Source organism: Oncorhynchus kisutch, linkage group LG8, assembly GCF_002021735.2.
Source record: "Oncorhynchus kisutch isolate 150728-3 linkage group LG8, Okis_V2, whole genome shotgun sequence".
Taxonomy (NCBI): Eukaryota; Metazoa; Chordata; class Actinopteri; order Salmoniformes; family Salmonidae; genus Oncorhynchus; species Oncorhynchus kisutch.
In genome coordinates, this window is record NC_034181.2 from 14,018,590 (window position 1) to 14,079,537 (window position 60,948).

A 60,948-nucleotide genomic window follows, 5' to 3' on the forward strand; every position below is an offset into this window, starting at 1 on the left:
TCAGCTTAGTATTGCAGAAAGACTGTTGCTTCCATCAATGTAATTGTCTGCATCATATCCAATCCCGCATACAGTGGGGCAAAAAAGTATTTAGTCAGCCACCAATTGTGCAAGTTCTCCCACTTAAGAAGATGAGAGAGGCCTGTAATTTTCATCATAGGTACACTTCAACTATGACAGACAAAATTATTTGACAAAATTCCAGAAAATCACATTGTAGGATTTTTTATGAATTTATTTGCAAATTATGGTGGAAAATAAGTAAAAATAAAATAAGCTCTCGATTGTGCATCTGTAAAAGTTTGAGTGTTTTTGGTGACAAACCAAATGTAGACCCTGCCACATACCTCTCGTGTCTGAACCGTTGAATTGCGACTCTACTTTGTCTCTATATTGCCGTGCGGAGGGAATAGCTACACTGTTTGTATTCGGTCATTTTTCCAGCCGCCTTTTTTCATATAATTTAAAAAGCAGGTCACTAGGTGTAGGCAAAACCATAAGCAAATAGGTAAACTGTGATATGACTAAAGAGTCAACCAGGGCGATTTTTCCACAAATAGACAGGTATTTTCCTTTCCATGGTAGCAAGATCTTATCTATTTTTGATAACTTTCTATAAAGATTTATTGGAGTGAGATCATTTCTTTCCTTTGGGATTTGTATACCGAGTATGTCCACATCCCCTTCAGACCATTTCATTGGTAAACTACACAGTAATGTAAAATTTGCATTTTTTTGTGATCCAACACGTAATATAGTGACACTTATCATAATTTGGTTTTAGTCCAGAGAGGATAGCAAAAGGTATCTAGGTCCACTATGAGGCTGTGGAGGGATTCTAATTGTGGTTTTAAAATAAACCATGAATCATCAGCGTACAATGACACCTTTGATATTAAGCCACGGATTTCTAATCCCTTAATATTATTGTTGGATCTAATCTTAACAGCTTACATTTCGATGGCATTACTAAATAGATATGCCGATAGTGGACAACCTTGTTTTACTTCTCTAGATAGTTGAAAACTATACATAACTTTAACCCATTTTATAAGAGATTCCCCAAAATGTATATATAAGAGCCCGTTTATTAGTCCTGCCCTCACATATCTGCCATTTATCACTCAACCCACCTCTTTGCCACAGCACACAAAAACACAAACACACACACATACAAACACAAACACACTCATACACACAAACACACACTCATACACACAAACACACACTAATACACACAAACACACACTCATACATACAAACACACACACTCAATTGTCATAAAAGAATCAGGAGACACAGGGGACCACCACTGTACAGCAAGGGAACTAGGCGGACACAGGAATGTGTGTGTCCGCGTGCATGCATGTGTGTGTGTGTGTGTGTGTGTGTGTGTGTGTGTGTGTGTGTGTGTGTGTGTGTGTGTGTGTGTGTGGCGGGTGGGGGGGTAATTGACAGTGTCCAGGGCCCTCAGAAGGGATTTGCTCCGGTCAGGACAGACTGCTCTTCAAGGTTATGACTTTAAATGCAGTTTGAGTTCTGGCAGCCACGGAGAGGCTAATGGCCCCTGAACCAATATCACACACACACTCTCAGACACACACATACCAATCTCTCACACAGTCTCCCACATCAGCAGGAGGAGAGAACACCCTATGCTGCTGCCCGTTGAGGAGCAAGGACTCTTGATCAATACAAATTTTTCCTAACTCACAACAACTGTGAAATGATACAAGTACTATAAAACACATACCCTGTCTGTACTTCTTCTAATATAGACCAACACATTCAAACGAGCAGCAATCAACCGCTTCTTAAAGTGTTGTCTCATCTTGTGAACATTGCAGCTTTGTTTCCAAAGAGGGACATCCTTTGTTAGGATGTGTCCCAAATAACACCCTATTCTCTGTATAGTCTTCTACTTTTGATCTGAGCCAACAGTGAATAGGGTGCCATATATGACACATCCTCACATTGTCCCGAATGCATTCAGTCATCTGGCCTCACACGGAACCCAAACCGGCTGCGCATGTGCGCCATCGTGCGCTATCGTGCATACATTTATTTTGCCCACCCACACCAGATCACCACACGCAGGTTAAAATATCAAAACAAACTCTGAACCAATGACACTAATTTGGGGACAGGTCGAAAATCATTAAACATGTATGGCAATTTAGCTAGTTAGCTTGCACTTGTTAGCTAACTTTAATTTGTCCTATTTAGCTAGCTTGCTGTTGCTAGCTAATTTGTCCTGGGATATAAACATTGAGTTGTTATTTTACCTGAAATGCACAAGGACCTCTACTCCGACAATTCATCCACACATAAAACGGCCAACCGAATCATTTCTAGTCATCTCTTCTCCTTCCAGGCCTTTTCATTGTTTAACTTATATGGTGATCGCATCTAAACTTTCATTGTTTTACCACAACTACCGGCAAAACAGTTAGTCTTTCAGTCACCCACGTGGGTATAACCAATGAGGAGATGGCACGTGGGTACCTGCTTCTATAAACCAATAAGGAGATGGGAGAGGCACTTTCAGCGTGATCTGCGTCAGAAATAGGAATGAGTTCTATTTTAGCCCTCGGTGTCGCAGACGCTCGTTGGCGCGCAATAATTGAATAACATGGATTTCTAAATTTAATTTGCGACGCTCGCGCACGCGACGTGTCCGGTCTGGTCAGCATGTTAGGTTGTTGAAACGGCACTAACCTGTACTAAATCAACATGCCCTGACCACCCATCTCCATTCACAAAGCTCATTAGTTGCAGACCGACAAAAGCCACAGAGTTTGGACTCATTCCTGATGATGAGATGTTCAAATTTAGTGATGTTGTTGTAAGCATTCTGTTGGCCTTCTACTGTCTACAATGACAATGGAGGAAAGAAAGAGATGTACATAGTCAACGGTAGGCTTCGAGGGGACTCCTATGGTAGGTACACCTATAGCTCATCTCTTGGCAGTAGTACTGTAGACTACTTTATCACTGACCTCAACCCAGAGTCTCTCAGAGCGTTCACAGTCAGCCCACTGACACCCCTATCAGACCACAGCAAAATCACAGTCTACTTAAACAGAGCAATACTCAATCATGAGGCATCAAAGCCAAAGGAACTGAGTAACATTAAGAAATGCTATAGATGGAAGGAATGCAGTTTGGAAACCTACCAAAAAACAATTAGGCAACAACAAATTCAATCCCTTTTAGACAATTTCCTGGGTAAAACGTTCCACTGTACTAGTGAAGGTGTAAACTTGGCAGTAGAAAATCTTAACAGTATATTTGACCTCTCAGCTTCCCTATCAAATCTAAAAATCTCAAATAGAAAACCGAAGAAAATTAACAATAATGACAAATGTTTTGATAAAGAATGCAAAAATCTAAGAAAGAAATTGAGAAACCTGTCCAACCAAAAACATAGAGACCCGGAAAACCTGAGTCTACGCCTTCACTATGGTGAATCACTAAAACAATACAGAAATACACTACGGAAAAAGAAGGAACAGCATGTCAGAAATCAGCTCAATGCAATTGAAGAATCCATAGACTCTAACCACTTCTGGGAAAATTGGAAAACACTAAACAAACAACAACACAAAGAATTATCTATCCAAAATGGAGATGTATGGGTAAACCACTTCTCCAATCTTTTTGGCTCTATAACAAAGAATAAAGAGCAAAAACATATACATGATCAAATACAGATCTTAGAATCAACTATTAAAGACTACCAGAACCCACTGGATTCTCCAATTACATTGAATGAGTTACAGGACAAAAGAAAAACCCTCCAACCCAAAAAGGCCTGTGGTGTTGATGGTATCCTCAATGAAAAGATCAAATATACAGACAACAAATTCCAATTGGCTATACTAAAACTCTTTAACATCATACTTAGCTCTGGCATCTTCCCCAATATTTGGAACCAAGGACTGATCACCCCAATCCACAAAAGTGGAGACAAATTTGACCCCAATAACTACCGTGGAATATGTGTCAACAGTAACCTTGGGAAAATCCTCTGCATTATTATTAACAGCAGACTCGTACATTTCCTCAATGAAAACAATGTACTGAGCAAATGTCAAATTGGCTTTTTACCAAATTACCGTACAACAGACCATGTATTCACCCTGCACACCCTAATTGACAACCAAACAAACCAAAACAAAGGCAAAGTCTTCTCATGCTTTGTTGATTTCAAAAAAGCGTTCGACTCAATCTGGCATGAGGGTCTGCTATACAAACTGATGGAAAGTGGTGTTGGGGGTAAAACATACGACATTATAAAATCCATGTACACAAACAACAAGTGTGCGGTTAAAATTGGCAAAAAACACACACATTTCTTCACACAGGGTCGTGGGGTTAGACAGGGATGCAGCTTAAGCCCCACCCTCTTCAACATATATATCAACAAATTGGCGCGGGCACTAGAAAAGTCTGCAGCACCCGGCCTCCCCCTGCTAGAATCCGAAGTCAAATGTCTGCTGTTTGCTGATGATCTGGTGCTTCTGTTACCAACCAAGGAGGGCCTACAGCAGCACCTAGATCTTATGCACAGATTCTGTCAGACCTGGGCCCTGACAGTAAATCTCAGTAAGACCAAAATAATGGTGTTCCAAAAAAGGTCCAGTCACCAGGACCACAAATACAAATTCCATCTAGACACTGTTGCCCGAGAGCACACAAAAAACTATACATACCTTGGCCTAAACATCAGCACCACAGGTAACTTCCACAAAGCTGTGAACGATCTGAGAGACAAGTCAAGAAGGGCATTCTATGCCATCAAAAGAAACATAAATTTCAACATACCAATTAGTATTTGGCAAAAAATACTTGAATCAGTCATAGAGCCCATTGCCCTTTATGGTTGTGAGGTCTGGGGTCCGCTCACCAACCAAGACTTCACAAAATGGGACAAACACCAAATTGAGACTGCACGCAGAATTCTGCAAAAATATCCTCTGTGTACAACGTAGAACACCAAATAATGCATGCAGAGCAGAATTAGGCCGATACCCACTAATTATCAAAATCCAGAAAAGAGCTGTTAAATTCTACAACCACCTAAAAGGAAGCGATTCACAAACCTTCCATAACAAAGCCATCACCTACAGAGAGATGAACCTGGAGAAGAGTCCCCTAAGCAAGCTGGTCCTGGGGCTCTGTTCACAAACACAAACACACACTACAGAGCCCCAGGACAGCAGCACAATTAGACCCAACCAAATCATGAGAAAACAAAAAGATAACTACTTAACACATTGGAAAGAATTAACAAAAAAACTGAGCAAACTAGAATGCTATTTGGCCCTACACAGAGAGTACACAGCGGCAGAATACCTGACCACTGTGACTGACCCAAAATTAAGGAAAGCTTTGACTATGTACAGACTCAGTGAGCATAGCCTTGCTATTGAGAAAGGCCGCCGTAGGCAGACATGGCTCTCAAGAGAAGACAGGCTATGTGCTCACTGCCCACAAAATGAGGTGGAAACTGAGCTGCACTTCCTAACCTCCTGCCCAATGTATGACCATATTAGAGAGACATATTTCCCTCAGATTACACAGATCCACAAAGAATTCGAAAGCAAATCCAATTTTGAAAAACTCCCATATCTACTGGGTGAAATTCCACAGTGTGCCATCACAGCAGCAAGATTTGTGACCTGTTGCCACGAGAAAAGGGCAACCAGTGAAGAACAAACACCATTGTAAATACAACCCATATTTATGCTTATTTATTTTATCTTGTGTCCTTTAACCATTTGTACATTGTTAAAACACTGTATATATATATAATATGACATTTGTAATGTCTTTACTGTTTTGAAACTGCTGTATGTGTAATGTTTACTGTTAATATTTGTTGTTTTTCACTTTATATATTAACTTTGTATGTTGTCTACCTCACTTGCTTTGGCAATGTTAACACATGTTTCCCATGCCAATAAAGCCCTTGAATTGAATTGAATTGAATTGATAAAGAGCTAGAGAGGGGGAGAGATAGAGGTGAGTGTATGATACAGTGTTTTATCCACAGTGTTCTCCACAGTGTTCCCTGTCCTTCATCCTGCTGTAGCAGACTAGCAGTGTTTTCTCCACAGTGTTCCCTGTCCTTCATCCTGCTGTATCAGACTAGCAGTGTTTTCTTCACAGTGTTCCCTGTCCTTCATCCTGCTGTAGCAGACTAGCAGTGTTTTCTCCACAGTGTTCCCTGTCCTTCGTCCTGCTGTATCAGACTAGCAGTGTTTTCTCCACAGTGTTCCCTGTCCTTCATCCTGTTGTAGCAGACTAGCAGTGTTTTCTCCACAGTGTTCCCTGTCCTTCATCCTGCTATATCAGACTAGCAGTGTTTTCTCCACAGTGTTCCCTGTCCTTCATCCTGTTGTAGCAGACTAGCAGTGTTTTCTCCACAGTGTTCCCTGTCCTTCATCCTGTTGTAGCAGACTAGCAGTGCTTTCTCCACAGTGTTCCCTGTCCTTCATCCTGTTGTAGCAGACTAGCAGTGTTTTCTCCACAGTGTTCCCTGTCCTTCATCCTGCTGTAGCAGACTAGCAGTGTTTTCTCCAGTGTTCCCTGTCCTTCATCCTGTTGTAGCAGACTAGCAGTGTTTTCTTCACAGTGTTCCCTGTCCTTCATCCTGCTGTAGCAGACTAGCAGTGTTTTCTCCAGTGTTCCCTGTCCTTCATCCTGCTGTAGCAGACTAGCAGTGTTTTCTCCACAGTGTTCCCTGTCCTTCATCCTGCTGTAGCAGACTAGCAGTGTTTTCTTCACAGTGTTCCCTGTCCTTCATCCTGCTGTATCAGACTAGCAGTGTTTTCTCCACAGTGTTCCCTGTCCTTCATCCTGCTGTATCAGACTAGCAGTGTTTTCTCAACAGTGTTCCCTGTCCTTCCTCCTGCTGTATCAGACTAGCAGTGTTTTCTCCACAGTGTTCCCTGTCCTTCATCCTGCTGTAGCAGACTAGCAGTGAAGCATGTGTTCATCATCATCAACTCTCCTTCACACCTTTATAGGCCTGACAGGTAACCATACAAGTGACTGCTCTTCCACTGTATAGATTTCATTGCAGAATCTGGGAGCTCACATAAACAGGGTTGTTGGAATGATACCATAGTAAAACCGGTAGGATGACCTTTGGGAGAAAATGAACGTCTTTTTTATCAGAGCCGAGATTTGGGTCCCAAATGGAAACCTATTTCTTATATTGTGCACTCTTTTTGACCAGAGCATGATCAATAGTAGTGCACTACATAGGGAATAAGGTGCCTTTTTGGGATGCATTACATTTCTGAGTTGAGCCTGGTAGTGGTGGTGGCGACAGGTGTGCGGGGAGCAGAGAGGATAGCTTTGTAATTTAGAGTAACAACAGTTGATGCTTTGTTCTGAGCCCCTAACTACCTCTATCATTTTCTCTTTACTCTCTGGGCCTGACCCCATATTTCTCATTGTAGTGCTCCTGACGGTGGATTTCACACTCCAACAAAGCTATAACCTCTAACTCGTGGCACATGCGTCCTCCAAAATAGTGTGTTGCGGTATATCATCAGATATTGCAATCAAAACTGTGTCAGAAAGAGTCCTCTAAACAGCTCTCACCCATTTTAGAATCAATGGAAGTGGATCATTTTGAGTGCCATCATTTAACCATGGATGGTATCTAAGACGAAGATCCTGACCGTAACATCCATCAACGTCTTGGTACTGGATCTTCCTCAATATTCCAAGATCCGGTCTATTTAAAGAGGGAATAGCCATGTCAAGCTGTAGCTGAATAACAATGATGAAATTCTCAGGGCAAAACAAGTTCTTTGACTCACCCTTATCCTGATGACTTTAAATTGGTTTCTACTGTTAGAGATTTAATGCCTGTTGGTGTGCTGTGGGTGGGATGACAGAGCTGAAAAGATACTGCAGAGATGGATAGGTATCTGGCCACATGAAAAAATACTATAGCTTACTCATATCAAATCAAATTTTATTTGTCACATACACATGGTTAGCAGATGTTAATGCGAGTGTAGCGAAAGGCTTGTGCTTCTAGTTCCGACCATGCAGTAATATCAAACATGTAATCTAACCATTTCACAACAATTACCTTATACACACAAGTGTAAAGGAATGAATAAGAATATGTATATAAATATAGGGATGAGCGATTGCCGAACAGCATAGGCAAGATGCAGTAGATGGTATAGAGTACAGTATATACTTATGAGATGAGTAATGTAGGGTATGTAAACATTATATAAAGTGGCATTGTTTAAAGTGACTAGTGATACATTTATTACATCCAATTTATTATGGTTAAGTGGCTAGAGATTTGAGTCAGTATGTTGGCAGCAGCCATTCAGTGTTAGTGATGGCTGTTTAACAGTCTCATGGCCTTGAGATAGGACCTAGTTGCACAGGGCGGGGTCGAGACCCTGCTTAATGACGATTTGGGCACGCTATTTATCCAAAAGTGAAAATGCTGCCCCCTATACCTTAAGAAGTTTTAAAGGTTTCAAGATCGGATCCCCGAGCTGACAAGGTCAAATCTGTCGTTCTGCCACTGAACAAGACAGTTAACCCACTAGGCCGTCATTGAAAATAAGAATTTGTTCTTAACTGACTTCCCTAGTTAAATAAAGGTAAAAAATAAATAATGAACTTGCAGTACAGTGAGTTTATTAAGCTCTGAGCTCCAACAGTGCATGTTAAAAAGAGTGAACTTAATAATAACTATAGTATACTACAAAGTTCTATGGTAAGCACTACACGATCAAGTGATGCTACAGTGTATAATATACTACAGTTGACTAAATATTTACATAGTAAACTGTAGTCTTTTTTCATGTGGGTTCATTAATTCCCTCCCCCCACCCACTCTTTCTTTCACTCCCTTCTTCTATCCCTCCAATCAGTCTGTGTGTCAAGGTGTGGGGCCCCTGGGTTTCCAGGTGTCTCTGGAGGAGCAGGCCTTCCTGCTGCTGACAGACCCAGAGAGACAGACCATGGGCTACTACCTGCGGGAGTACCAGGAGGGACACATTGGCCTGGAGCCCCTGACCATGGCCCTGTTTGAGCTCTTCAACACTCGTGCCAAGGTATATATAGTGTACTATTGGGCACTGGTAGAAAGTGGTGTATTATATAGGGAATAGGGTGCCATTCAGGAAACACCTGGGTGCCTGGTCACTCATCCAACATGCCCATACATGTTCTCTATGAGGTTCCTGGTCTCAGTTGTTAATCCATGCTTCCTTCTGGCCTCCCTCTAGTTTTCTTTGTCAAAGGAGACCTGATCAAAACAAGGTGCTCAAAACGGGAGCATAACGCGGTGTGCCGATTCCCCTTCTCACCTTTTATTTGGCAACTCAAAATGGCCACCAATCTACTCAATATGGCCAACATATCATTATGGGATGATTTCATTGAATGAGGAGGCCCATTCTACTCATTCTAATCCTATGCTCCTGTCCTCCCTCCAGTTGTCCCTGCTATCTGAGGTGCGTAGTCAGGTGGCTCCCCAGGAACTGGAGCTGTATGATGGCCTGGTGCTGCATCGCGAGAGGGAGGCTCTGAAGGCCTGGCACGGAGGAATGGGATCCCTACACCCTGTGCACCCATACAGCCGCTGTCTACACGCTGAGCCCTCAGCCAGCCACAGCCACTCCAACCCGGCAAATCTCTGCTCTGCCAAGGTAGGAGGACCCGTGTAGGATGGATGGACTTACAGGTGTGTTCCTATTGGATGGTTCTGGACTATTCAAAGTGTGTGTGTGTTCATTCGTGTGTGCATGGGTGCATGCTTGCGTGCCTATTGAAGTCTATGGTGCCTGTGGCTGTATACTGTATGTGGGTGTTTCATCCTGGCATCTTCTCTCATCTTTCATCCATTGGAAGTTGCACTCTGACTGTTGCCAGTGTCAAATGAAACGGAGCAGTGACTTCAGATGAGATTACTGAGCAGCAGTGTTCTATAGCGTCAATATTCCACCGATGTGGCCCGGACCAGCTGAATGGGACCTCACTCTGCCAAGTCACTCTACAAAACGCTATAACACACTGTAACCATCCAACTGAGTCTGAGACCCAGCCACGCTTTAATAGAAACTGATAAAACAGTGTTTGTATCCACAATGGCACCCTATTCCCTATTTACTGCACTTAATACAGAATAGGGTGCCATTTTCTCCAACAAAGCAGAGATTATTCAGTGGTGAACCAGCAGGATTTGAAATCATTGTGAGAAGAGATTATCTGTAAGATGACTGAGCTGAACCCAAGGATGTCTTTTATGCTCAGCAGTTGTTCATGTTAGCGTGCGTGAACGTGGGTGTGTGCATGTGTTTGACAGTTTCCCCATGGTCCAAGGTGACAGTGTTGCTGTCTGTTTGATATGGCTGGCTGGTTGCCATGGCTGGCTGGTTGCCATGCCTGGCTGGTTCTGCTGAGCTTGTCCACTCTGTGCTTGTATAATTGATCATGTTGACATCATCATTAATATAGCTGTAAAATCCCAACCTTAGTTAACAAGTCATTGAAGTTAATTTATATTGTATCAACTAAATTAACTTCCTGTGTTAATGGTTGATTGAGGTCTTTAGTCACAGTTCATGGTTAATGTTTCAGCACATTATTGTCTCACAACATTGTACTGGGAGGCAGGTCAGTGAGTCTATGGCTGGGCCTGTTTATTTTGGATGATACGGTCAAATCAAATCTAATTTAATTGGTCCCATACAAATATTTAGCAGATGTTATTGCGGGTGTAGCGACATGCTTATTTTCTTAGCTCCAACAGTGCGGTAACATCTAACAATTCAGTAGTATCTAACAATTCAGTAGTATCTAACAATTCAGTAGTATCTAACAATTCAGTAGTATCTAACAATTCAGTAGTATCTAACAATTCAGTAGTGTCTAACAATTCAGTAGTGTCTAACAATTCAGTAGTGTCTAACAATTCAGTAGTGTCTAACAATTCAGTAGTATCTACCAATTCAGTAGTGTCTAACAATTCAGTAGTGTCTAACAATTCAGTAGTATCTAACAATTCAGTAGTATCTAACAATTCAGTAGTGTCTAACAATTCAGTAGTATCTAACAATTCAGTAGTATCTAACAATTCAGTAGTATCTAACAATTCAGTAGTGTCTAACAATTCAGTAGTATCTAACAATTCAGTAGTATCTAACAATTCAGTAGTGTCTAACAATTCAGTAGTATCTAACAATTCAGTAGTATCTAACAATTCAGTAGTATCTAACAAATCAGTAGTGTCTAACAATTCAGTAGTGTCTAACAATTCAGTAGTGTCTAACAATTCAGTAGTGTCTAACAATTCAGTAGTATCTAACAATTCAGTAGTGTCTAACAATTCAGTAGTGTCTAACAATTCAGTAGTATCTAACAATTCAGTAGTGTCTAACAATTCAGTAGTGTCTAACAATTCAGTAGTATCTAACAATTCAGTAGTATCTAACAATTCAGTAGTGTCTAACAATTCAGTAGTGTCTAACAATTCAGTAGTGTCTAACAATTCAGTAGTGTCTAACAATTCAGTAGTGTCTAACAATTCAGTAGTGTCTAACAATTCAGTAGTATCTAACAATTCAGTAGTGTCTAACAATTCAGTAGTATCTAACAATTCAGTAGTGTCTAACAATTCAGGTGGAATACCAGGTGAAGTCATATTATTGTAACACACCAGCCTTGTGTCTCTGTCTCTCTACCAGGAGTCCTCACACGGTGACATTGTACAGCAAGATCCAGGGTCAACCACTAATGTCCTACCTGACGTTACATTGGTGAGTCTGTATTTGAGTTTGTTTCAGACTGATTGAAATCATAGTCAGGTTTATGATGTGCAGGATTATAACTAAATGCAAATTTTTTTGAACAATGCATTTTAAAGGTGAGGCGTGACACTCTCTCCATGAAAAAACGACATTTGGTGACCTTCATCAGACAGACTTGAGTTGGTACAGAGTTTGTTTGTAAAAAAAATTCTGTACAATGTCCCTTTTTGTTTCTAGAATGAAGTGCAGTCGACAGCTGAGTCTCCTCCGTTCTTCAAGCCTCCTCCTCCCCCCGGACCCGGACAGACCCAGCCCAGACATCCGAGGGACAGGGACAGGGAGAGGGAGCAGTCCAAGCGCCTCTTATCCAGACACTCCCAATCTGGCCTGGTCTTTACTGCCCCCACCAGGCTGCACCAGGAATGTCACCACACACACATTAAAGCCTTCCAAAGCTTCTCCAACCACCAAACTTCCAACTCCCCTAGCTCTGACCTCCATCACACCTGTCCCAACCCTGGCCATCATAACTGCTCCAACCCTGGCCATCATAACAGCTCCAACCCTGGCCATCATAACAGCTCCAACCCTGGCCATCATAACAGCTCCAACCCTGGCCATCATACCACCCCCAAACCTGGCCATCATACCACCCCCAACCCTGGCCATCATACCACTCCCAACCCTGGCCATCATACCAGCTCCAACACTGGCACTGGCAATAGCGTCTATCCAAGCTCTGGCAATGACACATCCACGTACTCTCTTCACCACACCTGCCAAAGCTCCCTCCACATCTCCACAACTACCTCCTCCGACCACCACACCCCCCAAACACACCACGGCTGCTCCAGCTCCGGCCACCATTCCTGCCCTGGCTCCCTTCATCCCAAGCACTCTGGTCCTCAGAACAAGGACAAATTCATCAAGCTTCCCATCTTCAGATCCTGCTCCCATGAGAAGCCTGTTACCTCCCCTGGTCCCTCCCCTGGTCCCTCCCCATGTCTCTCTCCCTGTCTCTCTCCCTGTCCCTCCCCTGGTCCATCCCCATGCCTGTCCCCCTTTCCCTCCCGCTGTCCTTCACCCTGTCCCTCTCTCTCTGTGCTGGGACCTCCCCCATGTAGTCCAGACAGGCCCTGCTCCCCCTGCTCTCCCTCCCTCAGCCAGGGAGGTTTGTGTGTCATGGCCGACACACACAGACTGACTGCTGAGGCCAGGCCCGAGCCCCAGCAGAGAGGTAAAGATTCATGCCTGTGTGTATCTGTGTACCTGTGCCTGTGTTTGTCTGTGTGCTTGCCTGTGAGTATGGCTTTACATGCATGTATATATATATATATATATATATATATATCAAATCTACTTTCCTTTATGTATCCAGGCACCACATTGTCCCAGCTGTCAGACAGTGGTCAGACTCTGAGTGAGGACAGTGGGGTGGACATTGCTGAGGCACGAGGGCTCAGTAAAGACAGCAGTCCTTGGCCAACTAAGAACCAGGCCAGCCAGGCCACACAAGGGCCCCAGGGGGCCCAGGGGTCTGCAGTACTGGCATCCAAACAGGTGAGGCCCACCAAGGGCCCATATCACAACAGAAACAACATGGATGAGTCTCAAATGGAATCCTATTCCCTTTATACTGTAGTCCACTACTTATTCTAGGTCTTTATTCTAGGTCCTTTTTCTATGTTCTTATTCTATGTCCTTATTCAATGTCATTTTTCTAGGTCTGTTTTCTGGGTCCTTATTCTAGGTCACTATTCCATGTCCTTATTCCTATTCTTTATTCAAGGTCCTTATTCTATGTCCTTATTGTATGTCCTTATTCCATGATGTCTTCTTGTGTGCCCTGCAGCAGCCTGGTTCTCCAGTGCCCATACTTACTCTGGTACGTGTGGTAAAGAATGCCAACACTCTGGGCATTGCTATAGAGGGAGGTGCAAAAACACGGCAGCCACTGCCACGCATCGTCACCGTACAGGTGAGAGAGAGGCTGATTCCCAAATGGTACCCTATTCCCTATGTAGTGCACTGCTTTTGACAAGGAGGTTCATTTAAAAGAAGTGCACTTGTATAGGGAATATCTAGATGATTCTGCATCAGTTTATCATACTGTAACATTTAGGATAACTTTGAACATGAAGGTAGTATGAAGACTACACAAGGCTTTTGTACTGTGAAGTCTGTAAATAGTAAGAACCACAGCCTCCTATGTGGATGTAGAACCCCCATGTTGTGCCTAAAGGTCTGTGCGTATTGATACGTATTGTAGTGTTAATGAGTGCAATATGGATTACAGCAAGCATCAAACATGACAGAGAAGCCTCCCGAGTGGTGCAGTGGTCTAAGGCACTGCATCGCAGTGCTAGCTGTGACACTAGAGATTGGGTTTGGGTTTGAGTCCAGGAACTGTCGCAGCGAGCTGCGACCTGGAGACCCATGGGGTGGCACACGATTGGCCCAGCAGGTTAGGGGAGGGTTTGGCCGGCAGGAATGTCCTTATCCCATCACACACTAGTGACTCCTCTGGCGGGCTGGGTGCAGTGCACGCCGACAAGGTTGCTAGGTGTACGGTGTTTCTTCTGACACATTGGTGCGGCTGGCTTCCGGGTTAAGTGTGCGCTGTGTCAAGAAGCAATGCGGCTTGGTTGGGTTGTGTTTTGGAGGACGCACGGCTCTCGACCTTCGCCTCTCCGAAGTCCATATGGGAGTTGAAGTGATGAGACAAGACTTTAACTACTAATTGGATACCACAACATTGGGGAGAAAAACAGAGACATTACCATTTTCTCTTTCATCTTAAATGTGAGCTTCCCAGAACATCTGTTTATGTGCGTGATAACAGCCTATATTTACATTGATAACAATTTCAAAGCAGGTCAAGAAATCTCTCCTGGGGATGTTTAACTTTGTTGAAGAAAGTTTTCTACCACCTGGTTAGTGTTAGGGGTCTTGGGTAATCTATTCAGGTCTACAGGATGTTGTGGACAGGCGTGGACAGACTGAGGTGGACCTAAATTCCAACATTATTCATCTTTTGTTTTCATTTAACAATAATGTATCTACAAGTACAGCATGCGTTTTCATATTATACACTGAGGTTGCTTCCCAAAGGACACAATATTGCGTAGAAAGTCCACAGCTTCTGAGCTGAGTGCTCTGGTCAAAAGACATGCACTACAGTACATAGTGTGTTTCTGCAGTCTTTTATGTGCGGAACATCCTCGTACCTAATTCAGACTCATAAGATATGGAGAGTCTGATTGAGGGGTTTGTATGACAGTCGTGGAGGGATTTCCATAAGAATGACTCCTCACGAGCAGCCCCCATAAATCTCTATAGTCCAATAGAGTCCTGATGGTTCCCCAGGCATTTACAGGCCCACCAGCTGACATGGCACAGATACTACTGCCTCATTACATCAATTATGTTTCACCACCATTAGTATGATTAAATAACAGTCAATTTATGTGTCCCAAATGGCATCCTATTCCCTGTATACAGTCCCTATGGGCCATGGGCAAAAGAAGTGCATTGCAGGGGGAATACGATGCCATTTGAGATGGAGACTTTTGGTTGGCCCTGAATCATCAAACAAGCAATTGTATGTGACATTGTTGAAAAGGTTATGTCAGGATAGGACAGCCAGAGAATAGAAATGGGATTTGACTGTTTGACTGCCTGAATGATATGGGGCATTTTTACATTTGGTAAGTTGGTGCCATTAGAATATTATCAAGAGAACTTTAAGGAGAAGAAGTTGTCACGCAAATAGTTTGCCATAACACACAATGGGTTGCCATAACACACAATGGGTTGCCATAACACACAATGGGTTGCCATAACACACAATGGGTTGCCATAACACGCAATGGGTTGCCATAACACGCAATGGGTTGCCATAACACGCAATGGGTTGCCATAACACGCAATGGGTTGCCATAACACGCAATGGGTTGCCATAACATGCAATGGGTTGCCATAACACGCAATGGGTTGCATTAACACGCAATGGGTTGCATTAACACGCAATGGGTTTCATTAACACGCAATGGGTTGCATGAACACACAATGGGTTGCATTAACACGCAATGGGTTGCCATAGCACGCAATGGGTTGCCATAACCCTCAATGGGTTGCCATAACCCTCAATGGGTTGCCATAACACGCAATGGGTTGCATTAACACGCAATGGTTTGCCATAACACGCAATGGGTTGCCATAACATGCACAGCCAATTTCAAGTCTATGCAGCAGCAGCTAGAGTGCCATCTTGTTAGATGGTTGGAATGCCTTCCCCCTCTGTTGTAATGAGGGTAGACAGCGTAATGCTTCAACTTAAGTGGGAACTACTTCTGCTGTCCAAAAGTATTGTTTAGCCTCTTTCTTGCTCTCACATCCCAGACTTGATTTTAATCTTCCTGGCACTAATTCTGCTGATAGCGGATAACTATTTCGAAGAAGGGTCTACTTGTAATAACTGTGATATGTGGTTGTGTTTTTCACTAAACTTAGTTGAATGTGCTGTAGGAAGCAGTAAAGGAACAGTGAGTGCACTAAGGGGTACAGGCTCTGGGGCTGAGTGCCCAGGGCTGAGCCTGCCTGCCCTGCTGCCTGGGTTATCAGCCCCCTCCTGCCATGGCCTCCTCTGTTCTCAGCTAGACTTATGATTCTGTCCTGATGTCTCTGTCCTGATGTCTCTGTCCTCATGTCTCTGTCCTGATGTCTCTGTCCTGATGTCTCTGTCCTGATGTCTCTGTCCTGATGTCTCTGTCCTGATGTCTCTGTCCTCATGTCTCTGTCCTGATGTCTCTGTCCTGATGTCACTGTCCTTGTTTTTCCTGACAGACAGGAGTCCACAAGGCACAAAGCTCTACATCATTCCTCCCTTCACTCTCTACCTCTACCTCTACCTTTACCTTTACCTCTACCTTTACCTTTTACGTCTACCTTTACCTCTACCTCTACGTCTACCTCTACCTCTACGTCTACCTCTACCTTTATCTTTACCTTTACCTCTACCTCTACGTCTACGTCTACCTCTACCTCTACGTCTACCTCTACCTTTATCTTTATCTTTACCTTTACCTCTACCTCTACGTCTACCTCTACCTTTATCTTTACCTTTACCTCTACCTCTACGTCTACCTCTACCTCTACGTCTACCTCTACCTTTATCTTTATCTTTACCTCTACCTCTACGTCTACCTCTACCTTTATCTTTATCTTTACCTTTACCTCTACCTCTACGTCTACCTCTACCTTTATCTTTACCTTTACCTCTACCTCTACGTCTACCTCTACCTCTACGTCTACCTCTACCTTTATCTTTATCTTTACCTCTACCTCTACGTCTACCTCTACCTTTATCTTTACCTTTACCTCTACCTCTACGTCTACCTCTACCTTTATCTTTATCTTTACCTCTACCTCTACGTCTACCTCTACCTTTATCTTTACCTTTACCTCTACCTCTACCACTACCTTTACCTTTACGTCTACCTCTACCTTTATCTTTACCTTTACCTCTACCTCTACCTCTACGTCTACCTCTACCTTTATCTTTACCTTTACCTCTACCTCTACCACTACCTTTACCTTTACGTCTACCTCTACCTTTATCTTTACCTTTACCTCTACCTCTACCTCTACGTCTACCTCTACCTTTATCTTTATCTTTACCACTACCTCTACCACTACCTTTTACATCTACCTCAACCTTCACCTCTACCTCTACCTTTACCTTTACCTCTACCTTTACCTTTTACGTCTACCTTTACCTCTACCTCTACGTCTACCTCTACCTTTATCTTTACCTTTACCTCTACCTTTATCTTTACCTTTACCTTTACCTCTACGTCTACCTCTACCTTTATCTTTACCTTTACCTCTACCACTACGTCTACCTCTACCTTTATCTTTACCTTTACCTCTACCACTACGTCTACCTCTACCTTTATCTTTACCTTTACCTCTACCTTTATCTTTACCTTTACCTCTACCTCTACGTCTACCTCTACCTTTATCTTGATCTTTACCACTACCTCTACCACTACCTTTTACATCTACCTCAACCTTCACCTCTACCTCTAACTTTCCTTGAATCCAAAACAATACTCTTGTATCTACCTTCGTATCTTTTGTTTATACTCTCTTCTCTCTAGCAAGAACACATCCTGTCTACACATCCTATCTACACATCCTGTCTACAGAAAGGGATTATGTATTTGATGTTAATTTTCTCTCTGTTCTCTCTGTATCTCTCTCTTTCTCAGAAGGGGGGCTCGGCACACAGTTGTGGGCAGCTGAAGGTGGGACAGGTGATTCTGGAGGTGAACGGGGTCTCACTGAGGGGTAGAGAGCACCGGGACGCTGCTCGCATCATCGCTGAGGCCTTCAAGACCAAAGAGAAGGACCACATTGACTTCCTGGTTACCGAGTTTAACACAGCCCTACTGCAAGGCCTTTAGCGGGGTCGTATTTAGGCACCACACAGAAGAAAAGAGACTGAAGGGACCACCTGAACTAATGCCTGTTCCCATTTTCCTGCAGGGGCTTCAGCAGGACTTTGCACTTTAGAGAGCTGGAACAGATGGAGGAAGGAGGAGAAAGAGAGAACGGAAGGAGGGAGAAGTTTGATGGAGTGTTGCACCTGGGGACAAAATAAAGACAATCCGTTATTCTCCTGTAAGCCCCTTCTCCCTTCCCACATTGTTGTCCCTATATACCAACTTACCAGGCTGACCATGTAGTGTTAAAAAGCTAAAATGCACGACATCCTGCATAAAGAAGAACCCACCGATAGAACACATAGTTGAAGTCGGAAGTTTACATACATTTAGGTTGGTGTCATTAAAACTGATTTTTCAACCACTCCACACATTTCTTGTTAACAAACTATAGTTTGGGCAAGTTGGTTAGGACATCTAATTTGTGCATGACACAAGTCATTTTTCCAATAATTGTTTACAGACTATTACAGACAGATTATTTCACTTATATTTCACTGTATCACAATTCCAGTGTGTCGAAGGTTTACATACACTAAGTTGACTGTGCCTATAAACAGCTTGGAAAAGTCAAAAAAATGATATCATGTCTTTAGGAGCTTCTGATAGGCTAATTGACATAATTTGAGTCATTTGGAGGTGTGGATGTATTTCAAGGCCTACCTTCAAACTCAGTGCCTCTTTGCTTGACATGTGAAAATCAAAAGAAATCAGCCAATACCTCTGAAAAAAAATTATAGACCTCCACAAGTCTGTTTCATCCTTGGGAGTAATTTCCAAACGCCTGAAGGTACCACATTCATCTGTACAAACAATTGTACGCAAGTATAAACACCTTGGGATCACGAAGCCGTTATACCACTCAGGATGGAGACGCGTTGTGTCTCCTAGAGATTAACTTACTTTGGTGCGAAAAGTGCAAATCAATCCCAGAACAACAGCAAAGGACCTTGTGAAGATGCTGGAGGAAACAGGTACAAAAGTATCTATATCCACAGTAAAACGAGTCCCATGTCGACATAACCGGAAAGGCTGCTCAGCAAGGAAGAAGCCACTTCTCCAAAATAAAAAAGCCAGTTTGCAACTGCACTAAGATTGTACTTTTTGGAGAAATGTCCTCTGGTCTGATGAAACAAAAATAGAACTGTTTTGCCATAATGACCATTGTTATGTTCAGAGGAAAAAGGAAGGACTGCAGGAAGGACCGGTGCACTTCACAAAATAGATGGCATCATGAGGTAGGAAAATCATGTGGATATATTGAAGCAACATCTCAAGTCAGGAAGTTAAAGCTTGGTTGCAAATGGGTCTTCCAAATGGACAATGACCCCAATCATACTTCCAAAGTTGTGGCAAAATGGTTTAAGGACAACAAAGTCAAGGTATTGGAGTGTCCATCACAATGCCCTGACCTCAATCCTATAGAAAACTGAAAAAGCGTGTGCGAGCAAGGATCCTATCAACCTGACTCAGTTACACCAGCTCTGTCAGGAGGAATGGGCCAAAATTCACCCAATTAATTGTGGGAAGCTTGTGGAAGGCTACACAAAACGTTTGACCCAAGTTAAACAATTTAAAGGCAATGCTACCAAATACTAATTGAGTGTATGTAAACAAAAAGGACCCACTTGGAATGTGATGAAAGAAATAAAAGCTGAAATAAATCATTCTTTCTAACATTTCACATTCTTAAAATAAAGTGGTGATCCTAACTGACCTACGACAGGGAATTACTACTAAGATTAAATGTTAGGAATTGTGAAAACTGAGTTTAAATGTTTTTGGCTAAGGTGTATGTAAATGTCCTACTTCAACTGTAATAGCATTAAAAATAACCATAGAAGAACCCACTAAAAAAGCGTAATAGAAACTAAGGATCCACCAATAGAGCCTAAATGCATTGAGAAGAACCCACCAATAGAATCAAAAATAACCCAAGAAGAACCCACCAATAGAACCTAAAAGCATTGAGAAGAACCCATCAATAGAATCTAAAATAGTCCAAGAACAACCCACCAATAGAACATACTCGAATTGAGAAAAACCCACTGATATAATCCAATACAGTGCATTTGGAAAGTATTCAGACCCCTTGACCTTTTCCATATTTTGTTACTTTACAGACTTATTCTAAATTTAAAAATGTTCCTCATCAATCTACACACAATACCCCATAATGACAAAGCAAAAACAAGTTTTTAGAAATTGTAGCAAATGTTTTAAAATCAGAAATCCCTTATTTACATAAGTATTTACTATGAGACTCGAAATTGAGCTCAGGTGCATCCTGATTCCAATTATTATCCTTGATGTTTCTACAACTTGATTCTAGACCACCTGTGGTAAATTCAATTGATTGGACATGATTTGGAAAGGCACACACCTGTGTATATATATAAGGTCCCACAGTTGACAGTGCATGTCAGAGCAAAAACCAAGCCATGAGGTCGAAATAATTGTTTGGAGAGTTCCGAGACAGGATTGTGTTGAGGCACAGATCTGGGGAAGGGTACCAATAAATGTCTGCAGCATTGAAGGTCCCCAAGAACACAGTGGCCTCCATCATTCTTCAATGGAACAAGTTTGGAACCACCAAGGCTCTTCCTCTTCCTCAAACTGAGCAATCAGGGAGAAGGGCATTGGTCAGGGAGGTGACCAAGAACCCGATGATCACTCTGACAGAGCTCCAGAACCTTCCAGAAGGACAACCATCAGCACTCCACCAATCAGGGATTTATAGTAGAGAGGCTAGACAGAAGCCACTCTTCAGTAAAAGGCACATTGGAGTTTGCCAAAAGGCACCTAAAGACTCTCAGACCATGAGAAACAAGATTCTCTGGTCTTATGAAACCAAGATAGATTTTTTGGGCCTCAATCAAAAAAAATAAACATAGAGAGGAACCAGGCTATGAGGTGTGGCCAGTCCTCTTCTGGCTGTGCCGGATGGAGATTATAACAGAACATGGCCAAGATGTTCAAATTTTCAAAGATGACCAGCAGGGTCAAATAATAATAATAATCACAGTGGTTTTCAGCACCTCAGGAGTAAATGTCAGTTGGCTTTTCATAGCCGATCATTCAGAGTATCTCTACCGCTCCTGCTGTCTCTAGAGAGTTGAAAATAGCAGGTCTGGGACAGGTAGCACGTCCGGTGAACAGGTCAGGGTTCCATAGCCTCAGGCAGAACAGTTGAAACTGGAGCAGCAGCACAACCAGGTGGACTGAGGACAGCAAGGAGTCATCAGGCCAGGTAGTCCTGAGGCATGGGCTCAGGTCCTCCGAGAGAGAGAAAGAAAGAAAGAATTCGAGAGAGCATACTTAAATTCACACAGGACACCGGATAAGACAGATATGACACACTGACCCTAGCTCCCGACACATAAACTACTGCAGCATAAATACTGGAGGCTGAGACAGGAGGGGTCAGGAGACACTGTTTGGCCTGAATTCGAAGCGTCACATCTGGAGGAAACCTGGTAGCATCCCTATGGTGATGCATGGGGTTGGCATCATCATGCTGTGGGGATGTTTTTCAGTGGCAGGGACTGGGAGACTAGTCAGGATTGGGGGAAAGATGAACAGAGCAACATACAGAGAGATCATTGATGGAAACCTGCTCAGGACCTCAGACTGGGGCTAAGGTTCACCTTCCAATAGGACAACGACCCTAAGCACACAGCCAAGACAACGCAGGAGTGGCTTCGGGACAAGTCTCTGAATGTCCTTGATTGGCCCAGCCAGAGCCCAGACTTGAACCCGATCAAACATCTCTGGAGAGACCTGATAATAGCTGTGCAGTGACGCTCCCCATCCAATCTGACAGAGCTTGAGAGGATCTGAAGATAAAAATGGTAGAAAGATACCTTAATAGAAAATGACTCAAGTAAAATTCACCCATTAAATTCCTACTTGAGTAAAAGTATAAAAGTATTTGGTTTAAAATACACTTAAGTATCAAAATTAAAAGTATAAATCATTTCAAATTATTTTCTTGTTTTTTAAAATTAATGGATAGCCAGGGCCACACCGCACACTCCAACACTCAGACATCATTTACAAACAAAGCATGTTTGTTTAGTGAGTCCGTTTAGTGCGTGAATTGGAATATTTTCCTGTCCTGCTAAGCATTGAAAATGTAACAAATACTTTTGGGTGTCAAGAAAAATGTGTGGAGTAAAAAGTACAATATTAGTCAAAAATATGAATAGAAAAGTAAAGTACAGATACTTAAGTAGTATTTTTACTTAAGTACTTTACACCTCTGAATACAGGTGTGACAAACGTGCCTCAAAAACCTACTGCCAAAAGGTTCTGAATATTTCTGTAAATGTGAATGTTTCAGTATATACAGTATGTATTTTTATAAACATTTGTAAAACATTTAAATATATATATATATTTTGCTTTGTCATTATGGGGTATTGTGTGTAGATTGATGATGGAAAATAAATAATTTAATCTATTTTTGAATAAGGCTGTAAGGTAACAAAATGTTGAAAAATTCAAGGGGTCTGAATACTTTCAGAATGCACTGTATAACCTACGAATATAACCTAGTATAACCTAAGAACCCACCAACAGAACCTAGTATAACCTAAGAAGAACCCACCAATATACTTTAATATAACCTAAGAGCTCACCAATAGAACCTAATGTAGTTGAACTGGTGTAATGTCATCAATGTTGTCATTACATTTAGCCGCGTGCTTTTCATTCTCCCTGCTTTCACCTCTCCAATTGGTCTGCCTTTAAGAGCAGCTCTCCCCTCAGTGGTTATACCAAGATGGTGCTTTGAAAATGCATATAAATTGTATCTAATCTTTGTCGAACTATACCTTTATGCCATCTCTAAAATACTTTTTGTATGATGTCTGTAATGTTTAATGAACTCCTGCACCCATACTTCTGTACATGCATATAATATTTAGTGAATATGGCACTGAGACACCTTCAAGATTTAAGAGGATTGGAGCTATTTATAATGTAATGTTAGATAGTCTGTGTATGTAAAAGGATCACATGTTAAAATGGATTGTATTAATTGACTTGCATCCATTTATGTGTTATTTATAACAATAGTTCCTTATCTTTACTTTGTGTTCACTTAGCAAAGGCACTTCATGGGAGCTGTAAGCTAAGTCAGAGATGGTAATCCTGATAGAGGGAAATTAGTCAACAGACTGCTAATTCATCGTTACAACCAGATAACTTTTCAATTATAGGTAACTAACTCACGACAAGCGGAGCAGGGGTGGAGGCAGTTGTATTCAGCCATAATCCACACTGTGTGTGTGTGAGAGAGAGGTTGCAACCCAAATGCCACCCTATTTCCTATATAATGCACTACTTTTGACCATATAGGGAATAGGGTGTAATTTGAGACTCTCCCTATATATCTGTATAGTGTAGGATTCTAAGGCTTCCTGTTGTATTTGGAGAGGCTCCAGGAAGGAGCAGGCCTTTGGATTCAGTATCAATTAACTCTAGTAATAGTTAGTAAGAGTATAAAAGAGAGCATATGATTATATAAAATGTATAACAGAGTATAAGATTGAACAAGAGAGTAGAGTATTGCAGGTTGTATAAAACAACTGATCATAGATGTTTCAATAAGCTTGTAATAAATTATGACAGAAGGTTTATATTGGTATTTTTTAATATTGTAAAAATGACAACGTTTTTGTGAATGCAAACAGTCCAGACATGATACATACTTTATATCTTGTCCACATATAAAGTATACACTATAAATACATTTATAGACATAATTATATATATATATATATATATATATATATACACATATATTAGAGAGAGAGAGACAGTAAATTACTGTTTGACAGAATCACGCAACTACAAACAATATCACAGTATTATTCCTGTCTGCTGTCACATTCTAGAATGTACTGTATCGGGTTCTAGTTGGATAACAATCACATAAGAAGCAAATTGACTGATCGTGACTTCGTCCCAAATGGCACCCTATTCCCTTTACAGTGCACTACTCCATTAGGGCTCTGCTTAACAGTAGCACACTATATAGGGAATAGAGGACCATTTGGGACAAGTGTATTGTATTAACTATAGCAGGGGAAGTTGGGCCAATGCCACATCACTTAAGGATTTTTCTTTGCACCAAAACAACGCCAAGAATGGACACATATAATAATTAAGATGAAAAACCCTATGCAGATCTAATGTAGACTATATACAAGTCTGCTGCATCTTGATTCTTGTTTCTATACCTTATGTTGCCCAGGAGTAGGCTCAAGCTGTATGGGAAAGACCCCGACTGGACAATGTTTTAGACCTAGCCTGAGAGCCAGTCTGTTTGTGCTAGCATGCCAACTCTTTGTCATGCCAATGTTTGGCTTGACAATGACAGCAATGGAGAATGGAGTTAGCGAGACCAAGCACAGATCTGGGAACAGGCTAATGTTTTAGAGCTTTAGATGTAGCAGCCTATCATACACAGCTGACAGTCTTAGAGGTGTACAAACATAACCTAATGCTTACTGCACTAAAAGATCAGACATATTCCTCAACGCTGAATTGAATTGAATAAAGATTTACCAATTCATGTTTTGAATCTTGTTTGCCTGGTTAGGTTGAATATAGCTAGAACATTTCAAAATACATATTTTATTCAGACATTTTCCATTTCATGATACATTGAAACATCCTCAATTAAATGTTCAATTCAATACAACTTTATTTATCCCTTCAGGGACTATGAAGAATATATTGTCACCATAAAAGGGAGGATGACAGTGTCTATTCAATTGGCTCAGTAGCCACTGCCTATAGGCAGGTGCATTTCCTGTGTTCTGCTGCAGTCTCTATGGCCTTGAGCTTCCCTCACAGTGCTCCACAGAGAGACTAGTATTATAGTAGCTAGCACACAGGACAGCACATATGACTCTGGGTGTACTGTACTGGTATATTAAGTCAGGTAGGAGTTATATTTTGTCTATGCATTCACTCATTGACTATGTACGGAGATAATCAGCGAGAAATGTAGATATAGCTGCAACTAGAAGTTGCTTCACTGCTTGAAATCCGGTTGTAGAATGAATAATTGTACTAATGTAGGTCTCTTACCATTCACACAAATATATCGTTGCTTGAAGCAACCCCCATAATATTCAAAAGCTGTAGAAGTACACAACATGACCAAAAGTATGTGGACACCTGCTTGTCGAACATCTCATTCCGACATCATGGGCATTAATATGGAGTTGGTCCCCTTTTATCTGCTATAACAGCCTCCAATCTTCTGGGAAGGCTTTCCACTAGATGTTGAACATTGCTGTGGGGACTAGCTTCCATTCAGCCACAAAATAATTAGTGATGTCGGGCACTGTTGTTGGGCGATTAGGCCTGGCTCGCAGTCGGCTTTCAAATTCATCCCAAAGGTGTTCCATAGGGTTGAGATCAGGGCTCTGTGCAGGACAATGAAGTTCTTCCACACCAATCTCAACAAACCATTTCTGTATGGACTTCGCTTTGTGCACGGGGGCATTGTTATGCTGAAACAGGAAAGGGCCTTCCCCAAACTGTTGTCACAAATTTAGAAACATAGAATCATCTAGAATGTCATTGTATGCTGTAGCATTAAGATTTCCCTTCACTGAAACTAAGGGGCCTAGCCCAAACCATGATAAACAGCCCCAGACCATTATTCCTCCTCCGCCAAACTTTACAGTTGGCGCTATGCATTTGGGCAGGTAGCGTTCTCCTGGCATCCATCAAACCCAGATTTGACTGTCGGACTGCCAGATGGTGAAGCGTGATTCATCACTCCAGAGAACGCGTTTCCACTGCTCCAGAGTCCAATGGTGTCAAGCTTTACACCACTCCAGCCACTTGGCATTGAGCATTAGGTTGTGTGCGGCTGCTCGGCCATGGAAAGCCATTTCATGAAGCTCCCGATGAACAGTTATTGTGCTGTCGTTGTTTCCAGAGGCAGTTTGAAACTCGGTGGTAAGTGTTGCAACTGAGGACAGATTATTTTTTACGCGCCATGCGCTATAGCACTCAACGAACCCGTTCTGTCAGCTTGTGTGGCCTACCACTTTGCGGCTGAGCCGTTGTTGCTCCTAGATGTTTCCACTTCACAATAACAGCACTTACAGTTGACCGGGGCAGCTCTAACAGGGCAGAAATTTAACGAATGGACTTGTTGGAAAGGTGGCATCCTATGACGGTGCCATGTTGAAAGTCACTGAGCTCTTCAGTAAGGCCATTCTACTGCCAATGTTTGTCAATGGAGTGCTCAATTTGATTTACCTGTCAGCAGCGGGTGTGGCTGAAAAAGCCAAATCCACTATTTGAAGGGGTGTCCACATACACTATATATATATGTATGTTGGCTCGTCCGGGCTGTCAAAGCAAAGTTCTGCTGGCTGCTATTATGTTTATCAAGCAATATGCCAATGCTTCTCCCCAGTGGATGTAAATGGTATTGCAATGATATTATTATAATTGACATACATTACAATGTTACAGTATTACTATCAAAGTCTTCCAGTTTAGTTCAGGGGACCTTGTACTAAATTATGCACTAGCCTCTCAGACATGTTTCTTGAACCACCCAGATAGTTTGTAACATCAATAGAGGATCAGCAGCAGTCCAATCCATCCATCCCTCAATGACTAAAGTGTTTACTGATATGCCTTTCAATCATTTCATGTCATAATGTAACAGAATAAAACATCAGCATTTTCTTTGAAGCAACTTTATTAGAGCTTTAGTATGTGAACGTGTATTGTTTGGGATAAATTACTTCCAAGCATAGAATTCTGATCAAATACACTGGTATTAATATATATTGAGAAATAATAGATAACCCTACTATAGAGTAACAAAATCAACAAGTGTAACAACAACAACGCCAACAAATGAGTTTGCATCATGACAGTGTCAACGCTGCACTGGAAAGTGGGACAAAAACGAGACTATAGCTTCGACAGGAAGAGGAAATAGCAAATCAAATCAATTACATAGTATTCCTGAACAGAGACTAAATGAAGAGGAATAACTTTCCAATGGTTGATCATCACAGCCCAACTACTGTAACTGTACTGCTAGCTACAGCCCAACTACTGTAACTGTACTGCTAGCTACAGCCCAACTACTGTAACTGTACTGCTAGCTACAGCCCAACTACTGTAACTGTACTGCTAGCTACAGCCCAACTACTGTAACTGTACTGCTAGCTACAACCCAACTACTGTAACTGTACTGCTAGCTACAGCCCAACTACTGTAACTGTACTGCTAGCTACAGCCCAACTACTGTAACTGTAACTGTACTGCTAGCTACAGCCCAACTACTGTAACTGTACTGCTAGCTACAGCCCAACTACTGTAACTGTACTGCTAGCTACAGCCCAACTACTGTAACTGTAACTGTACTGCTAGCTACAGCCCAACTACTGTAACTGTAACTGTACTGCTAGCTACATCCCAACTACCGTAACTGTACTGCTAGCTACAGCCCAACTACTGTAACTGTACTGCTAGCTACAGCCCAACTACTGTAACTGTACTGCTAGCTACAGCCCAACTACTGTAACTGTACTGCTAGCTACAGCTACATGAGCACTAGTACAGAGTGGCTTCACATTGGCATTTTCAAAGTCAGAATATTCACCAGGAATAGAAACATTGATACAGTATGGCATATATTCTACAAACTACTTATTGCATTACGAGGAAGATGGTGATGATGTTGGTGATGAAGATGATGTCCAAATTATACAATTGTGAGTTTCCAAAATATTTGTATTTTTGCTCATTGTTCCTGAAACGTTTACAAGCAATGAGATAAAAGCTACATGCTAAACCACTAAAAACAGACCTGGCTTTTCAAATACCTTGGTTAAATGCTTGGGAATGTATTTGAGTCAGTTATTTCAGTGTTCAAATACATTCCAAGTGTATTTCCAAGTTCATTCCAATATTCAGCTAGTTGTTTTTTTCAAATAAATGTTATATGAATACTTTTATGAAATGTATTGAAAGGTCTGTATGAAAGACTGGAATCTTACACTATGATTGGCTTCCTTTTTAAGAAAGTGCAACAATGGCATCCTGAGACGGCAGTTTACATCCACTGCTCATATAGTATCAACAGTCATCCATCACAGACTCAATCTCTACTCTTCCCTTCAATCTGACAAACAAATTGAAATGATATTATTACTATACAGTCATCAGGGTTTATGTACAGTAGGTAAAACATGGTGTTTTTTGGTAGTATGGCTTTAAATGATCTTATTTCATGCTATTAAGAAATTCTATCTGAATACATGACTTTGATATATTTGAAATAGATAAGACAATAAAGAAAATGGCTCTATGTGTAGAGTAGAAGGGGTTTGGTATGGACGGTCCTGAGTAGAATATGCCGGCTGAGGGAGTTTGGAGGTTAGGGGAGTTAGTTAAGAGAAGGACAGCTAGTTAAGAGAAAGACATATAGTTAAGAGAGGGACAGCTAGTTAAGAGAGGGACAGATAGTTAAGAGAAGGACAGCTAGTTAAGAGAAGGACAGCTAGTTAAGAGAGGGACAGCTAGTTGAGAGAGGGACAGATAGCTAGTTAAGAGAGGGACAGATAGCTAGTTAAGAGACAGATAGCTAGTTAAGAGAGGGACTGCTATAGCCAGGGGGTTCTGCATAAACCTCTGCTTGTTTATCCAAGTCTTTGAGAGTTTAAAGAAGGCTTGTAGGGGTGAAGATATTGGTTGATCCTGCAGAGAGAGACGGGGAGAGGCAGAGAGAGAGAATTAGAGTAGTTGAATAACTTGGAAATTATCAAATAATTAACATATCATTGAAGACTTGATTCATCTGCTAAATTAAAGTAGAGTAGGCCTTCAGTTCCAAATGGGAATGATAGACAGAAATACACAGACAGCAGAAATCCCATATAAAGACATGGGTTCAGCTTTTAGTCCAGGAAAGAGTATCATATTCACGGAAATATAAAATCTCTGCATCAGTCACCATGATATGCACGGCAGAAATCGTCCATAGGTGCTGCTCCTCTAAACCGTGTCAAACGGCAGACATAAAACGATGGAGGTGCAAAAAGGCCCAGTAAAAATAACATGTGAAGAAATGTTTCATTGGCATACAGTGTCTGAGGAAAAATAAATATTTATCCATCCAGTCAATATTAACCCCTCTGTCAAACCTTTGACAAACAATCATACAAGAAGTGCTTCAACAGAGAGTTTGATATTGAATGGATGGACAGAGATATTGTTTTCTCAAAGACTAAATTCTCCACAGAAAAGGGGAGATTTTGACAACTGTCTACATCACAGGAGGCTGGTGGTACCTTCATTGGGGAGAACTGGATTGTGGTAATGACTGGAGCGGCATCAGTAGAAGGGTATCAAATACATTAAACACATCGTTTCCATAGTTTCCAGGTGTTAGATGCAATTCTATTAGCTCCATTCCAGCCATCATTATGAGCCGTCCTCCCCTCAGCAGCCTCCTGTGGTCTACATGTAGCATACCAAGGACAGATACAGAGAGTGCACACAAGATAAACAGAATAGATGACAGCACCACAGACCAAGTATACAATGACACGGAGGGAATAGAGGTGGGAACATGAAACAACCGACTGAACCATGGAACAACAGGATGGATCACAAACAGGGGAGTCACAGTGTGGATCTCCATGGGTCCAACCGACTGAACCATGGAACAACAAGATGGATCACAAACAGGGGAGTCACAGTGTGGATCTCCATGGGTCCAACCAACAACCATGAAACAACAGGATGGATAACAAAGAGGGGAGTCACAGTGTGGATCTCCATGGGTCCAACCAACAACCATGAAACAACAGGATGGAGGAGGGATCCCTAGGGGTCCTGGTCAAAAGTAGTTCACTGTAGAAGGAATATGTTTCCATTTGGGACACAACACAGGGGACTAAGAGTCCTGGGCCAGTGGAGGGTACGCGGTGAGAGGAGGCTGAGAGAGGGACTTCACATCACAACGACCATCTCTACTTTTCAGTGTGTGTTCTCATTCTGCGGGGGCAGGCTCTGGTTCCTCAGGGGCAGCGTTGGGGTCCAGGAAATCAGGGTGCTGCAGCTCCTTCAGGTATTTGGTGGGAGTGAGCATGTGGGTGGAGCCTATGGAGGGAGTGGGACAAATGCTGCATGCTCATTTCACATTGTATCTCAATAAGTCTGTTTTCTGGGTGAGGTCTTGGGTTCCTCTGAAAGATAAATGTTAATGACAAAAATGGCAGTCCAATAACGAGCAAAAATAACATGGCTATAGACAGGGAGTACCAACACAGAGTCGACTGTGTCCTGTGCCTGACCCTGCATGGTATCCATTCCCTGTTGTCACAACAGCACATATATCCTGTCTCTGATGTTTTCTCAGAAACACCATCTGATCTGAGCACACAAAGCAGATTCCATCCAGCAGCAGCTGAGTCAGACACAGTGGAATAGAACTATAGGATATCAACAGTATATTCTAATTATTTCCTAAGTATCGCCATGCCAGGATGATTCAGGGTATTTAGATGGAGAAGATATCTCCCTTTTCCCTGAAATATAGTTCTGATTGTACACCCTATGCCTGCTCCCTACTAGGTGTACAATGTATATCCAGGTAGAATGTACATAAAAGGGCTACGTGGTGCAACGAGTGCATTCAACGTCAGACGTACAGTTACGACCATGACATTTCACCCCACCCATGCTGCCAACTCACCAATGATGGCCTCCCATTTGCCATTGGCCTGTGTGACTTCGTAGACGCAGCGCATCTCGCTAAAGGTCATGCCTCCGATGATGAAGACGATGACCCGAGGACCAGTCTTAATCTCTGTGGGGCCCTTGTTCTTGTGCCAGTTTCCGTACCGGGCACTGAAATGACAGGGCAGGACATTCAAGTAACACTTTAGATGGTGTTGGGTGAGAGGGGAATGTATAACATTTACATTCTGTTCAGATATGTTATTGTTAGCCATCAGGGATCCTATGGGAGGAAAAAGGACAAAGTCTGGTGCGAGTCAACATGACAGCTGTGAGTTGGGGAGGACTGAGCACTTTGGGGCAGAGGTCAGGTCAGATGAAGTAAGGAAGAGCAACAGAGATGCATTGGCTGCTCAGATGTGTAGGAGGAGACTCAGCATAAGAGAAAGGGTTAAATATCAGTGCTCGTGTGAATATGTCTTTTGTCTTATGCAGATGTATTGACCCAATGGGTGAATAAACTTGGATGGGAGCTTTCATAGAGTACGTCAATTTCTTGACTACAGCCACTTTCTTGTTGAAAGTCAACAGACATGCAGTTGACATGTTATTGATAGTCTGTTGATAGTTTGTAGTGTAGAACAGATGAACTGTCCAATTAAATATTGAGGCCGTTCCTACCTCCACTAGAAGCTAAAATTAATAATTCCTGTAAGTCATTGGAAACTCAGAAGTGACAGACTACAGAGTGGATGTAGAATTCATATAGTTTATTTGCATACCTTGATGGCGCGCTGGAGTGGGTGGAGGCAGTTCGTTGGGAGATGTAGGGGTACTGCTTTGGATCTAGTTTGTCCTCAATGGCATCCTGAGGAGAAACAAAACTGGGTCAGTGAACTAACCATAATCCCATGTCCACACCCTAGCATAATGTCCACAACCTGGCTCAACCCTAACCCCATGTCCACACCCTAGCTTAATGTCCACACCCTAGCATAATGTCCACATCCCAGTTCAACCCTAACCCTAGCTTCATGTCCACATCCTGGCTCAACCCTAACCCTAGCTTCATGTCCACATCCTGGCTCAACCCTAACCCTAGCTTCATGTCCACATCCTGGCTCAACCCTAACCCTAGCTTCATGTCCACACCCTAGCTCAACCCTAACCCTAGCTTCATGTCCACATCCTAGCTTCATGTCCACATCCCAGTTCAACCCTAACCCTAGATTCATGTCCACACCCCAGCTCAACCCTAACCCTAGCTTCATGTCCACATCCTGGCTCAACCCTAACCCTAGCTTCATGTCCACACCCTAGCTTCATGTCCACATCCCAGTTCAACCCTAACCCTAGCTCCATGTCCACACCCTGGCTCAACCCTAACCCTAGCTTCCTGTCCACACCCTAGCTCAACCCTAACACTAGCTTCATGTCCACATCCTAGCTTCATGTCCACATCCCAGTTCAACCCTAAACCTAGCTTCATGTCCACATCCCAGTTCAACCCTAACCCTAGCTTCATGTCCACACCCTAGCTCAACCCTAACCCTAGCTTCATGTCCACACCCTAGCTTCATGTCCACACCCTAGCTTCATGTTCACACCCTAGTTCAACCCTAACCCTAGCTTCATGTTCACACCCCAGTTCTACCCTAACCCTAGCTTCATGTTCACACCCCAGTTCAACCCTAAACCTAGCTTCATGTTCACACCCCAGTTCAACCCTAACCCTAGCTTCATGTTCACACCCCAGTTCAACCCTAATCCTAGCTTCATTTTCACACCCTAGCTCAACCCTAACCCTAAAAGCTAGAGACCACTCTTTTCCTGTCAGTCTTAACTTAGTATCCACCCACACTAAACTACTGTAGGATAGACCCTACTTTCTAATCAAATCCAATATATAACAGTTTAGGATAGCAGACTGGACATGCCTCCATGATGTCCTTGATAAGAGGGGTCCATCGGGACAGCTGGTAGGTCTGCTCACTCACTCTCTCCTTCCGGTCAGTCTTCTTCACCTTGCGGGTCGGATTCCCCTAGAAAATTAATCATTATTATTATTTTATTAGGAATGCTGTTCATTACATAAGGACTCTCAAAGTGCTTAGAGTAGATGACTGATGCACTCAAATACTCTTCAGTTGGACACAGACAGCATATAACCACCGAGGATATCTTATTTATGCCACTATTCAAAGATGGATTCCCAATCCACATGTTAAAGTATTTCTACTCAATTGTGTGAGAGAGTTGTATGATGGTTCAACAATGGTTCATATTCATTAGAGCACAATGTAGCAAAACGTTTTGCAACAGAAAACAAAAACAAGTGTTTCTTATTGGACAAATTAGTTTGTAGTACCTCCCTGTTCAGTCAGTTTTCTTCCGCTCGGTGCCTAATGAATACATGTCCTGGTGTTACTGTGTTCCTATAGGAGCTAACCTCTGAGATGATGGGCATGCCCATATGGGCCATGTTGGAGATGATGTCACTGTCCTCAGGAGGGATGTTAGCATGCTGGAGGAGCTTACACAGGTTCTCCTCCGAAACACCTGACACATGCACAAACACAGACACATGCACCGAAAACACACACACACACAGAAACATGCACACACCCAGATCAAAGCTTGATGATTAGCTGATGACTTGAATCAGCTGTGTAGTGCTAGGAAACCCTGCATTAGTACATAGTATTGTACATAGTAAACTACAGACACACAGAAAAGGGATTGATCTCTCACCGTTCTTCATGAAGATATAGAGGAGGATGATGCGAATCTTGTCGAAGACAGTGACGTCTTTGTCCAGCAGGACGGGCACGATGGCCCTCATGGGGTCCTTGATCTTCTCCCCCTCTGCGTCCGTACCCATCGCTAGGTCCTGGGGTAGGGCAAGGGGCAAAGACAGATGGAGGGGTACAGGGTTTCATTTTATTTTATATTTTTATTTAACCTTTATTTAACTAGGTAAGTCAGTTAAGAGCAAATAGTATTTACAATGACGGCCTACACCGGCCAAAGCCTAACCCGGACGATGCTGGGCCAATTGTGCGCCACCCTTTCGGACTCCCAACCCCGAGTAGCGCAGATGGTTAGATATGGTAGTGATGGTTAGATATGGATTAGATGGTTAGATATACACTGAGTGGACAAAACATTAAGAACAACTTCCTAATATTGAGTAGCACCCCCACATTGGCCATTAGAACATCCTCAATTTGTCGGGGCATGGACTTTACAAGGTGTCGAAAGCGTTCCACAGGGATCGTTGTGTATAGTATCATTGTGTATAGTATAGTATCAGTGTGTATAGTATCATTGTGTATAATATCAGTGTGTATAGTATAGTGTCAGTGTGTATAGTATCATTGTGTATAGTATCAGTGTGTATAGTATAGTATCATTGTGTATATATATTTGATGAGTGACATCAACAAGGGATCATAGCTTTCACCTGGATTCACCTGTTCAGTGTATGTCATGGAAAGAGCAGGCATTCTTAATATTATGTGCACTCAGTGTATACCCGGAGTACCCATTTAATACAAGTGTACTCCAATTCACTGGAGCTCCTACAAATATCATCAAGTTGTACAAGTCCACTCTGTGCCGATTGGTCTCAGCAATCAGCACCTGTAAATTCTCTGGCCTTCATTTTCAAGCGTCTCATAGTCTTTGGTCTTTGAACCGAGGAGGAGGGTACTGAACATAGAACACAGGTACATTGTGTTACCTGCTCCACACGACACAGCTTGTCCACAGTGCCCTGATAGCGGTTCATACAGTCCTCAGCCAGGTGGAGGTGGGTGGAGTACTGAAACACAGGGAGAAGTGTACACACGCAGGTGGTCAGCGGTAAAGTCACAAGACTGTAGTCGGTTAAGTGTGCATACTATGTCAACATACCAAATGGCACCCTATTCCTTATATAGTGCACTACACTTGACCAGGGCCAAAAATGTGTACTATTATAGAGAATAAATAGATAGCCATTTGGGATGCAGACTATAAACATGTATAGTATCAGTGTGTATAATATAGTATCAGTGTGTATAGTATCATTGTGTATAGTATACTATCAGTGTGCATAGTATCATTGTGTATAGTATAGTATCAGTGTGTATATTTTCATTGTGTATAGTATAGTATCAGTGTGTATAGTATCATTGTGTATAGTATAGTATCATTGTGTATAATATCATTGTGTATAGTATAGTATCAGTGTGTATATTATCATTGTGTATAGTATCAGTGTGTATAGTATAGTATCAATGTGTATAGTATCATTGTGTATAGTATCAGTGTGTAAAGTATCATTGTGTATAGCGTATTGTATCAGTGTGTATAGGGTCATTGTGTATAGTATAGTATCAGTGTGTATATTATCAGTGTATAGTATCAGTGTGTATCGTATCAGTGTGTATCGTATCATTGTGTATGGTATAGTATAATTTTGTATAGTATCATTGTGTATAGTATAGTATCATTGTGTATAGTATCATTGTGTATAGTATCAGTGTGTAAAGTATCATTGTGTATAGTGTATTGTATCAGTGTGTATAGTGCCATTGCGTATAGTATCATTGTGTATAGTATAGTATCATGTTGCATAGTATCATTGTGTATAGTATAGTATCATTGTGTATAGTATCATTGTGTATAGTATCAGTGTGTAAAGTATCATTGTGTATAGTGTATTGTATCAGTGTGTATAGTGTCATTGTGTATAGTATAGTATCAGTGTGTATATTATCAGTGTATAGTATCAGTGTGTATAGTATCAGTGTGTATCGTATCAGTGTGTATACTATCATTGTGTATAGTATAGTATCATTGTGTATAGTGTCATTGTGTATAGTATCAGTGTGTAAAGTATCATTGTGTATAGTGTATCGTATAAGTGTGTATAGTGTCATTGTGTATAGTATCATTGTGTATAGTATAGTATCATTTTGCATAGTATCATTGTGTATAGTATAGTATCATTGTGTATAGTATCATTGTGTATAGTATCAGTGTGTAAAGTATCATTGTGTATAGTGTATTGTATCAGTGTGTATAGTGTCATTGTGTATAGTATCATTGTGTACAGTATAGTATCAGTGTGTGTAGTATCCTTGTGTATAGGATCAGTGCGTATAGTAGCAGTGAGTATAGGAGCAGGGTGTATAGTATCAGTGTGTATAGCATAGTATCATTGTGTATAGTATAGTATCAGTGTGTATAGTATTAGTGTGCAAATTATCATTGTTTATAGTATAGTATCATTGTGTATAGTACAGTATCAGCACGTGTAGTATCATTGTGTATAGAATCATTGTGTAAAGTATTGTATCATTGTGTATAGTATAGTATCAGTATGTGTAGTATCATTGTGTATAGTATAGTATCAGTGCGTATAGTAGCAGTGCGTATAGTAGCAGTGTGTAAAGTATCATTGTGTATAGTCTCATCGCGTATAGTATAGTACCAGTGTGTATAGTATCATTGTGTACAGTATAGTATCATTGTGTATAGTATAGAATTGATGTGTATAGTATCATCGTGTATAGTATAGTATCAGTGTTTATAGTACCAGTGTGTATAGTATCATTGTGTACAGTATAGTATTATTGTGTATAGTATCATCGTGTATAATATAGAATCAGTGTGTATAGTATCATTGTGTATAGTATCAGTGTGTATAGTATCGTATTATTGTGTATAGTATCAGTGTGATTAGTATCATTGCGTATAGTATCATTGTGTAAAGTATAGTATCAGTGAGTATAGTATCAGTGTGTATAGTATCAGTGTGTATCGTATCATTGTGTATAGTATCATTGTGTATAGTATCATTGCTGAAGCCTCAGAATCCCATTGATTTCAGGGGAGTCAACTCATTCCATGGAGGGCCTAGTGTCTGCTGGTTATTGGTTTTTCCTTTCAATTAAGACCCAGACAACCAGCTGAGGGGAGTTCCTTACTAATCAATGACCTTAATTCATCAATCAAGTACAAGGGAGGAGCAAAAACCTGCAACCGCTCATTCCCTCCGTGAGTTTGACACCTATGCCTTCGTGGACTATGAATGTGTGGGATCTAAGTCCATAGTAAAGGTCTTCCACATGATATACGTAATAGCTGCCTGCGGGAACAGTTGATATACATCACAGCTGCCTGAGGGAACAGTTGATATACATCACAGCTGCCTGGGGGAACAGTTGATATACATCACAGCTGCCTGGGGGAAAAGTTGATATACATCACAGCTGTCTGGGGGAACAGTTGATATACATCACAGCTGCCTGGGGGAACAGTTGATATACATCACAGCTGCCTGGGGGAACAGTTGATATACATCACAGCTGCCTGAGGGAACAGTTGATATACGTCACAGCTGCCTGAGGGATAAGTTGATATACATCACAGCTGCCTGGGGGAACAGTTGATATACGTCACAGCTGCCTGGGGGATAAGTTGATATACATCACAGCTGCCTGGGGGAACAGTTGATATACGTCACAGCTGCCTGGGGGAACAGTTGATATATCTGTCCTCGTGCTCCTAGACCTTAGTGCTGCTTTTGATACCATCGATCACCACATTCTTTTGGAGAGATTGGAAACCCAAATTGGTCTACGCGGACAAGTTCCTGGTTGAGATCTTATCTGTCGGGAAGATATCAGTTTGTCTCTGTGAATGGCTTGTCCTCTGACAAATCAACTGTACATTTCGGTGTTCCTCAAGGTTCCGTTTTAGGACCACTATTTTTTTCACTAAATATTTTACCTCTTGGGGATGTCATTCAAAAACATAATGTTAACTTTCACTGCATCTTTTCTTTCTTTTTTTGTTGTCTACAATGTATTCTGTGACAGGACATGCATCAACACACTCTTAAGACACACTTACCTTGCTCAGCTCTTTCTGATACTGGGGCATCTTCTTCAGCATCTGAGCCAAGTCTTTCATTGTGGTCTGAAACAAACCCAGAACAGCACATCACTGTTAGACACACACAGCTGCCAATACAATACAGGGGGTAAAGGACTCATCTCAAGTCAATAATGCAGTACTGTAGGACTAATACAGACTGAAATTAGAATACAGTACCTTCTCTCCTGTGTTCATCTTTTTGGTGGATGAGAATTCTTTCAGAGAACGGGTCACAGCCCTGTTTGAATGTATGTGTGAAAGAGAGGGAGGGAGGGGTGGGGGGAGAGGGCGAGAAAGAGATCGTGAGAGCGATAGATTAATTAAAGAATGATGCACGCTTGTGTCTGTGTGTGTGTGCTTTCTCGTTATATATGTATATATGTATATATATATATGTATGTGTATATATACAGTGCCTTGCGAAAGTATTCGGCCCCCTTGAACTTTGCGACCTTTTGCCACATTTCAGGCTTCAAACATAAAGATATAAAACTGTATTTTTGGGACACAATCATGAAGTGGAACGACATTTATTGGATATTTCGAACTTTTTTAACAAATCAAAAACTGAAAAATTGGGCGTGCAAAATTATTCAGCCCCTTTACTTTCAGTGCAGCAAACTCTCTCCAGAAGTTCAGTGAGGATCTCTGAATGATCCAATGTTGACCTAAATGACTAATGATGATAAATACAATCCACCTGTGTGTAATCAAGTCTCCGTATAAATGCACCTGCACTGTTATAGTCTCAGAGGTCCGTTAAAAGCGCAGAGAGCATCATGAAGAACAAGGAACACACCAGGCAGGTCCGAGATACTGTTGTGAAGAAGTTTAAAGCCGGATTTGGATACAAAAAGATTTCCCAAGCTTTAAACATCCCAAGGAGCACTGTGCAAGCGATAATATTGAAATGGAAGGAGTATCAGACCACTGCAAATCTACCAAGACCTGGCCGTCCCTCTAAACTTTCAGCTCATACAAGGAGAAGACTGATCAGAGATGCAGCCAAGAGGCCCATGATCACTCTGGATGAACTGCAGAGATCTACAGCTGAGGTGGGAGACTCTGTCCATAGGACAACAATCAGTCGTATATTGCACAAATCTGGCCTTTATGGAGGAGTGGCAAGAAGAAAGCCATTTCTTAAAGATATCCATAAAAAGTGTCGTTTAAAGTTTGCCACAAGCCACCTGGGAGACACACCAAACATGTGGAAGAAGGTGCTCTGGTCAGATGAAATTGAACTTTTTGGCAACAATGCAAAACGTTATGTTTGGCGTAAAAGCAAAACAGCTCATCACCCTGAACACACCATCCCCACTGTCAAACATGGTGGTGGCAGCATCATGGTTTGGGCCTGCTTTTCTTCAGCAGGGACAGGGAAGATGGTTAAAATTGATGGGAAGATGGATGGAGCCAAATACAGGACCATTCTGGAAGAAAACCTGATGGAGTCTGCAAAAGACCTGAGACTGGGACGGAGATTTGTCTTCCAACAAGACAATGATCCAAAACATAAAGCAAAATCTACAATGGAATGGTTCAAAAATAAACATAATCAGGTGTTAGAATGGCCAAGTCAAAGTCCAGACCTGAATCCAGTCGAGAATCTGTGGAAAGAACTGAAAACTGCTGTTCACAAATGCTCTCCATCCAACCTCACTGAGCTCGAGCTGTTTTGCAAGGAGGAATGGGAAAAAATGTCAGTCTCTCGATGTGCAAAACTGATAGAGACATACCCCAAGCGACTTACAGCTGTAATCGCAGCAAAAGGTGGTGCTACAAAGTATTAACTTAAGGGGGCTGAATAATTTTGCACGCCCAATTTTTCAGTTTTTGATTTGTTAAAAAAGTTTGAAATATCCAATAAATGTCGTTCCACTTCATGATTGTGTCCCACTTGTTGTTGATTCTTCACAAAAAAATACAGTTTTATATCTTTATGTTTGAAGCCTGAAATGTGGCAAAAGGTCGCAAAGTTCAAGGGGGCCGAATACTTTCGCAAGGCACTGTATATATATATATATATATATATATATATGACACACACACACACACAGGAAGGTGAGGGAAAGATATATATATATATATATATATATATATATATATATATATATATATATATATGTGTGTGTGTGTGTGTGTGTGTGTGTGTGTGTGTGTGTGTGTGTGTGTGTGTGTGTACCAAGGGAGCATCCTATTTGTATTTGTTAGAGACTCACGTGGTGACTTCTGCAATGTGCTTGTGTCTGAGACTCATCCACAGATCATCGTCCTCATCCAGCAACACCGCCTTCTCCTTGACCTCCCCCATCCCGCTGGTGTCATACCTGACACACACACACACACACAGAAAGGTGAGGGAAAGAGAGATGAGAGAGAGATATCAGAGAGAGATATGAGAGAGAGGTAAGAGAAAGGTGAGGGAAAGGTAGACGACAAAGGGAGAGATGAGCGAGAGAGATGAGAAAGAGGTGAGCGAGAGAGATGAGAAAGAGGTGAGAGAGATGAGAATGAGAGAGGTGAGAGAGAGAGACATGAGAGAAAGCGAGAGAGAGGTGAGAGAGAGAAATGAGAAAGAGAGAGAGAGTGTTGAGAGAGCGATGAGAAAGAGAGAGAGAGAGAGAGAGTGGTGAGAGAGAGCAGTCCATAACAGATATGCTCAAATGTTGATTTAGAATTCAAACCAAACAAGAAACTACAGTATAGGATGACTTCCTAACAAAATAAGAGATGGACCTAAATATATGCTGCCAGGCATAGATATAATTTATTTAACTTAGGGATCGATATCCTTTAAATCACCTAATATATGGATAGTTCACATTGTTCACTATTGTTCACATATATATCCTAGTGTTCACATTTAGATCCTATTGTTCACATAGAGATCCTATTGTTCACATATGGATATATATCCTCTTGTTCCATATAGATTCTATTGTTCACATAGAGATCCTATTGTTCACATATATATCCTAGTGTTCACATTTAGATCCTCTTGTTTCATATAGATCCTATTGTTCACATAGAGACAGAGATCTTATTGTTCACATAGAGACAGAGATCCTATTTTTCACGTATGGATAAAGATCCTATTGTTCCATATATATCCTGTTGTTCACATAGAGATATAGATCCTATTGTCCATATAGATCCATAGATCCTATTGTTCACATAGAGATAGAGATCATATTGTTCACATAGAGATCCTATTGTTCACATAGAGATAGAGATCATATTGTTCACATAGAGATCCTATTGTTCACATAGATATCCTATTGTTTACATAGAGATAGATATCCTATTGTCCAAATAGATCCATAGATCCTATTGTTCACATAGAGATAGAGATCATATTGTTCACATAGATATCCTATTGTTTACATAGAGATAGATATCCTATTGTCCAAATAGATCCATAGATCCTATTGTTCACATAGAGATAGAGATCATATTGTTCACATAGAGATCCTATTATTTACACAGAGATCCTATTGTTCCATATAGATCCTATTGTTAACATGGAGAAAGAGATCCTATATGTTCTATTTCATTTTGTGGTGCCATGAACCCCTTGCTAGGCTGTGCCTGTGTGCCTGTGTGCCTGTGTGTGTGTGTTTACTTGTAGACGTCGTTCTCGATGCCCAGCAGGTCATAGCCCATGGCTTGGAGGGTGAGTTCATGGAGGATGGGAGAGACCGGGTCAAAGCCTCGGTCCAGAATCAAGAGCTGGGAGCGAGACTTGTCCGGACCCTAAGCAGGGAGGAGAGAAAGAGGGGAAATATAAACTGACAAAGACAAAAGGCTGGACAATGAGGTTTATAATAATATGTTTCTATAATATAATATATGCCATTGAGCAGATGCTTTGATCCAAAGCGACTTACAGTCATGCGTGTACCCATCTTACGTATGGGTAGCCCCCAGGAATCGAACCCACAACCCTGGCGTTGCAAACGCCATGCTCTACCAACTGAACCGTACCAGTGTTCCATGTGCCAGTGGTATGTGTTTACATTATGATTCAACTACACTATTACAGTTTCATACATAACCTCCAAAATGTTCCAACACTGTAGATTCTACTATTCCATTATTTTTCTTGTGCGTGCTACATTGGTTTTACGTAATGACGTGTTTCAATGTAACCTAAAGGAGAAAACACACCATGCCGGCGAAAGGCTAAAACCAGCTGGTGGCTATCCTATCGCCTCGGACCTGAACATCGGACATCATTTCTATATGTTGAATGGCCACCGTTAGTTGGCAGCCAGCAGGGGATCGCTAACACAACCTGCTGTTTTTACCATTCACTGGCTCAGTGTGTTTTGTAAGACCCTGTCCCAGTGAAATCATTATGGTTGGTTGGCTTTAGGGTTGAGGTCAATTCCATTTCAATTCCAGTCAATTCAGGGAGCACACTGAAATTACAAGACTAATTCTCTCCAATGTTTTTCAATTAGGAAAATGTGGAACTGTGTTTACTATCTGAATTGACTGGAATTTAAATGGAATTGACTCCTACCCTGGTTGTCTGCTCTCCTGCCTCACCTCTCCCATGGTGGGGTTGTCTGCCTTGTAGCCATCCAGCTTGTCCTGCAGGAGCTGAGCCAGAGTGGTACAGTCTTTATACTCCCTGAGTCAAGTAGACAACAGACAGGCTCTTAGCTTTCCAACAGACAACAGTCTATACAGGTGTTAGACACGATAGGAGATAAACGCTGTGTATCAGTGCAATAGAAAGCCTAGTGACTGCTTCCTCTCGCCCTCTCTCTCTCTCACCCTCTGTATCTGACGCCAGGGTATTCCTTCAGGGTATTGCAGAGAGTGGCGATCTGCTCAGCACAGCGCTCTAACATGTTGTGCTTAATGTCAGCCTTGTAGGGGCTGTAGAAGTCCTGGAAGGCATCTGTCTTGTCCAGGGAAAACACCTAGACACACAGACATAAGACAGATAAGCGGGAATAGACATACATACCACAGGAGGTTGGTGGCACCGTAAATGGAAAGAACGGGCTCCGGGTAATGACTGGAGCGGAATCAGTGGAATGGTATCAAATACATTAAACACATGGTTTTCATGTGTTTGATGCCATTCCATTAGCTCTGTTCCGGCCATTATTATGAGCCGTTCGCCCCTCAGCAGCCTCCACTGCTACATACACACATAGAAATTATTAATGAAATGTATTTTATTAGGCTCTTTTTACATCAATAGTTGTCACAAAGTCCTTTACAGTTGCCCGGCCTAGACTCCAAATATTACGGTCACTTTCCGTAAATATTTGGAATATTCCTGTAATCAGGATGGAATGAGCAAGATATCCATGAATCCTACAACCGGGAATTTGGTGGAAATTAACAGAATTTTGCAACCCTTTCCAGTGGGCATGCAGGGTCGGTCGTGCAGGTGGCACAGTAGCAGTGTGTGAGATTGAGTCAAACAGTGTGTGGTGGGGGGGTGATATAATCCTCTTTCATTACGCTGAGTGCTGCCCAAATGACTGACAACACAGTACAATGCTGTAGGAGCAGATGCGACATCTTTCATTATTTTCGTAGGAGGGATTTCCCAAATGCACCATTATGACATAAATGACAGTTTATTTCCAATCTGACACTTCCTATTTCGCTTCCAATTTCTGCTCCTCCATCCTTTCCCATTTCCTCTACATGCCCCATAATGCCAGGCAGGCTCTCTCTTTCCCCATGCACCACCACCACTGCAATCCCTCCTCTACTCCTCCCCTTCTCTTCGATTATTCATCCCCCTCTCCAATTGTGCTTCCTCCTCCTCTCCCTCTCCCTCTCCCTCTCCCTCTCCCTCTCCCTCTCCCTCTCCCTCTCCCTCTCCCTCTCCCTCTCCCTCGACAGACAGACAGACAGACAGACAGACAGACAGACAGACAGACAGACAGACAGACAGTTCTGACCTGAGACTCATAGGACAGACAGACAGACAGACAGACAGACAGACAGACAGACAGACAGACAGACAGACAGACAGACAGACAGACAGACAGACAGACAGACAGACAGACAGACAGACAGACAGACAGACAGAACAGACAGACAGACAGACAGACAGACAGACAGACAGACAGACAGACAGAAGGGCAGACAGACAGACAGAAGGGCAGACAGACAGACAGACAGTTCTGACCTGAGACTCATAGGACAGACAGACAGAAGGGCAGACAGACAGACAGTTCTGACCTGAGACTCATAGGACAGACAGACAGACAGACAGACAGACAGACAGACAGACAGACAGACAGAAGGGCAGACAGACAGACAGACAGTTCTGACCTGAGACTCATAGGACAGACAGACAGACAGACAGACAGACAGACAGACAGACAGACAGACAGACAGACAGACAGACAGACAGACAGACAGACAGACAGACAGACAGACAGACAGACAGACAGACAGTTCTGACCTGAGACTCATAGGGCAGACAGACAGACAGACAGACAGACAGACAGACAGACAGACAGACAGACAGACAGACAGACAGACAGACAGACAGACAGACAGACAGACAGACAGACAGACAGACAGACAGACAGGTTCTGACCTGAGACTCATAGGGCAGAAAGGCGATGTGGATCTCAGTCAAGGTCTTCATGGCTTTGGACGCGCGGGATTTCGTCAACAAGTTAAACAATGAATCTGGGATTGCTGTGAGGGAGGGGGGACAAAAAATATGAATTAAAAGATGAAAGAAAAAGGGTAATAGAATAGAAATCAATATCCTCTACTGTGGAAGGTTGCGTGTTGGTATGGTGTCAAAGAGGAGTTGACTGTTGTTTCATCTGCTAGTCCGTTCCCAGTACTCCAGCAGGCGGTCAGACTGCTCCATACTCTAATTGACATAAACAGCAGGCGATGGTACGTCGTCGTCCTGGGTCTCTCTAATATTACTCACTGTCAGTGAAGAAGACGTGAGCTCCTCTGTATCTGGGCGACCGAGGGTCTCTGAAGTCATCTATGAGTGCCTCCACAGTCTGGGGAGAAGGAACGGTTGGCAACATCATTAGAATCTTACCATAGAAAGCAAAACGTCTGTGGTCCTGTGTGGCTTAGATGGTAGAGCATGGTGTTTCCAACTCCAGAGCTGTGGGTTTCATATCCCACTGGAGCCACCCATATGTTCATGTATGAATGTACCACAGTAAAATGCTTTGGATGAAAGCATCTAGAAAATGGCTCCCATACCTCATCACTGGGAGTTATTAAGTAGATGGCCTCCATGCTAGGGAGAGGCTCCCGTTTCTTTCCGATGTCTTCAACAACTGGACAGGAGAAGACAGAAAAGCACAGTCATTCAGTTAGTCAATTGAAGGTGGTACACCTAAAATGTATCCCCCACATCCAATTTCTCTGTAACATAGCAGAGACTCGCACTTGAGCCTTTTACTTTCTGTTTTGGTCCACCAGCCTCACTCAAACAGCTGTAAAAAAAAGTAGTTAATTTCACAGCGATTTAGATGGTACAATGATTCCCTACACTATTCAGTGCTTGTTTTCTAACATAAACTGAAATTGAGCGAACAGCAAATAATTTTTGCAACCAGGAAATGACATTGGCCACTAGATAAGACAGCCACAAATTCAAAGCAACTTTCCGGTGGGAGAAATCAATTAGAGAATATCACAGCCAATCTCTGGTGGGTAAGTTACACTGTGAAAAGCTTCATTCCATTATTACTGCAGATATATTTTTGACATTTTCTGAAATAACAATGCAAATAAAAAACATGGTGTATCATCTTGAAGTGATGCTGAACAGGAAGTGTGTATATGTGAGACATTGACAGAGTGGTACTCACTGGTGATGCCCTCTGACATGATATCTGTCATCTTACAGCAGGATGACATCATCCTCATGCTCAGCTTGTCTACGACCAGCACCTGGGGCAGGGCAGGGCAGGGAGGACACAGGTCAGAGGTCACAGTGCGTCAAGGGCTCTAGTCAAAAGCAGCATGCTATATAGGGAATAGGGTGCCATTTGGGCGCAGACCAGTGCGATCATGTACTATCAGAGAGTCATTCATAACCAAGACGCAGTCATTCATAACCAAGACGCAGTCATTCATAAACAAGACACAGTCATTCATAGCCAAGACGCAGTCATTCATAAACAAGACACAGTCATTCATAACCCAGACACAGTCATTTATAACCAAGACACAGTCATTCATAAACAAGACACGGTCATTCATAAACCAGACACAGTCATTTATAACCAAGACACAGTCTTTCATAAACAAGACACGGTCATTCATAAACCAGACACAGTCATTTATAACCAAGACACAGTCATTCATAACCAAGACACAGTCATTCATAACCAAGACACAGTCATTCATAAACAAGACACAGTCATTCATAAACAAGACACAGTCATTCATAACCAAGACACAGTCATTCATAACGAAGACACAGTCATTCATAAACAAGACACTGTCATTCATAACCAAGACACAGTCATTCATAAACAAGACACAGTCATTCATAACCAAGACGCAGTCATTCATAACCAAGACACAGTCATTCATAACCAAGACACAGTCATTCATAACCAAGACACAGTCATTCATAACCAAGACACAGTCATTCATAAACAAGACGCAGTCATTCATAAACAAGACACAGCCATTTATAACCAAGACACAGTCATTTATAACCAAGACACAGTCATTCATAAACAAGACGCAGCCATTCATAACCAAGACACAGTCATTCATAAACAAGACGCAGTCATTCATAAACAAGACACAGCCATTTATAACCAAGACACAGTCCTTTATAAACAAGCCCTAGTCATTCATAAATAAGACACAGTCATTCATAAACAAGACGCAGTCATTCATAACCAAGACACAGTCATTCATAACCAAGACACAGTCATTCATAACCAAGACACAGTCATTCATAACCAAGACACAGTCATTCATAAACAAGACGCAGTCATTCATAAACAAGACACAGCCATTTATAACCAAGACACAGTCATTTATAACCAAGACACAGTCATTCATAAACAAGACGCAGCCATTCATAACCAAGACACAGTCATTCATAAACAAGACGCAGTCATTCATAAACAAGACACAGCCATTTATAACCAAGACACAGTCCTTTATAAACAAGCCCTAGTCATTCATAAATAAGACACAGTCATTCATAAACAAGACGCAGTCATTCATAAACAAGACACAGTCATTCATAAACAAGACGCATTCATAAACAAGACACAGTCATTCATAAACAAGACACAGTCATTTATAACCAAGACGCAGTCATTCATAACCAAGACGCAGTCATTCATAACCAAGACACAGTCATTTATAAACAAGCCCTAGTCATTCATAAATAAGACACAGTCATTCATAAACAAGACGCAGTCATTCATAAACAAGACACAGTCATTCATAAACAAGACGCATTCATAAACAAGACACAGTCATTCATAAACAAGACACAGTCATTTATAACCAAGACGCAGTCATTCATAACCAAGACACAGTCATTCATAACCAAGACACAGCCATTCATAACCAAGACACAATCATTCATAACCAAGACGCAGTCATTCATAAACAAGACACAGTCATTCATAACCCAGACACAGTCATTCATAACCAAGACACAATCATTCATAACCAAGACGCAGTCATTCATAAACAAGACACGGTCATTCATAAACCAGACACAGTCATTTATAACCAAGACACAGTCTTTCATAAACAAGACACGGTCATTCATAAACCAGACACAGTCATTTATAACCAAGACACAGTCATTCATAACCAAGACACAGTCATTCATAACCAAGACACAGTCATTCATAACCAAGACACAGTCATTCATAACCCAGACACAGTCATTTATAACCAAGACACAGTCATTCATAACCAAGACACAGTCATTCATAAACAAGACACAGTCATTCATAAACAAGACACAGTCATTCATAACCAAGACGCAGTCATTCATAAACAAGACGCAGTCATTCATAAACAAGATGCAGTCATTCATAACCAAGACGCAGTCATTCATAACCAAGACACAGTCATTCATAAACAAGACGCAGTCATTCATAAACAAGACACAGTCATTCATAGCCAAGACGCAGTCATTCATAAACAAGACACAGTCATTCATAACCCAGACACAGTCATTTATAACCAAGACACAGTCATTCATAACCAAGACACAGTCATTCATAACCAAGACACAGCCATTCATAACCAAGACACAATCATTCATAACCAAGACGCAGTCATTCATAAACAAGACACAGTCATTCATAACCCAGACACAGTCATTCATAACCAAGACACAATCATTCATAACCAAGACCCAGTCATTCATAAACAAGACACGGTCATTCATAAACCAGACACAGTCATTTATTACCAAGACACAGTCTTTCATAAACAAGACACGGTCATTCATAAACCAGACACAGTCATTTATAACCAAGACACAGTCATTCATAACCAAGACACAGTCATTCATAACCCAGACACAGTCATTTATAACCAAGACACAGTCATTCATAACCAAGACACAGTCATTCATAAACAAGACACAGTCATTCATAAACAAGACACAGTCATTCATAACCAAGACGCAGTCATTCATAAACAAGACGCAGTCATTCATAAACAAGATGCAGTCATTCATAACCAAGACGCAGTCATTCATAACCAAGACACAGTCATTCATAAACAAGACGCAGTCATTCATAAACAAGACACAGTCATTCATAGCCAAGACGCAGTCATTCATAAACAAGACACAGTCATTCATAACCCAGACACAGTCATTTATAACCAAGACACAGTCATTCATAACCAAGACACAGTCATTCATAACCAAGACACAGCCATTCATAACCAAGACACAATCATTCATAACCAAGACGCAGTCATTCATAAACAAGACACAGTCATTCATAACCCAGACACAGTCATTCATAACCAAGACACAATCATTCATAACCAAGACCCAGTCATTCATAAACAAGACACGGTCATTCATAAACCAGACACAGTCATTTATAACCAAGACACAGTCTTTCATAAACAAGACACGGTCATTCATAAACCAGACACAGTCATTTATAACCAAGACACAGTCATTCATAACCAAGACACAGTCATTCATAACCAAGACACAGTCATTCATAACCAAGACACAGTCATTCATAACCCAGACACAGTCATTTATAACCAAGACACAGTCATTCATAACCAAGACACAGTCATTCATAAACAAGACACAGTCATTCATAACCAAGACACAGTCATTCATAACGAAGACACAGTCATTCATAACCAAGACACAGTCATTCATAAACAAGACACAGTCATTCATAACCAAGACGCAGTCATTCATAACCAAGACACAGTCATTCATAACCAAGACACAGTCATTCATAACCAAGACACAGTCATTCATAACCAAGACACAGTCATTCATAAACAAGACGCAGTCATTCATAAACAAGACACAGCCATTTATAACCAAGACACAGTCATTTATAACCAAGACACAGTCATTCATAAACAAGACGCAGCCATTCATAACCAAGACACAGTCATTCATAAACAAGACGCAGTCATTCATAAACAAGACACAGCCATTTATAACCAAGACACAGTCATTTATAAACAAGCCCTAGTCATTCATAAATAAGACACAGTCATTCATAAACAAGACGCAGTCATTCATAAACAAGACACAGTCATTCATAAACAAGACGCATTCATAAACAAGACACAGTCATTCATAACCAAGACGCAGTCATTCATAACCAAGACACAGTCATTTATAAACAAGCCCTAGTCATTCATAAATAAGACACAGTCATTCATAAACAAGACGCAGTCATTCATAAACAAGACATAGTCATTCATAAACAAGACGCATTCATAAACAAGACACAGTCATTCATAAACAAGACACAGTCATTTATAACCAAGACGCAGTCATTCATAACCAAGACACAGTCATTCATAACCAAGACACAGCCATTCATAACCAAGACACAATCATTCATAACCAAGACGCAGTCATTCATAAACAAGACACAGTCATTCATAACCCAGACACAGTCATTCATAACCAAGACACAATCATTCATAACCAAGACGCAGTCATTCATAAACAAGACACGGTCATTCATAAACCAGACACAGTCATTTATAACCAAGACACAGTCTTTCATAAACAAGACACGGTCATTCATAAACCAGACACAGTCATTTATAACCAAGACACAGTCATTCATAAACAAGACGCAGCCATTCATAACCAAGACACAGTCATTCATAAACAAGACGCAGTCATTCATAAACAAGACACAGCCATTTATAACCAAGACACAGTCATTTATAAACAAGCCCTAGTCATTCATAAATAAGACACAGTCATTCATAAACAAGACGCAGTCATTCATAAACAAGACACAGTCATTCATAAACAAGACGCATTCATAAACAAGACACAGTCATTCATAACCAAGACGCAGTCATTCATAACCAAGACACAGTCATTTATAAACAAGCCCTAGTCATTCATAAATAAGACACAGTCATTCATAAACAAGACGCAGTCATTCATAAACAAGACATAGTCATTCATAAACAAGACGCATTCATAAACAAGACACAGTCATTCATAAACAAGACACAGTCATTTATAACCAAGACGCAGTCATTCATAACCAAGACACAGTCATTCATAACCAAGACACAGCCATTCATAACCAAGACACAATCATTCATAACCAAGACGCAGTCATTCATAAACAAGACACAGTCATTCATAACCCAGACACAGTCATTCATAACCAAGACACAATCATTCATAACCAAGACGCAGTCATTCATAAACAAGACACGGTCATTCATAAACCAGACACAGTCATTTATAACCAAGACACAGTCTTTCATAAACAAGACACGGTCATTCATAAACCAGACACAGTCATTTATAACCAAGACACAGTCATTCATAAACAAGACGCAGCCATTCATAACCAAGACACAGTCATTCATAAACAAGACGCAGTCATTCATAAACAAGACACAGCCATTTATAACCAAGACACAGTCATTTATAAACAAGCCCTAGTCATTCATAAATAAGACACAGTCATTCATAAACAAGACGCAGTCATTCATAAACAAGACACAGTCATTCATAAACAAGACGCATTCATAAACAAGACACAGTCATTCATAAACAAGACACAGTCATTTATAACCAAGACGCAGTCATTCATAACCAAGACGCAGTCATTCATAACCAAGACACAGTCATTTATAAACAAGCCCTAGTCATTCATAAATAAGACACAGTCATTCATAAACAAGACGCAGTCATTCATAAACAAGACACAGTCATTCATAAACAAGACGCATTCATAAACAAGACACAGTCATTCATAAACAAGACACAGTCATTTATAACCAAGACGCAGTCATTCATAACCAAGACACAGTCATTCATAACCAAGACACAGCCATTCATAACCAAGACACAATCATTCATAACCAAGACGCAGTCATTCATAAACAAGACACATTCATAAACAAGACACAGTCATTCATAAACAAGACACAGTCATTTATAACCAAGACGCAGTCATTCATAACCAAGACACAGTCATTCATAACCAAGACACAGCCATTCATAACCCAGACACAGTCATTCATAACCAAGACACAATCATTCATAACCAAGACGCAGTCATTCATAAACAAGACACGGTCATTCATAAACCAGACACAGTCATTTATAACCAAGACACAGTCTTTCATAAACAAGACACGGTCATTCATAAACCAGACACAGTCATTTATAACCAAGACACAGTCATTCATAACCAAGACACAGTCATTCATAACCAAGACACAGTCATTCATAACCAAGACACAGTCATTCATAACCCAGACACAGTCATTTATAACCAAGACACAGTCATTCATAACCAAGACACAGTCATTCATAAACAAGACACAGTCATTCATAAACAAGACGCAGTCATTCATAAACAAGATGCAGTCATTCATAACCAAGACGCAGTCATTCATAACCAAGACACAGTCATTCATAAACAAGACGCAGTCATTCATAAACAAGACACAGTCATTCATAGCCAAGACGCAGTCATTCATAAACAAGACACAGTCATTCATAACCAAGACGCAGTCATTCATAACCAAGACGCAGTCATTCATAAACAAGACACAGTCATTCATAAACAAGACGCAGTCATTCATAAACAAGACACAGTCATTCATAAACAAGACGCATTCATAAACAAGACACAGTCATTCATAAACAAGACACAGTCATTTATAACCAAGACGCAGTCATTCATAACCAAGACGCAGTCATTCATAACCAAGACACAGTCATTTATAAACAAGCCCTAGTCATTCATAAATAAGACACAGTCATTCATAAACAAGACGCAGTCATTCATAAACAAGACACAGTCATTCATAAACAAGACGCATTCATAAACAAGACACAGTCATTCATAAACAAGACACAGTCATTTATAACCAAGACGCAGTCATTCATAACCAAGACACAGTCATTCATAACCAAGACACAGCCATTCATAACCAAGACACAATCATTCATAACCAAGACGCAGTCATTCATAAACAAGACACATTCATAAACAAGACACAGTCATTCATAAACAAGACACAGTCATTTATAACCAAGACGCAGTCATTCATAACCAAGACACAGTCATTCATAACCAAGACACAGCCATTCATAACCCAGACACAGTCATTCATAACCAAGACACAATCATTCATAACCAAGACGCAGTCATTCATAAACAAGACACGGTCATTCATAAACCAGACACAGTCATTTATAACCAAGACACAGTCTTTCATAAACAAGACACGGTCATTCATAAACCAGACACAGTCATTTATAACCAAGACACAGTCATTCATAACCAAGACACAGTCATTCATAACCAAGACACAGTCATTCATAACCAAGACACAGTCATTCATAACCCAGACACAGTCATTTATAACCAAGACACAGTCATTCATAACCAAGACACAGTCATTCATAAACAAGACACAGTCATTCATAAACAAGACGCAGTCATTCATAAACAAGATGCAGTCATTCATAACCAAGACGCAGTCATTCATAACCAAGACACAGTCATTCATAAACAAGACGCAGTCATTCATAAACAAGACACAGTCATTCATAGCCAAGACGCAGTCATTCATAAACAAGACACAGTCATTCATAACCAAGACGCAGTCATTCATAACCAAGACGCAGTCATTCATAAACAAGACACAGTCATTCATAACCAAGACACAGTCATTCATAACCAAGACGCAGTCATTCATAACCAAGGCACAGTCATTTATAACCATTGATATGCAGTGCCTTCAGAAAGTATTAATATATACTGAACAAAAATATAAAACGCAACATGTAGTGTTGGTCCCATGTTTCATGAGCTGAAATAAAAGATCCCAGAAATTGTCCATACCCACAAAAAGGTTATTAATATAAAATGTTGAGCACAGATTTGTTTACATCCTTGTTAATAAGCATTTCTCCTTTACCAAGATAATCCATACACCTAAACAGGTGTGGCATATCAAGAAGCTGATTAAACAGCATGATCATTACACAGGTGGACCTTGTGCAGGGGACAATAAAAAGATACTCTAAAATGTGCAGCTTTGTCAACACAATACCACAGATGTCTCAAGTTTTGAGGGAGTGTGCAATTGGCATCCTGACTGCAGGAATGTCCACCAGAGCTGCTGCCAGAGAATTGAATGTTATTTTCTCTACATTAAGCTGCCTCCAACGTCAATTTAGAGAATTTGGCAGTATTTGTATTTATTATGGATCCCCATAATACATACGTCCAACCAGCTCACAACCGTAGACCACGTTTAACCATGCCAGCCCAGGACCTCCACATCTGGCTTCTTCACTGGCGGGATCATCTGAAGGGGTGCTGAGGTGTATTTCTGTCTGTAATAAATCCCTTTTGTTGGAAAACCACATTCTGATTGGCTGGGCCTGGCTTCCCAGTGGATCCATGGGTGGGCATAGGCCCACCTGATTGGGAGCCAGACCCACCCATGGATCCACCCTTGCCCATGTAAAACCCATAGATTAGGGCCTAATTTATTTATTTCAATTGACTGATTTCCTTACATTAACTGTAACTCAGTAAACTCTTTGAAATTGTTGCATGTTGCGTTTATATTTATGTTCAGTATACTTTCTGAAGGCACTGTAAAAGCTGCCCATACCTTCCATTCTCCCTTCTTGTGTACCTTCTTGATGACGTCATTCATAATCTCTGTAAAGGGAGAAATCATTGGTTAGCACACTTCAGCTTGCACAGTAAACTTTTTTTGTGATAAAAGCATCGTAGGCAATTTCCCCTTGTCATATACAGTAAGTCTCGCGAGGTCTCACTGACTCAACTATTGGAACAACATTAGCAAAGCCTGGGCATCTAAGCATAATGTTTCAGATAAAAAAATGGATGTCAGATATTTTTTTCTCGTGAATTCTGGTGACAGACGGTGTTAGCGGTGAGGACACAGTCATTGTTGGCATTTAATGGACTCCTCGGAGGGGTATGAAGTAGGCATGTCATACAGTGTAACACTTGAATTCCATCTGTGTGGAGTTTTGGAATTGCACCCCTTGGAACCCTCTGGAAGACTGTTGTTGCATCCCAAAATGGAACCCTATTACCTTTAAACTGTGCTACTCTTAACCGGGACCTAGGGAATAGGGTGCCATTTGGGACACATATCCCAACTAACAGCAAAAGTTCCCGCAACTTTCGAGAACGTTCCCTTCCCTCATCATCTAATGTTTGGACCATGTGGTCCACCATGGTTTGACCTCGAGAGAGGCTGGGCAGAGAGTGCAGCACAATCTGAGCCACTTCACCATAGCATCCATCATCCGGACATTCCAAAACGAGAGTAGGTTTGTACTGCAGACATTGGACCTCTATTACTTTTACTACTTGACAGAGGTACAACAAAAGCACAGTAAAGACCATAAATTAAAAATATATACTGTAAGGGGAAACAAAGCCAATGTTTCATGTATTACTGTATACAGTATATGAAATTGGGAGCTATACTACTTTGTAACATGTTTATCTTGTATACTGTATAACTGTAGTGTTTACTGTACTGTATGCTATTTTGTTTTTGTAGAACTGAAAGACGACCACCACATGGAACATGTCTATTTACAGACCAACCGGAGGCTTCCATTGTGCAAATGGTAGTTGAAAATGATGCCATAAGACTGTGGGATATCTAACAACAGATTATTGAAAACCCTGCCATCTTCCATAACGTCAGAGTGAGCTTTTCAACCATAGCCTGCATTCTTAAGAAACACCATCTCTGGATGAAGCAAATCTACAGTCCCATTTGAAAGGATTCCCAGAGTGAAGGGTGAATGGTATGAATATGTGCAAGTAAAGTAGTGTATTATTATTATTACACTGTTGAAATATTAGAGACTCATTGATGTTGCCAGTGAACTTCACTATACAGCAATTACAGTATTTGCTGTAATTTCAGAGAATCATGGAGTTGGATGCAAGTCCCATCCCCAAGGAAATCCTATTCATAGATGAGGCTGGATTCAATTGAATTAAGTGGAGGAGGAGAGGAAGGAATATCATTGGTAAACGAGCCATCATTGAGATACCTAGCCAGCGCGGAGGAAATGTCATCATTATAAGCGCAGCTATGAGCCACAATGGGGTCCTCCACCGCCATGCCACCCTTGGACCATACAACACTGCCCATGTTCTTAATTTCCTGAACACCTTACATAACAATCTTTTCCAGCCAGAGCTGAGAGGGCCAGATGATCCTGATGTATGTTCTAATCAAATTGTATTTGTCACATACACCGAATACAACAGCTTACCGTGAAATGCTTACTTTACAAGCCCTTAAACAACAATGCAGTTCAAGAAATAGAGTTAAGAAAATATTTACTAAATAAAGTCAAAAATAACATTCAATAAGTAATAACAAATAACAATCAAATAACAATCAATAAGTAACACAAGAAAATGCAATAACAATAATGAGGCTAAATACAGGGGGTACAAGTACTGAGTCAATTTACTCATGTAAATAGTCCTGGTAGCCATTTGATACATTTTTCAGCAGTCTTATGGCTTGGGGGTAGAAGCTGTTAAGGGTTCTTTGGTGTGGTAGCAGAGAGAACTGTCTATAACTTGGGGGACTGGTGTCACCCAATGACCTTAGTATTCTTTGTTTTCTTTATTATTTTGGTTAGGTCAGGGTGTGACATGGGTGATATGTGTGTTTTTGTCTTATTCTAGGGTGTTTGTACTGTCTAGTTTTTTTTGTAGATTTATGGGGTTGTTTTCATCTAGGTGTTTATGTTGGTCTATGGTTGCCTAGATTGGTTCTCAATTAGAGGCAGGTGTTTATCGTTGTCTCTGATTGGGAACCATATTTAGGCAGCCATCTTCTTTGGGTATTTCGTGGGTTATTGTCTATGTTATGTTGCACGTATGCACATTGTTTGTATAGCGGTCACGGTCGTCTTATTCGTTTTGTTGCTTTTGTTTATGTGTTCTTCGTGTTCTTCATTAAATAAAGAAGAATGTATTCTAACCACCCTGCGCTTTGGTCTACTCCATACGACGATCGTGACAGAATAACCCACCAACAATGGACCAAGCAGCGTGGTAACGGACAGCAGCAGCAATCAAAGGACTTCTGGACTTGGGAGGAGATTCTGGATGGCAAAGGACCCTGGGCACAGCCAGGGGAATATCGCCGTCGCAAAGCAGAGCTGGAGGCAGCAAAAGCAGAGAGGCGCCGGTATGAGGAGGCAGCATGGCGGCGCGGCTGGAAGCCCGAGTGGCAGCCCCAAAAATTTCTTGGGGGAGGGCACACGGGGAGTGTGGCGAAGTCAGGTAGGAGACCTGCGCCAGCTCCCCGTGCTTACCATGGAGAGAGAGGGCGTTGTACCGGGCCGGCACCGTGTTATGCGGTGGAGCGCACGGTGTCCCCGGTGCGTATGCATAGCCCGGTGCGGTACATTCCAGCTCCTTGTATCGGCTGGGCTAGAGTGGGCATCGAGCCAGGTGCCATGAAGAAGGCTCTATGCATCTGGTCTCCAGTGCGTCTCCTCGGGCCGGCATACATGGCACCAGCCTTACGCATGGTGTCCCCCTTTCGCCTGCACAGCCCAGTGTGGGCTATTCCACCTCGCCGCACTGGCCTGGCTATGGGGAGCATTCAACCAGGTAAGGTTAGGCAGGCTCGGTGCTCCAGATCTCCAGTGCGCCTTCTCGGTCCGGTCTATCTGGTGCCATCTCCACGCACCAGCCCTCCGGTGGCAGCCACCCACACCGGGCTTCCTGTGCGTCCTCGGCCCAGTAACACCAGTGCCGACACCACGCACCAGGCCTACAGTGCGCCTCGTCTGTCCTGAGCCGCCAGAGTCTCCCGTCTGTCCTGAGCCGCCAGAGTCTCCCGTCTGTCCTGAGCCGCCAGAGTCTCCCGTCTGTCCTGAGCCGCCAGAGTCTCCCGTCTGTCCTGAGCCGCCAGAGTCTCCCGTCTGTCCTGAGCCACCAGAGTCTCCCGTCTGTCCTGAGACGCCAGAGTCTCCCGTCTGTCCTGAGCCGCCAGAGTCTCCCGTCTGTCCTGAGCCGCCAGAGTCTCCCGTCTGTCCTGAGCCGCCAGAGTCTCCCATCTGTCCTGAGCCGCTAGAGTCTCCCATCTGTCCTGAGCCGCAAGAGTCTCCCGTCTGTCCTGAGCTGCTAGTCTCCCGTCTGTCCTGAGCTGCTAGAGTCTCCCGTCTGTCCTGAGCTGCTAGAGTCTCCCGAAATGTTTGCCCAAATAAATGCTTCACAGATTTCTAGTAACAGACACATCTCAACATCAACTGTTCAGAGGAGACCACGTGAATCTGGCCATTCAGAATTGCTGCAAAGAAACCACTACTACACCTGCTTCTACACCTGCATTGCTTGCTGTTTGGGGTTTTAGGCTGGGTTTCTGTACAGCACTTTGAGATATCAGCTGATGTACGAAGGGCTATATAAATACATTTGATTTGATTTGATTTGATTTACTAAAAGGCCACCAATAAGAAAAAGACACTTGCTTGGGCCAAGAAACACAAACAATTTATATTAGACTGATGGAAATCTGTCCTTTGGTCTGATGAGTCCAAATTTGCGATTTTTGGATCCAACCACCATGTATTTGTAAGACGCAGAGTAGGTGAACGGATGATCTCCACGTGTGGTTCCCACTGTGAAGCACGAAGGAGAAGGTGTGATGGTGCTTTGCTGGTGACACTGTCAGTGATTTATTTAGAATTCAAGGCACACTTAACCAGCATGACTACCACAGTATTCTGCAGCAATACCCCATCCCATCTGGTTTGCGTTTAGTAGGACTATCATTTGTTTTTCAACAGGACAATGACCCAACACACCTCCAGGTTGTGTAAGGGTATTTGACCAAGAAGGAGAGGGATTGAGTGCTGCATCAGATGACCTGGCCTCCACAATCACCCGACCTCAACCCGATTGAGATGGTTTTGCATGAGTTAGTCCACAGAGTGAAGGAAAAGCAGCCAAGTGCTCAGCATATGTGGGAACTCCTTCAACACTGTTGGAAAGCATTCCAGTTGAAGCTGGTTGAGAGAATGTCAAGAGTGTGCAAAGCTGTTATCAAGGCAAAGGGTGGCTACTTTGAAGAATATAAAATATAAAATGTATTTTGATTTGTTTAACACTATTTTGGTTACTCCATGATTCCATATGTTATTTCATAGTTTTGACGTCTTCACTATTATTTTACAATGTAGAAAATAGTAATAGAATAAAGAAAAAATCTTGAATGAAAAGGTTCTAAAACTTTTGACTGGTACTGTAGGTCCTGGATGGTAGGTAGCTTGGCCCCAGTGATGTACTGGGCCGTACGCACTACCCCCTGTAACACCTTGCGGGCAGATGCCAAGCAGTTAAGCAGTGATGCAGCCAGTCAAGATACTCTCAATTGTGCAGCTGTAGAACTCTTTGAGGACCTGAGGGCCCATGCCATATCTTTTCAGGCTCCTGAGTGGGAAGAGCCGGTGTTGTGCCTTCTTCACGACAGTGTTAGTGTGTGTGGACCATGTTAATTCCTCCGTGATGGGGACACTGAGGAACTTGAAGCTCTCCACCCTCTCCACTACAGCCACTGATGTGGATGGGAACATGCTCGGCCATCCGTTTCCTATAGTGCACGATCAGTTTCTTTGTTTTGCTGACGTTGAGGGTAGTAGAGGGAGGGGGTATGAGCTTCAAATATATAATTAAAAAGCTGTCCTATCTATCTACTGGAGTGAGTCAGTGAGAGGGACACACAGCAATCACAAGGCTTAATCTCTTTCAATCCTCTTACGCCACAGAACTGGGCTGCTATTTCTGGGCTTTCTGTCCCACAGGATGTGATGTAACAACGCCCATGACAATATATCCTACAAACCAAAAGCTTACCGAAAAACAGAAATAGGCCGATGCTTCATTGGAGCTAGGCATACAAACATTTCGCTACACCAGCAATAACATATTTTAAATATGTGTATGCGACCAATAAAATTGGGTTTTGATTTGATTTTCAAACAATGTTGTTTTGAACATGGGTTGAGGGTTATAGAGGCAACCTGTCCATCTATCATTGAATTAATTCACTATCCAATTAACCAACTGGTTTAGCTAGGGGGAATTGCCCCAATGCCCCATAAACGTGTCAGTCAGCAACAACACAAACTCACAAGAAGCTTGGGAATGTAAAATAATGTCTGCCTCTCAAATGGTTCCCTATTCCCTGTATAATGCACTACTTTTGACCAGAGACAATATGGGCACATAGGACTCTGGTCAAGTGCACTATATAGGGAATAGGGTGCCATTTGGTACGCACTTACACTTCTCCTGTCTCTCTGAGCCAGACAACCACAATTGTGGGTCAGTGTGGATCCTTGCAAAGATATAATGACTTTTGATACATTCTTTGCATTGGTGTTTCAATTGACTTTCAATTCGTGTGCTATCCAGTAGAGAAATAGAATAAATGGGACCACCAGATGAACTAGGAAGATAGGAGAACTGAGCGCCTTTACGCACGTTGTGCAATCGTATCGGATGCAGGACGCACTATATTTTACTTTCAATATTTCTACTTCTCAATAAGTTTTTGGCAAAAGAATGTACTTAAATCATGTTTGATTTACAAATAGATATATAAATAAAATAGTAATTCAAACCAATTAAAGTAGCCTAAATTACTTTTAGAATAGCCTACTGTCAAAAATAAAATAGTCTACACGCAGTACACAGTGCTATAGCCTACATATCGGTGGTTGATCGTTAAATGCAAATAAATATTCTTACTTTCTCCCACAATGGCTTTTAGTCCGAGTGGTGCCATGGTGATGCCTCTGTAGTGAACACGTCTCTAAATCCCCCTCTCTAGCTCCCTTAATAACCCGACCCAACCTCAGCTAATACAGCGATGTAGTATACTGGAGACCTAATCCTTTACGCCTCCGCCTTGCCTGTAGGCTACTGTACAACCATGCCGATTTCGTCGGTCATGCCTAATGATTACATAGCCTAACTTTTAAATAAACACAAATATGTTTGGCTTTCTGCAGAGTATCAATTATCAAGTTAAAGTTACTGTATTTTACATTAGGGTTAGAATAAAGTACCGTTTTTAGGCAAATTACTTCAGATTTTAATTTGGTTGTGTCACGAGCGTAATAAAAATGAATGATTCAACATTTACGTTTGATATTTTTAGCGCAAGTGCAATACATGTATAAACATTGACTACATTATCAA

General features: G+C 41.7%; 2 protein-coding genes across 4 annotated transcripts; one reads left to right on the top strand and one right to left on the bottom strand.

Annotated features, from left to right (window-relative positions):
- Window positions 1-8,705: 8,705 nt before the first annotated feature.
- LOC109894948 (whirlin-like) lies at window positions 8,706-18,705 on the top strand. Its single transcript, XM_031829704.1, has 7 exons — window positions 8,706-9,107; window positions 9,492-9,704; window positions 11,742-11,813; window positions 12,042-13,041; window positions 13,183-13,364; window positions 13,657-13,782; window positions 18,077-18,705. Exons 1-7 carry the CDS (start codon window positions 9,015-9,017, stop codon window positions 18,269-18,271), a joined length of 1,881 nt encoding a protein of 626 aa, XP_031685564.1. The 5' UTR covers window positions 8,706-9,014; the 3' UTR covers window positions 18,272-18,705.
- A 7,870-nt stretch (window positions 18,706-26,575) lies between these two features.
- LOC109894947 (syntaxin-binding protein 1-like) lies at window positions 26,576-60,637 on the bottom strand. 3 transcript variants are annotated; one of them, XR_004210742.1, is made up of 20 exons: window positions 60,496-60,637; window positions 54,332-54,381; window positions 45,814-45,895; window positions 45,200-45,276; window positions 44,910-44,988; window positions 44,559-44,662; window positions 42,761-42,909; window positions 42,530-42,614; window positions 41,601-41,731; window positions 40,198-40,305; window positions 38,153-38,213; window positions 37,952-38,017; window positions 34,791-34,871; window positions 33,800-33,938; window positions 33,498-33,607; window positions 32,986-33,090; window positions 31,831-31,916; window positions 31,065-31,219; window positions 29,656-30,469; window positions 26,576-29,062 (listed from the first exon to the last, which is right to left on the bottom strand). XR_004210742.1 is itself a non-coding variant. In XM_031829705.1 (20 exons), exons 1-19 carry the CDS (start codon window positions 60,530-60,532, stop codon window positions 30,360-30,362), a joined length of 1,815 nt encoding a protein of 604 aa, XP_031685565.1. In that variant the 5' UTR covers window positions 60,533-60,637; the 3' UTR covers window positions 26,579-29,062; window positions 30,344-30,359. The 3 variants fall into 3 exon arrangements, 2 of the variants coding, with proteins under 2 accessions (XP_031685565.1, XP_031685566.1); XM_031829705.1 differs by having other exon boundaries at window positions 26,579-29,062; window positions 30,344-30,469; XM_031829706.1 differs by lacking the exon at window positions 29,656-30,469 and having other exon boundaries at window positions 26,579-29,062.
- Between the last annotated feature and the right edge of the window lie 311 nt (window positions 60,638-60,948).

What these genes read in the sequence shown, in the direction of transcription:
- LOC109894948 (XM_031829704.1), top strand. Translation starts at nt 9,015, where the DNA reads ATGGGCTACTACCTGCGGGAGTACCAGGAGGGACACATTGGCCTGGAG. An exon ending in CAAATCTCTGCTCTGCCAAG is followed by an intron (nt 9,705 to 11,741) that starts GTAGGAGGACCC and finishes TCTCTCTACCAG; the next exon opens with GAGTCCTCACACGGTGACAT. An exon ending in CAGTACTGGCATCCAAACAG is followed by an intron (nt 13,365 to 13,656) that starts GTGAGGCCCACC and finishes TGTGCCCTGCAG; the next exon opens with CAGCCTGGTTCTCCAGTGCC.
- LOC109894947 (XM_031829705.1), bottom strand. Translation starts at nt 60,532, where the DNA reads ATGGCACCACTCGGACTAAAAGCCATTGTGGGAGAAA. An exon ending in TTCTGCCCTATGAGTCTCAG is followed by an intron (nt 42,910 to 44,558) that starts GTCAGAACCTGT and finishes CTGTGTGTCTAG; the next exon opens with GTGTTTTCCCTGGACAAGAC. An exon ending in AGATGAACACAGGAGAGAAG is followed by an intron (nt 38,018 to 38,152) that starts GTACTGTATTCT and finishes GGTTTGTTTCAG; the next exon opens with ACCACAATGAAAGACTTGGC.